Genomic DNA, 57,996 nt, shown 5'->3' with positions numbered 1-57,996 from the left:
GTGTCCTGATAACGAGGTTTCCCACAAAATTTGCATATATTCCGTGTCTCATCCGCTCTCTAGTAGATCATGCAGTTGTCAATACATACATCTATCACTTCATACGGTAGTTGAAGACCTGCAACAAGTTTCTGAACCTCGTAGTATGAACCCGGTGCAAGGTTATCCTCAGGTAGAATACCTTTGACAAAATCAGTAATCGCATCCATACATTCTTCAGCCAAATTATAGTCTGTCTTAATACCCATTAATCTAGTTGCAGATGATAAGACTGAATGACCATCTCTACAATTTTGATACAAAGGTTGTTTTCCTGCATCCAACATGTCAAAAAATCTCCTAGACTCGGGGTTTGGTTCTTCCCCTCTATAATGATCATGTACCATCTGCTCAGTACCTACACCATAATCTATATCCGTTCTAGATTCTTCTAACCTAATATCAGGCTGAGGTTCACTAACAGGCTGAGGTTCGCTAGTACTACCATATTCATAACCAGTTTCCCCATGAAGGTACCAAACTTTATAATTACGTGAAAACCCTTTCATATACAAATGAGTCCAAACATCAAATTCTTTTATAACCTTATTATTATTGCAAGAAGAGCAGGGACATCTTAACATACCACTTTTTGCATCCGGTTGCTGTTGAACAAGCCTCATGAATTCTCCAATCCCTTGAACGTATTCTTCCGTAAGCAAATTGGTGTTCGGATCCAAATGAGGTTTATCCATCCACGAACGATAATAAACTTCTGAAGACATGATTTTCACGGAATTGTTATGACTAAAGAGAATGAAGAGAGAATGAAGTGTGAATGAGTTGAATGAGGAGGGGTTGTACTTATAGGAAATTGCTTACGGACCTCCGACGACTTTCCGACGAAATTCCGACGGATGTAAAGCAGTCCGTCGGAATTCCGTCGGAGTTGTCCAATCCCAAACGGCTATACAACGGTCATATCTATTTGTCGGCAACGGTCACATGGTTCGTCGGAATTCCGTCGGAAAATACCGACGGAATTCCGACGTCTTTGCTGTTAATCGGAATGTCGTCGGAAATTCGTCGGAATATACCGACGAACTTCCGACGACTACAACGGTTACATTTTTTATCAGAATGTCGTCGAAAAGTCGTCGGAATATTCCGACGACCCATATTTCGTCGGAATTCCGTCGGAAATGGCCGACGGAATTCCGACGACTTAATTTTTTTGGATTTCGTCGGAAAGTTGTCAGTATTCCGTCACAAATGTTCGACGACCTTGGTGTCCGTCGGAACCTCCGTCGGAATTCGGTGTGTTTTCTTGTAGTGTTATAATCCATCATGAGAATATTTTAGCCCTCCTTAAGCAAAAAGTTCTAAAAATGATAATTAGCAAAACAAATGCAGAAAAATTATTTTCTTGGTCTAAACCTGACAACTATTAACCTTTAGTTCCCAAGTTCTAATCCAGCATGAGAATTTTTTTCAACGCTCAATTGTATTATTAAGCTTTAAGTAAAAAGTTCTAAAAATGAGAATTAGCAAAACAAATGTAGAAAAAAAATATCAATAAACTAACACACATCTATTTTGCATATGGATGACTAAATATTTTACATATAAAAGCTTCATATTTGCTTCTGAATAGCTAAATCTCAAGAAAAATAATCTTCGTACTAATCCAAAAACACCACTCTTCAAACTGAATTGAGAACGATTGTCACTCTTAAAATACTTCAGTAGAAGCCATCGAGACAAAACAACTCTTTATATTGCTTTACTGATAATAACAAATCAAAGAGATCACCGTCCCATAAAATTTCATGATGTCTTTCGGAGTAACGATAGTTTACAGCAAGAACTTCAATTTCATAGTCTGTTTTTGTTACTGACCATTGTACTGGTCTTCTCAGGATGACAATGAAATCTATAGCAAAACTAGAGAGTCTTTTTCACCAACGAGAGGCTGCATTATTTTTACAATTTATTGTTTTAATGTCGCCAAGAAGAGTCTGTCCACATATATTTTGTCTTCGTTTGGGTATAAGTTAGATTTATCCTTATTGACATGCTTTTAGCTTTAATTTGTCTCCGAGATTACAATTTTATATTATTCATAATCACAACTAGTTTCTATACAACTAACATGCATGTTAGGGTTTCTGTCGGTTGTTTTTAGTTAATGTTATAAACGATTAAAACAAAAGAAGTGAATATGCATAATTTTGATTAGTAAATTATATAATGGATAAAGCAAAGATGTGTATATTATAAAGAAAAATAAGCATACATAATTCTTGTCTGCACAAAATAACATTTGTCTTTCAAGAACTCGTATTGAGTACTACTCTTAAAATAGATAATGATCAAAGAAAAATATAAGTTGAATGAGCTTAATTTATTCAGATTCTCCTCCTATCAGATTTAGCTTTATGAGGAGAACCCATACTCCAATAGTCACCAAGGCTACTATCGCAATACCGGCGATGCCTAACCCAAAAGCTATCCCCAAAAGCTTCAGAAGATAAATCATATGCATTTACTTGTTCTTTCTTGTTACAAATTCTTTTAGTTTGCTTGGTTGGGTTTGCAAATTTTGTGTGGGTTTGCAATTTTGTTTAAAAAATGTTGGATGTATGAATAAGTAAATTTTGACATGTCTAATATTTGATAAGGTCATCACATTTGTTTAGCATATATCTGATATTAAATAGATTGTGACTTGTGTTCGTATAAATCTCATATTTATAGAAATATATTTTTTACTTAAGGGTAAATCTCTTTAAAGTTTTTAATAGTTTTTTCCCAAAATTAATTCAAAGTCAAAGTGACCAAAGCAAACTTACTAAAATGGTTAAATGACATTATATTCTCATTTTTAATTTTAATTATTTATTAATAAAATATATAATATAAATAAAGATTAAAATTTTGAAAAGAATAAAATAAATAATTTCAATCTTTTTAAAAAATCAGTTCGTATTATGATACGACTTTTCTTAAAAAAATTTATAAAATTTCTGAATATGTATGATATCTTTAAATTTAAATTTTAACAATGATTTCTGAATATTTTTGATATTTTCATGAATTTAAGATTTGTCTATGTAATATTTTTAGTCCTTTGTAATATTTTAACTAATCAGACATTAAAAAAGAAAAGGCATTTTTTTTTAGATTTGCACAAACACTAAAGTATATCAATCTATTTAAATTAAAAATGATTTATTTATAAGTGAAAAAGATATGTAAGTCGTATCATTTTCCTATTTTTGATTATAGAAGTATTAAAAATGAAAATGAGAAACAATGTTATTTCCAACAACAAAAGGGATCATATCATTCAGATGATCAATGGAGCTTTAAGAGATCTAGATCAGTGGAAGGAGGCAAACAAAAATACAGAGGATGAAGAGCAAAACAGACAAAATAAAAGTCTGAACAAGATTTCGATAGAAGATAAGCTCCCTCCTAATTCTGACTACTGCTGCCTTGTAGATGCTTCTTGGAAGTCTTCTAGAGAGGAGATGGGGTTTGGCTGGTCCTTACACAGAAGATAAGGCACCCAAATCATGCATGGATCCTCAGCAGAAGCGCCTATGAATTCTACTATAGAGGCTGAAGCAATAGCCCTCCTGATGGCAACACAGCAAATGATCAGACTTAACTACTCTAAAGTTGCCTTCATGGGAGATTGTAAGAGTTTATTTGATGAGTTAAATCAGTTCAAAACTGAACAAACCATCAGAACTTCCGTATCACAGAGGCTGCCTTTGTGCTGCAGGATATCCTTGAGATCTCAAGACATAGAGATTACACTTTTCATTACATATCTAGATATAATCTTAATGTTGTAGACTCTCTCTTGCTAAACAAGCTAGGTTACATAAGAAAAACTATGTTGCATCTTGGAATTTTTAATGTTTTTAATGAAAAAGTTTTCTTTAACACACCTCTTACTAACTTTTCACGCCGTGTGAAAAAAAAAACGGAACAAAAAGTTTAACGCCGTCTTCTTCCTCGGTCGCTCGCCGTCTTCTCTCTCTCTCCCAAAACTCTCAGGTAAAGAAGCTAAAAGCTACATCTGCACGCAAGCTTCTTCTTTTTTCCAATGTTCGTCTCGATACTAAGAGCATAAATATCGGTAGTTTTGTAAGTGTTTCTTAGCCCTGGGGGCCCACAAAAAGTTTAAAAAGCGGTCACAAAAGATGCAGGATAAGGATCGATTGTGATGAGTTTGTTGGACCCGCGATTGGTACGTTTTTTAATTTTTTTTTTTTTATTTAGACAAAAAATGTGTAAAAAAAAATAAAATTTGTTAAGAAACCCTTAGGATAATCATGGTCTAACAAATAAAGGTTAGTCATTTCTCAAGTGAATATTCAATCAGGTACGAACAAATAAAATGATTGTGTGTTTGGTGTTTGCGATTCAGGAAGGACAGTTCATAATTGGGTACTGTGGAGAAGTAATCTCATGGAAAGAAGCAAAGCGTAGAGCTCAAACTTGCGTTCTTGTTTATAAGTTTATTAGGTTGCGTTCTTGTTTTGGCTGGGTCCAGTATTTCACATTATTGGTGTAATTGTAAACTTTGTAAACTTTGGTCGTGGAGATTGCGTATGCTAATGACATTCTTTACTTTTATGTAGGATGGTGGTATGAGATTATTTTCTTCGATTAAACTAGACAACTATTAACTTTTAGTTCCCAAGTTCTAATCCAGCATGAGTATTTTTTTAACCCTAAATTGTATTATTAAACCTTATAAGCAATTAGTTCTAAGCAATGGAAATTAACAAAACAAATGTAGAAAATATACATCATTAGGGATCAAAGTAAACTAATACATATCTATTTTGCATATAGATAACTAAAAAAATTTATATATAAAAGCTCCGTATTTACCTATAGAATAGTTGAATCTCAAGGGAAATAATCTTCGTACTAATCTAAAAACACCACTCTTAAAACGGTATTGAGAACGATTATCACTCTCATTTTAATACTTGAGCAGGAGCCATTGAAACAAAACAACTCTTTAGATTTTATCTTTGTGTGGTTTAAGTTAGGTTTATCCTTATTGACATTTTTTAGCCTTAATTTGTCTACGGAATTACATTCACAGCTGGTTTTTCTACAACTAATATGTCAGGTTTTCATCATCGGTTGTTTTTAGTCAATGTTGTATACGATTAAAACAAAAGAAATGAACATACATGAGTATGAGTAGTGAATAATGTAGGGGATAAAGTAAAAGATGTGTATAACATAAAGAACTAACAAGCATGCATAATTCTTGTCTAAACGAAATAACATTTATCTTTTAAGAATTTATATTGATTATTATTCCTTAAAGATACAATGATCAGAGAAGAATATAAGTTAAATTAGCTTAATCCATCACAGTATTACGACGACCTGATCAGAATTAGCTTTTTGACGAGGTACCAGACCACAATAGCCACCGAACATAGCAACGACACAATGCCGACGATTAGCGAAAAAATCTTCACACCTTCATCCATATTCACTTGTTATTTCTTGTTGCAATCTCTTTTTGTTTGTTTGGTGGTGTCTTGTGGGTTTGTGATTTTGTTTTTTTTTTTAATGTTGGATGTATAAATAAGTAAATCTGGACATGTCTAATATTTAATCAGATCATCACATGTGTTTAGTATATGATATTAAATAGATTGTGACTTGAGTTCATATAAATCTCATAATTATTGTAAGTAGATCTTTTAAGGGTAAATTTTTTTTAAAATAATTTTTTCCAAAATAACAATCTAAAATCAAAGTACCAAAATAAATTTACTAAAAAGGTTAAATGATAATTATATCTTCATTTGTAATTTTTATTTATTTATTTATGAAATAGATAAAATATTTAAATATTAAAAAATCTAAAATAATAAAATAAACAAATTCAGTTTCTTCAAAAGATAAATTCGTAACAGTTTTTTTTATGATATGTTTTTTTTTTTAAAATAGGAAGAGCTATGTGAATATATATAACCAGGACAGACGCGCGCTTCGGCGGGATTTTATAGCTTATCAAATATACATTTTAAAGTTTCTTTGTAAGTTTATTAGGTTGCGTTCTTGTTTGGTTGGGTCTAGTATTTCTCATGATTCTTTTGGTATTGGTGTAATTGTAAATTTTGGTTGCGGAGATTGTGTGGGCTAATGACATTCTTTACTTTTTATGTAGGATGGTTGTGTGAAATTATTTTGTTCGTCTAAACTTGACAACTATTAACCTTTAGCTCCAACGTTCTAATCCAGCATGAGTATCGGTTGGGTCTAGCAAAACAAATGTAAAAAAATACATCAGTAAACTAACACACATCTATTTTGCATATGGATGGCCGAAGATTTTACATATAAAAACTCCATATTTGCTTCTAAATAGTTAAATCTCAGGGAAACAACCTTTGTACTAATTCAAAAACATCATTCTTCAGACTGAATTGAGAACAATTGTCACTCTCATTTTTATACTCCAGTAGGAGCCATAGAGACAAAACAACTCTTCATATTGCTCAACTGATAATAACAAAATCAAAGATATTACCATTTCATAGAATTTCGTGATTTCTTTCGGAGTAACTATAATTTGCAGCAAGAACTCCAACGCCATCAAATGAAGATCCATAAACGATTGAAGCCGGTAAACTATGTCGCCATCATCCGTATTAGATCTGTCAACTACCTTTTGTAGATGGTTCAATTGAACCAAAGTTTTTGTATTTCCAAATCCGTTGGAAGAAACATAGAAAATAACAATAAAAGCTTTGCCAGATTTAAACTAAATTGACAATAAAACAAAACAAGTGAGCAGAAGTAAAGTAAATCATAGAAATAAAAGCAAAACGAATCAAGCAAGCCAATATCAAAGCTGTAGAAGCATTTGGCCATCAGTTTGAAACTATAAGAAAATTTCTCTTTTTTTCTCTCTTGACGGCTAGGGTTATATGAATCCAGCATGAGTATTTGTCAAAAAAGTTCAAATATATATCGTACTTATTTTTATCTTACATGTTTTTTTATATAACTAATTCTTTTTTTTTGATAAAATTTTGAATTTATTGATCATCACAAAAGAATATATGTACAAGACTTAAAGCTTTTATGGTTTAAAAAAAAGAAACTGAGCCAAAAAATTTAAAGAATATATGCTTCAAACATCTCCTCATCCAGCCTTGTATCCTTGGCTTCAAAGTGTATCCCGTGGAAGAGATACAGTTCCTACCGTTTTATCCACCAGTTTAGAAATATGATCAACTGGTCGCGCTGAGTTATTGTGCTTCCTGTCATTCCGCTCTCGTCATATAACTAATTCTTATAAATGAAGGTGTCCTTTGTATCTATGATTTATTGTAAGATAATGAACGGATTATAGGGATCAGCCTAACTAAAACATAAATTACCATACTAAGCAGAAGTTATACTAAATCATAGATTCAATTTGCAATAAATAAAATGTTTGGGTTACATGTTACTGGTCGAAAACAAGTGGTGATGCAAAGTTGCCATCCTCTTTACTATCTTTGTATAGTTCAGAGTTGTATAGCCAACTCAGTTAGATGTTTTGAGTTAAAAAAAAAAGATTAAATCGTTTGAAAATAAAAATTTATCAAAGGGTTTGGGATGCTAACATAGAGACCGAAGAATACTCTCAGTGTTTATTCTTGGTTTTAACCCGCTCTCGCAGAAATCCTTTCACTATTGAACGCTGGTTTGACGAAAAGCCATCTTAGTGTCTTCTTCAAAGATATTTCTATATCTAGTTCTGTGTTCGATCTCTACTTTTGTTTACGACTACAGTATAACCATTCTTCCATTGCAACAATTTTTTTTATTAAAACCAGACATTACAAAACCGATGATTCAGCTTCAACTTTGGGATTAACCTGAAATGTGATAATATATACCTCAAAACCATCAGTAAGCTCATAAGATTGAGAGAGAACAAGAACTTCTTGTAATAAATTTCAGGTTAAAGACAGCATAATAACTCAGTTGACAAAAAAAAAAGACAGCATAATAACTCGAGGGAAAATATCCAACGACAGAGGTGAAAGAGTGATTATATAAGGATGGTCACCATTATATGATTTATTAACAGTGTGAATTTTTTTTTTTGCCGCTTAGTAATGTAAGAGAGTTCGAAAGGGGAAAGTACTCATTATGTAAAAGTGTTATTTCTCTCTTTCTTGTTTGTGGGTTGCGGTGAACACAATGACTACACAAGAAAAACTAAAAGAGATAACACAACTTGGTTAAAATAAGCTTCTCCTTAACTTTCTCACTATTCCAACTAAAGGTCAAAAAATTCTATAATCTTAAAATTAACTTAAATGGCCAAACTCGTCATAGTGCTTGTGTTTTGCACCACTGGCTTAACATCGAATTTCTAAATTATATTGATTGTTATTTACCTCTTCTATTTTGGCTTTCTCAGCAGAGAAGTCGCTGGACACAATTACTTGCCCATCGTAGAATATAGTTCAAGGTGCAGTTTGAGGTTCTGGTTTTACAGACCTGTTTTTCAAAGCAACACCATAAATTAGTCAAAGAGCTTAAAATTTTAGCTTCAGGATATGTGACTTTTGATAAATCTTAGTTTTTCCACCTGATTTTTTTACAGGTGGAACAATGGTAATTTGTAAACTAAGGACTAAAACTTTCCGTCAATAACAGAACACAAGAATAATTAAAAACAGAACACAAGAATAATTAAAAACGGAGATGTAGATGTTGCGCCTGAGATTCAAGTTCCTTGACATCAACCTTATCTCATCTTTTAGATTTGCAATGTCTATTATTACTCGCAAACAAAAGGTCCAAAACTATAAAACATTTTGTAACGTTATATGATTGTATCAATCTATAGATCCCACCACACACGTTCACAAACTTTCAGTCTATGGGCTCCATTTTCGTAAATGGTGTTTTCAGAAAACTCGTTCCTACAAAAGAATGAAAAATTATTTGTTCAATACAATACTACATATATAACTTTTCCTAAAGGTTTTAATACACTACCGCAAACATGAATTTCTTCTAGATTGACTCTTGAAATTAAATATATACCTTGTAGCATATAGCTAACCAAATATATGTATATATATTTCTAAACTTTCTTTTATGTATTATGAACTTTTAGAATATAGGATCAGTCCCGTGCTAGAGTATTAGAGCACCAGCATTAATGAACCCCCGGTTGGGGTTCATAATTTGAATTTTTTATTATTTTTTTATTATTTTTTTTGATTTTTTTTTTTTAAAAAGATAAAAATAAATTGACCAATAGCGGACCACCACGTGGCGTGGGGCCCGCTGAACAGTGACGACTCGGATTCATACGGAAGGAGCGTGGCGAGACAGGATCATTACTGTAACATATTATAATATATTTTTTTTCTGGGGAAGCGTGTGAACTCCACCCACGAACCTCCAATGCTGGTGCTCTTAGGGGTCTAAGGCAAAAAATAGTCCATTTTTATTATACATAATAATACAAATTGTAATACTAGTGTAATAATAATTTTTAATATAAAATGTAAATAAATATTGGTATTTCGTTATTTTAGATTTTCAAGTTACTATATATATATTTTTTTATAGAAAGTTCCAGTGGAAATGTAATATTTTTTACGGAAAAAGAAAGATATATATATATATATATATATATATATATATCTAACTTTTAAACAGACCAAAAAAATTCAACGTATAAAAAAAAATGTGTCCATGACAATAAATAAAACCAGAGAAGACGGTTCGAATTATTTAGAAGAAAACTTAAGTTCTTTTTTCAATAAGACAGTAAATATATTATCATTTTACTAATGACTATCCACAAAATATGTGGCCCTAGAATTTTATAATACAAGCGGGGGTCTGAGGCTAATGCCTCGAAACATATACCAAACGCACGGCTCTGTATAGTATATTAATCAGTTACATAACATATACTCTATCTGTTTCATTTTAAGTATCCTTTTGGATCTGTGCATATAGATTAAAGAAATAATTATTTTTTGTATATTTTCTATATAAAAATGTTTTTTTGATCACGTCAAGGAGAGTCTGTCCAGATAGATTTTATCTTCGTTTGGTTTAAGTTAGACTTATTCTTATCAACATGTTTTTATCCTTAATTGTTTGTGGAATTACGTTTCTGTATCGGTTTTTTATACGACTAATATGTCAAGTATTTATCGGTTTTTGATTAATGTTATATACGATTGATTGAAACAGAAGAAGTGAATAATGTAGTGCATAAAGAAAAGATGTGTATAATATAAAGAACTAACAAGCATACATAATTCTTGCCTGCACAAAATACCATTTGTCTTTTGAAAACTCATATTGAGTACTACTTTTAAATTACATAATAATCAAAGAAGAATATAAGTTGAATGAGCTTAATTACAGTATTAAGATCTTCCTCTGATCAGATTTAGCTTTTCTAGGAGAAACCATATTCCAATAGACACCAAGGCTAATATCGCCCACCGGCGATGCCTATCCCAAAAGCATTAACCACATCCATTTACTTTATTCTTTCTTGTTACAATTTCTTTTAGTTTGCTTGGTTGTATCTTTTTGGTTTGCAATCTTGTTTTTAAAAATGTTGGATGTATAAATAAGTAAATCTGGACATGTCTAATATTTAATCAGATCATCACATGTGTTTAGCCTTGTTCGAAAACGCGGGTACTACGGACGATTACTCGGCGAGGAGGCGCTCGACGGTGCTTGGCCGTGGCGAGTTGGCTGTAGTCGGCCAATTAATCGGCAACAACAAAAAAAAATTTCTTTTTGGGTTTTGAATGCTTAAAATCTTGTATTTCTATGACAGATCTATAGGTTTTAAGTATAAAAACATGAAAACGCACCAAAATCTGATGATATGTGTGATTATAAACGTTTTACGGTCATGGAAAAACTGTAAAATTGAAAACCAAGACAGATGGGGAAGATGAAGACGAAATGACGATAGTACCCTTCATTAAAGGCAAAAAAAATTAAAAAGAAGAAAAACGCGTGGATCCAGGGTCGAACCCGGGTTCTTACGCTGAGCAAAGATTATGAAACCACCAGGCTACTTCGACTAATTGTCTATTGTCATGCAAACTGACTAATGATGCATAATATATTTATAAAAAAAAATTAAAAACTAGGCCCCGATTAATCCCCGATTACTCTCCGATTAATTGTTAACTCGCTAGGCTAATATCGTCCGCCCGACTAGCGCCTAGCGTAGTTTCGAACAGGGGTGTTTAGCATATCTCTGATATTTAATAGATTGTGACTTGAGTTCGTATAAATCTCATAACTATAGTAAGTAGATCTTTTACTTAAAGGTAAATCTCTTTAAAAATCTCTTTTAAATTTTTATTTCCAAAATAACAATCTAAAGTCAAAGTTAAAAAAATAAATTTACTAAAAAAGGTTAACTGATAATTATATCTTCATTTGTAATTTTTAATTATTTATTTATGAAATAGATAAATATTTAAATATTAAAAATTATAAAATAATAAAATAAATAAATTCAGTTTCTTTAAAAGATAAATTCGTAACAGTTTTTTTATGATACATTTTTTTTAAAAAAATAGGAAAAGCTATGTGAATATATATAACCAGGGCAGACTCGTGCTTCGGCGGGATTTTATACCTTTTAAATTTTGTTTGTAAGTTTATTAGGTTGTATTCTTGTTTGGTTGGGTCTAGTATTTCTCATCATTCTTTTGGTATTGGTGTATTTGTAAATTTTGGTTGTGGAGATTGTGTGGGCTAATGACATTCTTTACTTTTTATGTAGGATGGTTGTGTGAAATTATTTTGTTCGTCTAAACTTGACAACTATTAACCTTTAGTTCCCATGCTCTAATCCAGCATGAGTATTTTTTTAACGTTGAATTGTATTATTAAACCTTATAGATAAAGAGTACTGAACAATGATAATTAGCAAAATAAATGTAAAAAAATACATCAGTAAACTAACACACATCTATTTTGCATATGGATGGCTGAAGATTTTACATATAAAAACTCCATATTTGCTTTTGAATAGTTGAATCTCAAGGGAAATAACCTTCGTACTAATCCAAAAACACCATTCTTCAGACTGAATTGAGAACGATTGTTAATCTCATTTTAATACTCCAGTAGGAGCCATCGAGACAAAACAACTCTTTATATTGCTCAACTGACAATAACAAAATCAAAGAGATTACCGTTCCATATAATTTCGTGATTTCTTTCGGAATAACCATAATTTACAGTAAGAACTCAAATTTCATGGTCTGTTTTTGTTACCGGCCATTGTACTGGTCTTCTCAGGATGACAATGAAATCTATAGCGAAATTAGAGAGTCTTTTTCACCAACGAGAGGCTGCACTATTTGTACAATTTATTGTTTTAATCTCGCCAAGAAGAGTCTGTCCACATATATTTTGTCTTCGTTTGGGTTTAAGTTAGATTTATCCTTATTGACATGCTTTTAGCTTTAATTTGTTTCCGGGATTATAATTTTATATTATGCATAATCACAACTGGTTTCTATACAACTAACATGTTAAGGTTTCTATCGGTTGTTTTTAGTTAATGTTATATACGATTAAAACAAAAGAAGTGAATATGCATAATTTTGATTAGTGAACTATATAATGGATAAAGCAAAGATGTGTATAATATAAAGAACTAATTAATAAGCATACATAATTCTTGTCTGCACAAAATAACATTTGTCTTTCAAGAACTCGTATTGAGTACTACTCTTAACATAGATAATGATCAAAGAAGAATATAAGTTGAATGAGCTTAATTTATTAAGATTCTCGTCCGATCAGATTTAGCTTTTTGAGGAGAAACCATACTCCAATAGCCACCAAGGAACCGGCGATGCCTATCCCAAAAACTATCCCAAAAAGCTTCAGGTAATAATCCATATCCACTTACTTATTCTTTCTTGTTACAAATTCTTTTAGTTTGCTTGGTTGTATCTTGTGGGTTTGCAATTTTGTTTAAAAAATGTTGGAAGTATAAATAAGTAAATTTTGACATGTCTAATATTTGATAAGGTCATCACATGTGTTTAGCATATATCTGATATTAAATAGATTCTGCCTTGTGTTTGTATAAATCTCATAATTATAGAAATATATATTTTTACTTAAGGGTAAATCTCTTTAAAGTTTTAATAGTTTTTTTCTTCCCAAAATTAATTCAAAGTCAAAGTGACCAAAATCAACTTACTAAAATGGTTAAATGACATTATATTCTCATTTTTAATTATAATTATTTATTTATAAAATATATAATATAAATAAATATTAAAATTATGAAAAGAATAAAATAAATAATTTCAATTTTTTTAAAATCAGTTCGTATTATGATACGAATTTTCTTAAAAAAAATTTAAAAAAATTTCTGAATATTTATGATATCTTTATATAACTTTTAACAACAATTTCTGAATATTTTTGATATTTTCAGGAATTTAAGATTTGTTCTATGTAATATTTTTAGTCCTTTGTGATATTTTAATTAATCAGACATTAAAAAATAAAAGGTATTTTTGAGATTTGCACAAACACTAAAGTATATCAATCTATTTAAATTAAAAATGATTTATTTATAGAGACACTTTGGCAAATTTGTGATTTGATCAAAATCGCAAACAAAAGAGTAAAAAGAACCATATTTCTCTTCATTTGTAAGTCATGAACAACATAGAACATATTTCTTGGGTAATCCATGAACGGGCTTGCTCTGGAGCTAAATGATGTCAGTTTTTTTGGATACTTGATTAGGCTGAGAGTGTTGTGGCCTAGAGAAAGTGATTGTAAGCAATCTATTTTCAAAAATAAGAATCACCTTATAATTCCTATCAACACATGAAAATGACAATACCCTTTACTGGGAATACGCTTGCATTTTTATTTCTTTTGGATTAGTCTCTCCACAGGGGAACTTAGAGGATGCATTTGAAGGGCATAGCATTACAAAGTTCATTTATTGATAAGAAAAGGTGTTAAAAAGGAACTATCATATATATAATCTATGCAACACTTACATGGTCCCATCTACATTTTGGCATCAGTTTTGCACATTTAACGTGAAACTTTTCTTGCAACTCGCATTGTATCAACCGAGTGATGCACCTTTAGTCGACAGCCACTGCTAGTTATTATCCACCTTCTTGTCAGCTCCGAAGCTAGGTTGACTGTGTTTGAATGTTTTCTATTATGTGCTTATGTTAAGAGTGGAACCTGTGGTTGTACTGTAATTTGTAGAATCGAACTAGTGTGGGCTTATAACAGTGTTGCTTAGTAGTTCACATGGTGCTTGTTACGACTAACATGTTAGAGTTTCTATCGGTTGTTTTTAGTTAATGTTATATACGATTAAAACAAAAGAAGTGAATATGCATAATTTTGATTAGTGAATTATATAATGGATAAAACAAAGATGTGTATAATATAAAGAACTAATAAGCATACATAATTCTTGTCTGCACAAAATAACATTTGTCTTTCAAGAACTCGTATTGAGTACTACTCTTAAAATAGATAATGATCAAAGAAGAATATAAGTTGAATGAGTTTAATTTATTAAGATTCTCGCCTGATCAGATTTAGCTTTTTGAGGAGAAACCATACTCCAGTAGTCACCAAGGCTATTATCACCCAACCGGCGATGCCTATCCCAAAAACTATCAGAAAATAATTCATATCCATTTACTTGTTCTTTCTAGTTACAAATACTTTTAGTTTGCTTGGTTGTATCTTGTGGGTTTGCAATTTTGTTTAAAAAATGTTAGATGTATAAATAAGTAAATTTTGACATGTCTAATATTTGATAAGGTCATCACATGTATTTAATATCTGATATTAAATAGATTGTGACTTGTGTTAGTATAAATCTCATAACTATAGAAATATATTTTTTACTTAAGGGTAAATCTCTTTAAAGTTTTTAATAGTTTTTTTTCCCAAAATTAATTCAAAGTCAAAGTGACCAAAGTAAACTTACTAAAATGGTTAAATGACATCACATTCTCATTTTTAATTATAATTATTTATTTATAAAAGATATAATATAAATAAATATTAAAATTTTGAAAAGAATAAAATAATATTTTTTTTTAAATCAGTTTGTTATGATACAACTTTTCTTAAAAAAATTTTTTATAAAATTTCTGAATATGTATGATATCTTTAAATTTAAATTTTAACAATGATTTCTGAATATTTTTGATATTTTCATGAATTTAAGATTTGTCTATGTAATATTTTTAGTCCTTTGTGATATTTTAATTAATCAGACATTAAAAAAATAAAAGGCGTTTTTTGAGATTTGCACAAACACTAAAGTATATCAATCTATTTAAATTAAAAATGATTTATTTATAAGTGAAAAAGATATGTAAGTCGTATCATTTCCCCATTTTTGATTATTATAGAAGTATTAAAAATGGAAATTAAGTTTTTCTTTAACACACCTCTTACTAACTTTTTCACGCCGTGTGAAAAAAAAAACACGGAACAAAAAGTTTAACGCCGTCTTCTTCCTCGCTCGCTCGCCGTCTTCTCTCTCTCTCTCCCAAAACTCTCAGGCAATTTTTTTGCCTATGGTTTCGATTCTACACGCAAGCTTCTTCCTTTTTCCAGAGATCGATGAACCCTAATTAGTCAATACGCAGTGGCACGATTCGCACACTCTCTCTCTCTCTCTCCACAATCTGGAAAAAGAATGCAATTTACTTGTGATCCTGTAAGTTCTCAGCTTACCTAATGAACGGGTGAGATTTCGATTTTGGGTTTTCTCTAAATTCGAAATGTTTTTGATTTTAAAAGGATCAAGAGGGAGACGAGGTGCCACAGTATGAACACATCTATCAAAATGACTTCTCTTATCGAAAGTAAGAACCTTTCTTCTCTAAAGGAGTATTCCCATTTTTAAAGTATACATTTTTACTGACTCTATAGGCACAAGAAGCAGAAGGAGGAAGATATCTCTATCTGTGAATGCAAGTTTGATTTTGGAGACCCTGACAGTGCTTGTGGTGAGAGATGCCTCAATGTGATTACCAACACCGAGTGTACACCTGGTTACTGCCCTTGTGGCGTCTATTGCAAGAATCAGGTAAACACTGTGTTTGAATGTTCGGCTTTTGATGATGTAAAGAGTGTAGAATCTTTGTCTTAAAGCTCGGTAACGTTCTTAGTAGTTTACTTGTTTGTTGCTTGGTTACAGAAGTTTCAGAAATGTGAATACGCAAAGACGAAGTTGATAAAGTCCGAAGGTCGTGGTTACGGACTAGTGGCTGTTGAAGACATAAAGGTTAGTCATTTCTCAAATTGAATATTCAATCAGGTTATGAACAGATAAACTGATAAGGTATTTGGTGTTTGGGATTCAGGAAGGACAGTTCATTATTGAGTACTGTGGAGAAGTAATCTCATGGAAGGAAGCAAAGCGTAGAGCTCAAACTTACGAAACTCATGGTGAGTTACTGAGTAAAGCAAACTTTTACAGAGATGTTGAAGGATCTTCACAATGTTACACATGGGTGCAGGTGTAAAGGATGCTTACATAATATCTCTCAATGCCTCTGAGGCTATTGACGCCACTAAGAAAGGAAGCCTTGCTAGGTTTATTAATCATTCATGGTAAGAAAAAAAAAAAAACAACAGGGTTTAGATAGAAATCTATAGCTACAGAAGAACTGTTTCTTACTTGTTGTTTTGTTCTTGCAGTAAACCAAACTGTGAGACGAGGAAGTGGAATGTTCTGGGAGAAGTAAGAGTTGGGATCTTTGCCAAAGAGAGCATATCTCCAAGGACTGAGCTGGCTTATGACTATAACTTTGAGTGGTACGGTGGAACCAAAGTCCGTTGTCTCTGTGGTGCAGTGTCTTGCTCTGGCTTTCTTGGAGCCAAGTCTCGTGGCTTTCAGGAGGATACATACGTATGGGAGGACGGTGATGATCGGTACTCGGTTGATAAGATTCCGGTCTATGATTCTGCGGAAGACGAGCTTACATCTGAACCTACTTCTAAGAATGTTGAGTCCAACAAAAATGAAGAGAAAGATATTGTGAAAGAGGAGTCTACTGCTCTGATTGTTGAGCAGTCAGATTCAGCTCCTATGGAGGTAGATGCTGTCACAGAAACTGTTAAAACCGAAGAAGATATGAAGCTGACGACCTCGCAAGATTCGTCGCAGAAAACAGCAGTTATATCTAAGGGTCTTGCGAGGAAAAGAGGAAGGCCGATTACAAAGAATGTTGTGAAGAAGCACGTTGACATAGCAAACGTGGTTCAGCTACTAGCAACCAAAGAAGCTCAAGATGAAGTTCTCAAATGCGAGGTAAAAGAGTTTTTTTTTTTTTTTTTTTCTGCTCACAGTGCATATTGATAAGAAACTTGATGAGTTTTGGCAAAAATTGTTGTCAGGAGGTGAAGAAGGAAGCAGCGGTACGTCTCACGTCCTTGTACGATGAGATAAGACCAGCGATTGAAGAGCACGAGAGAGATAGCCAAGACAGTGTAGCAACAAGCGTGGCGGAGAAGTGGATACAAGCAAGCTGTTATAAGCTCAAGGCAGAGTTTGATCTTTACTCTTGTGTGATAAAGAACATCGCTTGCACTCCTATCAAACCACATGACTCGGCAAAGACCAAAGCTGCAGAAACAGAGAACAAGCCCTCGGAAAGCTAATGAAGAAGAGAACGAGCTCCAAACCTGCTAGGTGGCTCGGAAGGTTATGATTATGATTAGACTTTTGTGAGTTTCGCTGTAAGTGACATTTGTTTCATTTGATTATTCATAAATCCAATGAGAAGCTGACGAAAAACCGCGTGGAGAATAATATAAAGTCCATTTCTTTTCTTTTTTTTTTGCCGATTCAAATTGAAAACCTTTAAAGAAAAGTAAAAGACTTTCTTCTTTGACTCGTCCATCTAAAGCGAACAAACAGAAAAAGGAAAGTGAAATTTGAAGAAGAGGAAACAAAGAAAGAAAGAAAGAGGAAAGCTTTGATTTTGAAGTGCTTAAGAGGAGAAGAGAAGTTGTTGTTTTTCTTGTGTTCTTGTGTCAAACATTTGATCTGAGTTAGTTAGTTAGATTCGGTTTGGATTATAGATGGTGAAGGAAACAGAGTACTATGATGTCCTCGGCGTTAGCTCAACTGCTACAGAGTCTGAGATCAAGAAAGCTTACTACATCAAGGTTTTGAATTTTTATCTTTTGCTTTCTGGGCTTTGGTGTTTTTTTTTTGGGTTCTTTTTCATCTGGGAAGAGACCTTTTTGTCTGTTATTTGAATTTTGGGGAAGAGTTGAGATTAAAAGTTTGAAGCTTGATGTGAACAAGTATAGTGATTGTTGGCTCCTTTTTGTTTAAATTTCTTTACACAGGCACGCCAAGTTCATCCAGATAAGAACCCTAATGATCCTCAAGCTGCTCACAACTTCCAGGCAAGTTAATGTTTGAAAGATAAACAATTTCAATTGTTGGAATCAGATTCTGTTGATAGTAACTGTTAAGCTTGTGTGTTGTTGTTACATAGCTTGAAATCATTAGTACCAAAGTTTAGGTTCTCTCTCATTGTTTGTTTAACATAAAGAGTTTTTTTTTTAAACTCAGGTGTTGGGAGAAGCCTATCAAGTGCTAAGTGATTCAGCACAACGCCAAGCTTATGATGCATTTGGGAAGTCTGGGATCTCAACGTTAGTGTCTTTTCCTTCTTGTTGAGTCTTAGTGAAATAGATCTTCTTGTGTGCTAAAACCAATGTTCTAAAAATCGCTAGGCGGTGGTTAGGTGCTAGAGGATTATTGTTTAGGCGGGCGCCTAGGCCGAGTAGGCGGGACTAGGCGGGCTAGGCGGGACTAGGCCGGCGCCTAGACCGATTTTTAGAATGCTGACTAAAACTATTTGGCTCTTACTTTGTTTGTGTTCATCCTTTTCAGTGATGCAATCATAGATCCTGCGGAAATATTCGCAATGCTTTTCGGCAGCGAGCTTTTCGAAAGGTACATAGGACAGCTAGCTATGGCGTCAATGGCTTCACTCGATATCTTCACTGAAGGGGAAAATGATATGTTTGATACCAAAAAGATTCAAGAGAAAATGAGAGTAAGTGTTTGCTCAAAACTCTCTCAGGTCTCTTCCTTGTGTACACAATATTAATGTTGGATTGTGTGTTTTGTTGCTTTCAGACTGTTCAGAAAGAAAGAGAAGACAAGCTTGCTCAGATTCTCAAAGACCGCCTTAACGAATACGTGGTTAACAGAGACGAGTTTATCACCAACGCCGAAGCTGAAATGGTTAGGCTCTCCAAGGCAGCGTATGGTGTGGAGATGTTGAATACAATTGGGTATATATACGTAAGACAAGCATCAAAGGAGCTAGGGAAGAAAGCTCTCCTTCTCGGAGTACCGTTCGTCGCTGAATGGGTTAGGAACAAAGGTCACTACATCAAATCCCAGCTCACTGCTGCAACGGGCGCATTCGCGTTGTTCCAGCTGCAGGAGGAGATGAAGAAGCAGCTAAACGGTGAAGTGAATTATACGGAGGAGGAGCTTGAGGAGTACCTTCAGTCCCATAAGAGAGTGATGGTTGATTCTCTGTGGAAGCTCAACGTTGCTGACATCGAAGCTACTCTTTCCCGTGTTTGTCAGCTGGTTCTTCAAGATTCCGAAGCCAAGAGGGAGGAGCTTCGTGCAAGAGCAAGAGGGCTAAAAACTCTGGGGAAGATCTTCCAGGTTTCATTCATTTCTAATATTTATTCAAATGTGATTTGTGAGGGTTGTAACTTATCGGTTGCCATGCAGAGAGCGAAAACAGCTAGTGAGAGTGAACCTATAGCAAGAACTGAAACTCAAAAACTAAACGAGGATGAAAGGGACTATGATGATGATGCATCTACATCTCCAAAGTCTAATGAAGCGTCTCACTCTACCTATGGTACTCAGGTATCTTCTTCCTCTTAGTAATGGAGGATAATGCATGACTTGCACAACATTTATGCTTGTGTGTTTGGTAGAATTAAACTCTTATTGAGTACATTTTATAAACTCTTTACTTTGTTTTGGCAACCGTTAGGAACAGAAGAGTCCCTACGTGGAGGAACCGAAGCTAGGAGATGAACAGTTCAACTATTACTTCCCAAGACCCGCACCACCACCTGGTGCAGAGAAACACACTTCTTCAACTGGCTATGACTGATTCACGTGAGAATCAGTAAGTGTCTCTTAGTATATATATATATATTTACATACTCAGTCTTAGTATATATTATATTTCCAGTTGTGTGCTGCTATGTAAAAGCTATTCTTTTTTTCCTTTTGTTTTCAATGATTTAATGTGATTTGCCTCTGTTATATTATAAGTGATGTTGAAAGTATATATGATAAAAGCTCTTTTGTGATAATGTGTTGTTATAATTGCGTCAATGTGTTATTAGTACATGATTCAAGAAACTGTTGATCCGGGTTTTGCTAGATCAGTCCTTCATGAACTGGTCGATCAGATAGCCATTACTCATTAGGCACCATGACTCGAGACTCCATCGAAGCCTGCATGCAACAACAACGTTTTTCAAGAACTCATATGTTAAAAGTGTCTTGAATGAATATAGCTTCTTATTAGTCTATCTTCCTCAAAGACTCCAGCTGGTACAGAAGGTTTCGTAATGGCATCTGGGCCGATTGAGAAACATGTTGACAAGCCCGTTAAGTCCACTGAAGTCTCAATACTAGCCGTTGATACAATTCTGAGTAAAATGAAGAACTTGAGCTCTTGTCGTCTTCTGTGTACGGAGAAGCCAGCTCAGAAGAGATCAGAGCATCCTGTCCTTACCGTGAACCGATTCCAGCTACTTGATGCTGGCGTGTGCTAACTTAAGCTTTAGGTTAAGATGTACCCTTGTGTCTCCTCATGTATATAAGAGGCTAGCGATGTATTAGGATTTAGGGAGTCGAATAAAAGATTGAAGTTACAGTTTCATCTTTTTCCATTCTTGTGTGTTTCACATGGTATCAGAGCTCAGTTAGTAGATCCATGGCTGAAACTCAAGAGTCTCTTTCAACTCTCAGTATTACACAATGTGTTACTCTGAAACTATCTTCTACAAACTATCTCTTGTGGAAAACTCAGTTCGAGTCATTCCTCTGTAGTCAGTCTCTTCTCGGGTTCATTAACGGGTCCTCTCCTCGACCATCACCAACAGTGTCTGTCAGAAACGGTGATGAAGTTATAGAGGAAGCAAACCCTGAGTTTGTCAAATGGCTCCGCAAAGACCAACTGGTTATGGCTTGGCTCTTTGGTTCTCTTACGGAAGAAGCTCTCTGGTCTGTTTATGGGCTCCAGTCAGCTCAGGAAGTGTGGTTCAGTCTTGGGAAGAAGTACAATCGGGTGTCTGCTACGCGCAAGCTCGACCTTCAGAGAAAACTCCAAGGTATGAAGAAAAATCAGAGATCTATGGCAGAGTATCTCGGTGAAGTTAAGAGTGTTTGTGATCAACTAGACTCTATAGGATGTCCTGTCTCAGATCCAGAGAAGATTTATGCTGGGTTAAGTGGTCTTGGTAAAGAATATGAGTCCATTGTACTGTTATTGAACACTCAATGGACTCAGTTCCTGAAATGAGTTATGAAGATGCAGTTTTTAAGTTGGTGAACTTTGATGAAAAGCTCAAAACTTTCAACCAAGCACCAGAAGTCTCTCCTCATGTGGCGTTCAATACAGACAGAGCGTACTCTCACAGAGGTTGTGGCTATTACAACAACCGTGGTAACCGTGGGAGAGGCTTCTCACACAACGGTGGTGCTGGATCATACTCTACTCGTGGTCGTGGTTTCCATCAACAGTTTACAGGCACAAGCTCCAACTCACGCCCTCAGTGTCAGATTTATGGACGTTTTGGTCACACTGCTCCTCGGTGTTACAATCGTTTTGATCAGCACTATCAGTCTCCTGAGACTCTTCACACAACTCTCACGTCTGTCAAGTTGTCTGATCAACAACAGCAAAGTGGTCAGGAATGGTATCCAGACTCTGGCGCCTCTGCACACATTACCAACAATGGATCACAACTGCAATCTTCGGAGCCTTATCTCGGTGATGATCAGGTGATAGTGGGCAATGGAGACTTCCTCCCAATCACTCATGTTGGTTCTGTGAATCTGCAAACTCCAACAGGTATTTTGCCTCTTCAAAATGTCTTAGTTTGTCCGGGTATAACAAAATCTTTGCTCTCTGTCTCGAAGCTCACTTCAGACTATCCTTGTGAGTTGACTTTTGATAATGAGTCTGTGTTTGTTAAGGACAAACTGACAAAGCAGGTTCTAATACAAGGCCACTGGGATAAGGATCTTTATGTGTTGAAGGATGCTCGGTTTCAAGCTTTCTATTTCAACAGGCAGCAAGCAACAAGTATGGGGATTTGGCATCACAGGCTAGGCCATCCTCATATGGACATTCTTCAACAACTCTCAAGAAATAAAGCCATTGTTTTCAATAAGTCCAGTGTGTCGTCTGTCTGTGAGTCTTGTCAGTTAGGGAAGAGTAGTAAGCTCCCCTTTATGTCTTCAGATTTTGTGTCGTCAGGTCCTCTACAAAGAATTCATTGTGATTTGTGGGGACCCAGTCCAGTTGTATCTACTCAAGGGTTCAAGTACTATGTTATTTTGATTGATAATCATACAAGATTTACTTGGTTCTATCCTCTGCGTCTTAAATCTGAATTCTTCTCAATATTTCTACGCTTTCAACAACTGGTCGAGACACAATTTCAGAGTAAAATCAGAGAGTTTCAGTGTGATGGAGGGGGTGAGTTCATCAGTAACCAGTTCTTGAGTCATCTTGCTGCGTCTGGAATCAAACAACTCATCTCATGTCCCCACACTCCACAGCAAAATGGTCTTGCTGAGAGGAAACATCGTCATCTCACAGAGCTCGGCTTAACAATGATGTTTCATGGGAAGGTACCTCAACATCTCTGGGTTGAAGCGTTCTTCTCTGCAATGTTTCTGATTAACCTTCTTCATTCTTCGGTGCTGCAAGACAACAAAAGCCCGTATGAAATGATTCATCAAAAGCCGCCTACCTATACAGCTCTTAGAGTCTTTGGCTGTAAATGTTACCCCTCTCTGCGTCCGTACATGCAAAACAAGTTTGATCCCAAGTCTTTATCTTGTGTATTTCTCGGGTACAATGAGAAATACAAAGGTTATAGATGTTTATATCCACCTACTGGCAAGATTTTCATCGGCAGACATGTCCTCTTTGATGAAAACTCTTTTCCTTTCGGTGACATATACAGTGATCATCACAAAGAAAGTTCTTCTCCTTTGATCAATGCCTGGAGAGACGCTTCTCTGCATCGTCAGACCTCAGTAACTCCATCCACTCCTCACGAAGAAGTGATACCACCGAGATGTCGTCCACATATGGAAGTTCAGGATCCAGTTCTTCCGGAACCTGTCGCGCAAGAAGCCATTATACCACCTCCACCTATTCCTTCACCTGTTGTATCTGAGAGTGAGTCAGAGGACAATATCATTGATGATCCTCAGCTTCACGATGAGATCCAACAACCTGTTTATCAGATGACAACACGAGCTCGTGCAGGAATAATAAAACCGAACCCAAAATATGCTTTGTTTACAGTCAAAGATGTTGATGCTGAGCCAAAGTCTGTCAAATCTGCATTGAAACATCCTGGTTGGACAAAGGCAATGGGTACAGAGGTTGACAATATGGTGGAGACTGAGACGTTTGAGCTTGTTCCTCCTGCAGAAAATCAGAATCCGCTTGGTTGTGGTTGGGTTTACAAGAAGAAGATCAATGTTGACGGTACAGTAAGATGTCTTAGAGCTCGTTTGGTCGCAAAAGGCAATCAACAAGAACAAGGGGTTGACTTTCTCGAGACGTTCAGTCCCGTTGTTCGAACAGCTACTATCCGAACAGTTCTTCATGTAGCCGTCACAAAACGTTGGTCACTGAGGCAACTGGATGTTCAAAATGCCTTCTTACATGGTGATCTCAAAGAGACAGTTTATATGAAGCAGCCACCGGGATTTGAAGACCTGGAACGACCTGATTATGTCTGGCACTTGAAGAAGGCAATTTACGGTCTTAAACAAGCTCCACGTGCTTGGTTTGACAAGTTCAGTGACTTCCTTCTAGCCTTTGGTTTTCAATGCAGCTTCCCTGATCCCTCTTTGTTCATTTACCACAAAGGATTTGATGTCATCTATCTGTTGTTATATGTTGATGACATGATTCTAACGGGTAACAATGAAGACTTACTGAACACTCTTCTACTTCAACTTGGTAAACAGTTTCGCATGAAAGACATGGGGCCTTTGCATTACTTCCTTGGTATTCTGGTTCATCATTACGCAGACGGTATGTTCTTGAACCAAGAGAAATATGCAGCTGATCTTCTAATCACTGCTGGCATGCGTGATTGTGCTCCCATGCCTACACCTTTACCCATGAAGCTTGAGAAAGTTCCTGATCAAGACGTTCTGTTCTCGGACCCTTCACTCTTCAGAAGCCTCGCGGGAAAGCTTCAGTATCTTACTCTGACAAGGCCAGACATCCAGTTTGCTGTGAACTTCATTTGTCAGAAAATGCACGCACCGAGTCAGTCAGACTTCAGCCTATTAAAACGTATATTGCGCTATGTCAAAGGCACTGTGGACATGGGCATATCTATCAAGGCTAACTCAGACTCTACTCTGCTTTGCTACAGCGACAGTGACTAGGCTGGGTGCAAGGACACAAGACGCTCCACTGGAGGTTTCTGTACGTTGCTTGGTACTAACGTCATCTCTTGGTCCGCAAAGCGCCATGACACTGTTTCAAAATCATCTACTGAAGCAGAATATAGGACTATGTCTATTGCTGCATCTGAGATTGTCTGGTTACAGAATCTTCTGCGTATTATGGGGCTACAACAACAACGAACTCCTCTACTTCTCTGTGATAACTTATCTGCAGTCTGTCTCACGGCTAATCCTATGTTTCACAAACGAACAAAACATTTTAATATCGATTATCACTACGTGTGTGAGAGGGTTGCAGCTAAATCATTGGAAGTCAAGCACATTCCTGCTTCCCTTCAGCTTGCGGATGTCTTCACGAAATCTCTGAGTCAGGAACCGTTTTTCAAGCTCCGCAGCAAACTTGGCGTGTCTTTACCGCCCACTCCAAGTTTGAGGGGGTGTATTAGTCTATCTTCCTCAAAGACTCCAGCTGGTACAGAAGGTTTCGTAATGGCATCTGGGCCGATTGAGAAACATGTTGACAAGCCCGTTAAGCCCACTGAAGTCTCAATACTAGCCGTTGATACAATTCTGAGTAAAATGAAGAACTTGAGCTCTTGTCGTCTTCTGTGTACGGAGAAGCCAGCTCAGAAGAGATCAGAGCATCCTATCCTTACCGTGAACCGATTCCAGCTACTTGATGCTGGCGTGTGCTAACTTAAGCTTTAGGTTAAGATGTACCCTTGTGTCTCCTCATGTATATAAGAGGCTAGCGATGTATTAGGGTTTAGGGAGTCGAATAAAAGATTGAAGTTACAGTTTCATCTTTTTCCATTCTTGTGTGTTTCACACTTCTCGACTGGTCATCAATGCTTACCACAGCTTCCATAGCGTTCCTTGCTGCGAGCCTAAAATCGTTGACTTTGACCACCGACAGCAAAATGGTGTTAATCATTTATACATTCTTTGTTCTTTTATTCTTTTGACTTTTACCACCGACAACAACAACAAAATGTAGAGTTTACGGAACATAGGAACGATTACACCTGGGTTTGACACGCATCGGATATCCGGATTTTCGAAGGTATTTGTGATTTGCTTCGTATGTTACGGATATCTGATTTTTCGATTTTTTTTGCTTCGAAAAATACGGATATCCGGAAAAACGGATATCCGGAAAATAAATAGATATTTACGGATATTTACGAATACTTACGGATATCTCATCCGCTTTGATTAATACAAATAATCTTAAAAATTCAATATAAATATTTTTTTTGCATGATATATAAAATAAAAACTAAAAGAAATAGTGAAACTACGTATTTTATAAATTTTAAACTTAGTTAACAATTATAATAAAACAAAACTTAAGAAAAAGGTTATAATTGTTTTATAAATTTTTTTCTCTTCTTTTTCATGTAATACTTTTATATAAGTAATAATGTGAATAGAATTTGTCAAATCATATGTTATAATAATAATTATATAAACTTATACATTTAAAACATTAAGTATAATCAATATGTACATGTATTTATATATTTTCGGATCGGAGCGGATATCCGCTTCTTAAAATTTTGATATTTGTGATTTGTTTCGATTTTAACGGATATTGATTTTTAGTATTTTCTTTGCTTCAGAAGTCTACGGATATTCGAAAATTTTGGATCGAATCGAGACGAATAACTAATCGAATCAAATTTAAAATGTTCGGCCCTAGATTACACCATAAGAATGAGAATTCGTTTTTCTTTTTATTTGCATGTTCGCTATAGAAGATTAACAAAACACACTAATTATCACATAAATGGTCCAGGAAACTAAAGCTAGTTTGTGTACTGTGTAGCCACCACTTGCTCAATGGTTTATGAACAGCTCCAACAATATTAAACTCCGAGACTTGCTGGCCTAAAATGTTTTTTGGATGTCTTCAAAGTAACTGGAGACAGAGAAAGCTTACGTATTGTGTAAGTTTTTTTTTTGTATTGTGTAATTTTGAAACCTAGAGAGTAAGAAACATGGAATCATTAGTACCATTGTTTTCTAATGAGTCCAGGTTGTATTAGATGTGTGCCATTCTGTGTACAGTTATGCCTTTTATTCTTTGGTTATTGAAGAATATGATTAATGTTCCAAAACCACATGAAAGTGACTACACTTTTTGTAATAACGTGTTGATGTTGGAGATCATGTGTTCTCATTTCTATTTGCGTTCAGGCACAAAGGACTAGTAACAACTCAAAATACAAAAATTGATTATTTGTTTTTGGAATTATTATTTATTTATGAATGAATGATACTTCAAGCAAGTAGATATATTTGGCTTTTAGTGTGAATGAATGTGATGGTGTGCCACCGTGAACAATGGTGGCAATTGAATGTGAAAACTACTTTTAATTTTCTTTAAATTTAGATCTGTAAATCATATGAGGCTTTGATAAGGGCAATTCTCTCAATTTTGATAATGTCATAGCCGTTGATTGCTATAAAATAATAATATATTAGTTTCCCCATCACGGCACTTTACAATTAAATTAATGATTCTGTTTTTAGTAATTTAAATCACTCGTTAAACGTCTGTTTTGATCAGTTCCCCCGTGTGGCTTAATTAAAGTTCTAACGAGTAACGCGTTGATTAAACAAAATCGGAAATTTATTACGTTCTTATAATAACATAGAAAGCGAAAAGACTAAACTAACCTTATAAGGAACTCTCCTCGAAAGAACATAACCAGTGGACCAGAAAAATGTAAGAAGAAGGTCAAATAAGGTAAACGATGACTTGTGATCAGCGTCTGTGACCAAAATCGAGAGCTGGTTTCCAAAATGGAGAGCGAGAAGAAGCAGTCGTCGTCAGTCTCCGACGTCGGAGCATGGGGCATGAACATCGTCAGCTCCGTGGGGATCATCATGGCTAATAAACAGCTCATGTCTTCCTCCGGCTTCGGATTCAGCTTCGGTACGTTTGTCAAATCTCATGATCTTTGATGAACTTTCTAATTAATGACGATGAACTTCTCTTTCTTGTGTGTTAGCGACGACGCTAACGGGATTCCACTTCGCGCTCACGGCGCTCGTTGGCATGGTGTCGAACGCGACGGGGCTCTCTGCGTCGAAGCACATTCCTCTTTGGGAGCTTCTTTGGTTCTCTCTCGTAGCTAACGTCTCCATCGCTGCTATGAACTTCAGCCTCATGCTCAACTCTGTTGGCTTCTACCAGGTAAATTCAATAACTAAATAAATAAATAATCGAGGTAGTCAGCTCAACTGGAATGGATCTTGGCCATTGTGTCAAAGATCCCTAGTTCGAGTGACCGCCCACACAAAACTAATATTACTGGAATGGCCAAAGATCCCTAGTTCGAGTGACCAACTGTGTCAAAGATCCCTAGTTCGAGTGACCGCCGACACAAAATTAATATTACTGGAAAGGATCCTGGCTATCGTGACATGTCAGTAGTTCTCAGTCACAAAACTAATATTATATGCTGTGGGAAATTACGAGTTTCGGTTCTGAACCTCTCTTAGTATTCAAATTGAGTATATCAAAAGAAAAATTTAATCCTGCACAAATCCGCATAATCAACATTTTGGTTACGAGAAATCTCAAAAGAGCAGTAGCCAGTTGGTTTAAGCGCAGGCGTCGTGCTGTTGTGAATGTCCATTTCTTCGTCCTGGGAGATTATTCGGGCCGAATGTCCGGACACCTGCAAGTTGACAAAAAGAAAAAAATCTTAAAGAAGTCATTAGCTCAAGTGAAATGGATATTGGCCATTGTGTCAGAGGTCTCCAGTTCGAGTAACCGCTGAGACAAACCTCATATTATATGGTGTGGTTTCGTATTTGGGGGATAACGAGTTTTGGCCTCTAGTATTCAAAGAGTATACAAAAAATAAAAGAAAACAATAATTCTTTGATCATTTTCAAACAAATCCGCAGACTAAGTTTTTTTTTTTTTTTGGTTTATGTATTGGTTTTTAAACGATTGTTTGTTCTTGATTCATCCGTTCTTTTGGTTATAATTTTTTTGTGTGCGTAGATATCGAAGTTGAGTATGATTCCGGTTGTATGCGTGATGGAATGGATACTACACAGCAAGCATTACTCTAGAGAAGTGAAGGCGTCTGTTATGGTTGTGGTTGTTGGTGTTGGCATTTGTACTGTCACTGATGTTAAAGTTAATGCCAAAGGTTTCATCTGTGCTTGTACTGCCGTCTTCTCCACTTCCCTGCAGCAGATTGTAAGTACCAAAAGCTATGTTTGTTAACCGACAACTATTCTCTGTGTGTGTGTCTGTCAATTGTTTGTCTTATAAATTTGCCTTTTTTGTTTATGTAAACAAGTCCATAGGCTCTCTGCAGAAGAAATACTCGGTAGGGTCTTTTGAGTTGCTCAGCAAAACAGCTCCGATCCAAGCACTTTCACTCCTCATCTTCGGCCCCTTTGTTGACTATTTCTTGAGCGGCAAGTTCATCACTACTTACCAGATGACTTATGGTGCCATTGTAAGTCATTCTCTCAACTCCTTCCCTTTTAAAGGATTTAGACGTTACTCCTCACTTTATCTCTATCTCTTTGCAGTTCTGTATTCTTCTCTCCTGCGCATTAGCCGTATTCTGCAACATAAGCCAATACCTCTGCATAGGAAGATTCTCTGCAACGTCATTTCAAGTTCTAGGCCACATGAAAACAGTATGCGTCCTTACACTTGGATGGCTTCTCTTTGATTCGGAGATGACATTCAAGAACATCTCCGGTATGGTCGTAGCTGTTGTCGGAATGGTGATCTATAGCTGGGCGGTTGATCTAGAGAAACAGAGAAACGCAAAGTCGACTCCTCAGGGGAAAAACAGTATGACAGAAGACGAGATAAAGCTACTCAAGGAAGGAGTAGAGCATATCGATTTGAAAGATGTTGAGCTCGGTGAGACCACTAAAGTATAGATAGATACAATGTGTGTGCTTTTTATCAAGTTTCAAATTACACGTCGAATACTTCTTTTTTGTAAGACTATAAAAGTACAAAAAGTTTCTCCTCATCACACGTTATTCGGTTTACTAGTCTTCTTCTTTTGGGCCTCTTAAGAACATATTAGGCCTTTGTGAAGCCCATTGTTCCTATTTGGTTAACAAGGACCATTCCCATAGTACCATGTGATTTTAATCATTTTCTAAAATGAAATATCAAAACATATCTTTTGTTTTATATACTATAGTTTAATGGCCATCAAAGCTTTAACAACGACCAGTTTCCAAATGTTTCGTTTTCGTAGAAATGACATGTAACTCAGGACATGTGATGTGTGTATTATAAATAATACAAGAAAGTACATGTGATGTGGTCTACGAGTAATTATTGAGATAAGTTAAAATAACTGGAAATGACTTGTGTTAACTAGTTGATCCATGGGAAGTTTAAGAAAGAGAACAAATTTTACTGGATTTGTTAGTAATTTATTTTTTTACTGGGTTTATGTAGAAGAGCAGGAGAAAAATAATGAGAAGGAAAGGTCCCATTAACATGAATCCCAGACCTCGAAAAAGATCCAAATCCTACAACAACTAGGTACCACCACCATACTATTACTAGGCCCTCTTTTCTGCTTTATTGGAACCCTCAAAACCTAGAGACAATTCATAAAGATGAAAACAAACATTTTAGGGAAAAGAATCACCTTTTTTTATTTTATTTTAATTATTTAATCCCCTAAATAATGTTATAGGACTTGCGGGGTATATTTATTTAGATGATGAAGTATGTCTGAAGTAAAGCCAATTTAAATACATCACCAATATATATACAGTCTTCTTATTTTCATAATCCAGATTCAAAATGTATTTATTTGACCAATTATTTTTCATAACCTTATATGCTGCTTTCTTTGACCATTTTTTTGTTTTTTTCAAAAACTAAAAAAATTCAACTATCAAAGCCAAAATAATCACAACAGGCTTTGTTTCAAAGTGTTTGCATTTAATAACTTCAATAGAGCCGCTTGACTCAGCAGTTACACTGATTTTGGACGTGTTTTAACCATTATTAGTAAACATCCTTCACGTGCTCAGGGAATCAACCATTTTAAGTGCTTAGATATCTAATTTAAGTAAGATTAACCATATAATGACCGACTTAACTACATTTGACAAAACCTTAATAACTTCTCCCAAAAATGAGTAGAAGAAGGAATTAACTTTTGAGGAAGGGAGTGTGTGAACCGAAGAGATTTAACATTAATTAACATAGATTTTTTTCTTTTCTCTCTTTCCCTTTTACTCCTTTTCTCCTTTTTTTTTATCTTTTTTATCTTTTTTAATCTTTACTCCTTTTTCTTTTTGTGTGTCTGTGTTTTTTTGTTTTCTGGTGAGCTCACATTCTGATTAAAAATAAAGAAAATGCTTTTCCTTTGGTAATAAGGATCATCATCTCTTTTCATGCCGTTTGCAGCAGTGCAGATTTGTCTTAAAAAAGTTTCCCTTAAAATCTCTCCCACTCCAGTGAAAAACTTCTCAACTTTGTCTTCACCAAACCTTTTAATCTTTTTCATTAGCTTTTTTACTGTCTGGATCCTATCAATAAGCTGGAAGAAACTGTGAAACCTCAGATGATTACATCTTTGCCCTGAAACCCTCTACTCAGATACAAAAAGAAGTGATTTTTAGCGAACATACACACCTAAATGGGCTCAGAGCAGCATAGGTTTCTTCAGCAGCAGGAACAGGTTCCTCTCTTAAATTCCTTTACTTTAAATTCCAGTTCTTGGAGGGTTTTACTTAAGCTCAGTCTCTCAAATCTAAGCTTTTCAGATTCGGAACCTGTCTTCTCATGCTTATTAGATCTGACTATTCAAACTCTGTTCGCACACTAATCTAGTTAACAGAGCAAAATGTTCATCAGGGCTTGTTATTAAAGTCTCCACCTTTTGATCCCCTCTGCTCTTGTCTTTTCACTAAACTAAGTGATCATTGAGAATTGAACACAAAGTTGACATCTTTACTTGCAAACCAATCATCCAAAGTAATAAAAATCAAACCTTTTTAGGCTTCTTGATCTCAAGCTTGTAAGCTTGTAAGCTTGTTATAAAATTTAAACCTTTATAGGTTTTGTAAGCTCATTTTTAGTTAATGGGCAAAATGTTCATCAGGGTCTATGTTAGAGTCTCCACCTTTGATCCCTCTGTTCTTGTCTTTTCACTAATAAGTGATCATTGAGAATTGAACATAAAGTTGACACCTTTCCTTGCAAACCAATCATCCAAACTAATAAAAATCAAACCTTTATAGGTTTTGTAAGCTCATTGGCCTTGAAACTTACAGTGGAGTGTGTCCTTTTGCAAACCAATCATCCAAACTAATACTAATCAAAACTTTATAGGTTTTTGTAAGCTCATTGGCCTTTGAAGCTTACACTTAAGTGTGTCTTTGTGCAGAGGAAAAGGTGGGGAGGCTGTTTAAGAGTCTTCTCTTGCTTCAAGTCCCAAAAGGGCGGAAAACGAATAGTACCAGCTTCTCGCATTCCCGAAGGCGGTGGCAATCCCTCAGCCTCACAGCCCAATGGACCTCACCAAAGTGGTGTGTTAAGCAACCAAGCAAATTTATCTTACTTAGCTCCACCATCCTCTCCCGCTTCCTTCACAAACTCTGCTCTCCCTTCAACAGCTCAGTCCCCAAACAACTCCTACTTGTCACTCGCCGCAAACTCATCACCCTCCGGTCCTTCCTCCAGCATGTACGCCACAGGACCGTACGCTCACGAGACTCAGCTAGTCTCCCCTCCTCCTGTGTTCTCCACCTTCACCACCGAGCCGTCCACAGCTCCTTTCACTCCTCCTCCGGAGCTTGCGCATTTAACCACCCCTTCCTCCCCTGACGTGCCTTACGCTCGTTTCTTGACTTCCAATGGGAAAGGCAGCCATTACAATGATCTTCACTCTACGTACTCTCTCTACCCCGGGAGTCCAGCCAGCGCGGTCTCCCGGGCTTCGGGAGTCTCCACGCCTCTGCAGGAGTCTAACTTCTTCTGTCCTGAGACTTTCGCCAAGTTTTACCAGGATCATGATCCTCAGAACGGTGGGAGGTTGAGCGTGTCCAAGGACTCGGATGTGTATCCTAGTAATGGGAACAGGCAGACGAGGCAGGACATGGAGGAGTTGGAAGCTTACAGGGCTTCCTTTGGGTTTAGTGCTGATGAGGTTGTTACGACTAGTCAGTATGTAGAGATCAATGATGTGATGGATGAGTCTTTACTTAAACCAGTAGCTTACTCGCCAAGCGAGGGACAAAAGCTGCTTAGAAGAGAAGCGAGTTTGCTAACGAGTACCAAATCAGAAACTGGTGAGTATTGTTTTATTAATCTCAATATATTATTATGAGCTGATGCGTTGTGTGTTGAGTGTTTCATTTTGTGTTGGCTTTTTAGGTCACAAACCAAGAAATGGTATTCATGCGGATGAAGAGGCTTTGTTATCAAGAGTGGGATCTGTGAAAGGTAGCAGAAGCTATCCCACTGGCTTCTCAAGCTCTGATGCAGAGGTGGAATACAGGAGAGGAAGAAGCTTAAGAGAAGGCAGAGAGAACAGACACAGGAGATAAAGACTTGATCAGCTATGTTCTTAAGGTCTTCTAAGTTGCTATGCTAACTCTTTGAGATAAGAATCTAGTTTCTTTTAAGTATATATAGAATAATATGAATATATATATATTACAGATGGTTTGTAGTAGAAATGATGTGTTGTATAAGCAAAGCAAGGGTGTGAGAGTAGTGAATGGTTTTTTTTTATTTAAAGTTTGTGATGCCTTTTTGTAAGACCTATCTTTCATCTAATTGCAGCAATCTGTTTGGGAGGTTTTTTAATGTCATTTTCTTCTCTACTTGATGCATTTGTTTAAGAACTGTGATTAATTTCTATGTTAACACTTGACTTGTACACAAACACGTTTGTTTCAAAAACACTCAAAAAGACATGGATTTGTGATGAGTTCTTTCTTCTGTTTGCTGGACCGGGTCAATAAAAATGGGCCACTTTTAGATATTGGATTGCGACGCTGCTTCTGCTGCGTTACATTTTGTTTGTTCTTATGAAACTAAGGGTGATGATGATCTATTACTTCAACTAGCTCTATTGGTACACGTCTGAACATTTTTATTATATTTTTAACTATAGAATTATATAAAAGATGAAATATATTAACCAACATGTATTATATAATTACTGTTATATTTTTATTTTTTATAAATATTGGAATCTAACAATCCAATATTTTAAAAAATTAATTCATTTCATATTTAGTCATTCAATATCCATCTGATCCAGTTTAATAGAATTGATTTTCTGTTTAGATTGGATTTCTTTTTAATATTTAGTTATTAGATTTCAACGTTTAACAGAAGAATATAATTATAATATTAATGAAGCGTGTGTTAATTTTGATGATATATATATTGTTACATTGCTCAAATAGTTTACATAGTAATATATTAATACTATATAGATGTATGCTTATATGATGTCCTTGATATTACCATCGAAAAAAATCTTAAAAGATAAAAACAAAAGAGAGAGAGATGATAAGAAAGAACAGAGAAGTGAAGCTTCCAAGCGCCCACCGATAAATTTCGTGTTGATGCAAGTGTCGAAACAAGTGGCTGCTGGTCCTCAAAATTTATCATTTCTTATCCAATTAAAAAGGAAGGAAAAAAAAAGCAACCGTGTTTTATAAACAGAAACTTTAGACCAAATAATACCCATGAATAACGCCAACACACCTAAAAAAAATTAAATCTTCCCACGTCTTTATACAACTTGACACACTTGGCACACGTCACACGCCTATCTATAAATAGAAACCCTTTCGCCCACAGTTGTTTCATTCAGTCTCTCCGATTCAAACAAAACAAACAAATATATTTTCTTTTGATTATATCATGATGAAGAGTACTCAACCTCAATCATCTTCATCTTTCGTGAAGTTCTGTCGGAAACTGTCACCTAAGCGAAAAGATTCACCAGCAGAAAGTACACAACATAACATCAATGAGGATCAGGACAAGAACAAAGACTTAGAGGCTGTGTTTGCTTACATGGACGCAAACAGAGACGGGAGAATATCTCCACATGAGCTTCAGAAGAGTTTCATGACACTAGGAGAGCAACTATCCGACGAAGAAGCCGAAGCTGCGGTTAGATTGTCTGATACAGACGGAGACGGGATGTTGGATTTTCAAGAGTTTGCTCAGTTGATCAAAGGAGATGATGATCAGGAAGAGAAGAAGACTGAGCTCAAGGAAGCTTTTAGAATGTATATAGCAGAAGGTGAAGAGTGTATTACTCCGAGAAGTTTGAAGATGATGTTAAAGAAGCTAGGTGAGTCGAGAACCACTGATGATTGTAGAGTTATGATTCGTGCTTTTGATCTCAATGCTGATGGAGTTTTGAGCTTTGATGAGTTTGCTCTTATGATGCGTTAAAGAGTTTATTATAATCACTTGTAGCTTCTCTTTTTCATTGATGTATATATACGGCTTGACACGCAATAAATAAGATTTTTATTTGATTAAAATCCATATATTAACCTTTATTATACTTATATAAGATCATAAAATGTTACAGCGATTTTAAAGGAAGGTTCGTTCAATCTCGAGAGTTGGTTTAGTTGTGGCATATTCAGTTTCTACAATATACATTCATCTACTAAATTTATGTAGATGTCATGCTATTATTCCATGAAGCACACATTTCAAGACAAAAGTTAAGCATGTGCAGTCAATAATACGACAACTTGATTCAAATCGAGCCTAGTCAGGTCTTTACATAACGGCACAAATAGTTCTCTGTAAGAACTCATTGCTACTAATAAACCTCAAACCGTTACTAGTATTAGATTGACAATATTCATACCAGCCATACATTCATATGAGAGTCAATATCACATTTTTATGAATTTTCTACTCAAAACTCATCGACAATGAAATGATGAGTTTATATCAACTAAATGCTATTTTAGGTCTCATCTAATTATGTATGATCCATATGCTTATTATTCTGAATCAATGAAGTTGGAAACATTATAGGAGCTATCAAAAATTTTAGGCATTATGGAAAGCAATCGTATGAAGCTTTTGGCTCTTAATAAATTGATAAAGAAAAGCAGTGAAGGAAACATCTAACATACCATTATTCTAAATTCCTTTATTTTTCTGTAACAGACTGTTCTAGGTTCAACAAACTTCTTTCTGGTGTAAACATTCCAAAGAAGTTGATTTCACTAAAGTTAGAGAAAGGCTATACTCCATAGAGAGATCAATCAACCACCAAAAGAACATTGAGAAATGAGAAACCAGCCAAACGTCATTCAGGCTCATTGTTCACACTGATAGATTAGTGAAGAAAAAAAAAACCACTTTCATATTCAATTATTCACTGAAAAAAAAACGTGTGGCAGTCTTCAAATTGGTGATAATAGTTCCTAAACTAAGAAAACAGAAGAAGAAAAACGTGTTTCAAACATGGAGATGAGAGCTGTAACTAATATAATATTCTTTACTACAGATCTGAAGACTATAATACGTTTTCTTCTATAGATCTAAAGACTAATAATACTTGTTTTCTTCTAGATCCAACGACTGTTTCTAAATCTTCCACGTTTGATACGTTTCACTTTCTTATTTTTTTTTTAAATTTATATTCTCAAAACTTAAACATTGTATATAAATAGAGATACCATTTAGACCATCTTCTCATCAAACTGTTAAATAGATAACAAAAGAAGAAGAGAACTTGTCATCATGAAGAACACTCAACGTCAGTTATCTTCATCTTTCATGAAACTCTGCGAGAGACTCTCCTCAGACATCAACGGTGAAAACAAGAACAAAGACTTGGCGGCTGTTTTTGCATACATGGATGCAAACCGAGACGGTAGAATCTCAGCGGAGGAGCTTAAGAAGAGTTTCAAGACATTAGGAGAGCAGCTCTCTGATGAAGAAGCCGAAACCGCGGTTAAACTGTCTGATATAGACGGAGATGGGATGCTAGATTTTGAGGAGTTTGCTCAGTTACTCAAAGGGGGTGATGAGTTTACAGAGGAAGAGAAGAAGAGCAAGATAATGGAAGCGTTCAGAATGTACATTGCTGAGGGAGAAGATTGCATTACTCCAAGAAGCTTGAAGATGATGCTGATGAAGCTTGGTGAGTCTAGAACTACTGATGATTGTGTAGTCATGATCAAAGCTTTTGATCTTAATGCTGATGGAGTTTTGAGCTTTGATGAGTTTGCTCTTATGGTGATGCGTTAAGGCATCATCAGCCCATCCAATGTTGTTTGTGGCTTTGTTTGTTTCTTTGATTGATTGCTGAAAGCAGTTGGCTGTAAATATAAGTATGGCTTTCCAAGTAATAAACTCCGTTCAAAAAATCGCCAACTGACGCATGGAATTATTGATTAGGCGGACATCTAAACCGATTTTTTAATTTTTTAAAGCACAAAGATCAAATTTTGTTAAAAAAAATTGTTTTGAAAAATATCATTTTGTTTAGATACAATTTGTTGACTAAACCGATTTTTAGAACACTGCTCATGTTATAAAGAAGAAGAAACTGCATGAATCCTATTCAGTGTGTTTTCTCATTCACAAAACACTAAATGTCAAAAGCATCTGTAACAAGAAAAAAAAACAGAACAGAGCTGTTCTGCTCTTCTCTGTTCTGGTTCTTAGCTAATGGGATACTGAACAAGCTTATCCAAGACGTTCCAGTATCTCATACAAGAAGGGTTAGTGTGAATCGCCCTAAGCACCCATTTCTCAGAGGTTTGACAGTTTTCAATCCCTGAAGCTGTTTCAGGTCTTTCTTCAGATTCTCTTGCAAGTATATGCATCTGAAAGTAAACCTCTGCAGGTCTCATCTCTGTCCAAAAATAAATAAATAAATAAACATGTTCAGTTGTGTCGAAAGTCAGAATGAAGAAAACAGTCTCTCATTCAGTAGTACCTGGTGGCCAGCAGAACCATTCAAGACGGAGATTCTTCTTCCACTTCTCTTTAGAGCCAAGACTCCCATGTGCTTGAGCCAATAAAGCATAGACAATAGGCAAAGGAGTCAACGAACTCGCTTGAACTTTGCTTAGACTCGTTACAGCTAGCGAAAGGAAATGCGAGTCGTTAGACTGTCTAGCCAGCTCCATGCAGACGGCACCATGGCAGAGAAGTAGACAACTCTCTGAATCACCCAACGAGCAAGCTTGTGCAAGAAACTCCTCCGCTGAGGAGAAATCTCTTTTCCCGGAAGAAACTAAGCCAAGAGCTAGACTGTAAACAGCCATCCACTCTTTCCATGAATGATTCTGGCTTGGTGGGCTCATCATCTCCAAGAGGTTAGCGTCAGCCTCCAGATCAAACTGAGATTCCATGAGCTTCAGGCAGATCCAACCAATGTTTGAGTCTGTCTTGAGCTCCAGACACGCTTTGTACTCCTCTTGCATGTCTCTGGCGCTTCCCTTTGATGCATAGACACGGCAAAGCTGCAAATGTGATAGAAACAGGTAGCTACGTGGAAGGGAAAGGGAAGAAGCCTTTCGAGCATGGTCAATAGACTCTGCTGTATCTCCCTTCTGCAAACTCATCTCGGAAGCACAAAGCAGAAGCTGGAACTTTTGATATTCAGACGCCTCATCAGAGAGCGCCACGGAGATTAAACGCTCAATAGCACTGCAAAGCTGTCTAGGAAACCTCTGCTCACGAGCCTTCTGCATGAGATTCAGAATAAGCAAGTATCTCACATCGCTGTTCCAAGGCTCTTGATGCAAGAATCTGCAATGAGATTGGATCAGTTCACAAACTCTTGAAAAACGCTAAAATGATTGTAGAAAGATTCTCAAAATACCTTTGGAGTTCCGCAACAACAACAGGAGCGTTCAGACTCTGACAATGGCACGTTGGAAAAGAGAACCTCGGAGGTGTGTTGCCGATTACATTGCAAGCAACCGATCCTCCACCGAGGACCTCCAACGCAGACTTCAGACCTTCCTTGTTTCCACACTCGGAGACGTTTATGATACAGCATCTACTAGCAGCACAGATCTCTTTGGTTCCTTCACCAGCTAACAAAATATATCCAAGCAGGTTCCTAATTCCAACATATCATTACACAATTAAAACTAGATATTGGCGCATTTATCCGAACCGAAACCGAACCCAATTTCATAAATACCAGGACGGATCCTATATCTCTAGAATCCAAAAACGAAACTGAACCGAAACTTTAAAATAAAAATTATATACTTAAAAATATCGATTATATTTAGTTTCTAAATAACCAAATATCCTAAAAATACTATATATATAAACCAAATTAACCAAATATTTTTTACCCAAAATATTAAAAATTATCCAAATTACCCTATATTTTTACGAATTACCCAATATTTAATCTGAAATACTTGAACTATCCAACGTTTTTACCCATATTATCCAAAATTACCCAAAAAACCGAACCAAATTGGACCCGGTTATAAGATTTTAGCCGGTTCCCAACTTTACTACCTGAACCGGGCTGCAAACGAACCGAATTTTTTAAATAACCAAATTGTTCGTATATCTTTGGAACCGAGAACCAATATACCCGAACCGAAAACCAAATGCCTAGGCCTGATTAAAACCTAGCGTTTATTTAAACTCTGGTACTGATTAAACACTCACCTTAACAAATTACTATGAGGATACATATGCAGAGCTTTTCTGAGGTGTGCAATCCCCTTCTCAAATCCAAGGAACTCTCCTTCTCCAGTTTTCAGCTGCAATATTCAGAGTTGGCATCAATTTAATCAATAAAGCATTCCAAAACGAACCAAGAGCAAAAGGCTCACCAGTTTGCTGAGTGCTATCAAATAATGCATCCCAGCTATCTCTTCTTGTGATGTTATATAGCTACGAGTGCTAGCAACAATCGACTGAAGCCTATCACTCTGGTCAAGAGCATGGATGGCAGATACTATAAAGCTGATTTTCGAACTCTGGAAGAAATGTTTCGGCATTTTCTGGATGCTGGTGATAGCAGAATCAAGTCCAGATATGCAGTAAAGCAGACTGCAGATGAAGCTGATTGGGAAAGCTATTGAGGCTTTCTCCATTGTGGAGATCCTACCAGCCAGCTCCCGAACAACTGAGAGAGCTGAATCGTTCTCACCGATCTTCCACAGAGAGAAGGCGTAGATTTGTAAGCCTCCAGCATCAAGCAAGCCTTTTGACTTCAGATTTGCGCATTCCTTGACAGATTCTTTGAATCGTCCTGCCTGCAAAACACACACATACTTTGAATGAATGAGTACTAAGTAGCATTTCTATTGATTGTTGAATTGTAGGTGGATCTCACCTTGCTGAGTGACCTGACCAAGTTGATAGATATTTTTCCTGCCTGAGATTTCACTGAACTGTCTGGGCAAACACTCATTGCAGCCAGTGCTAGCCTGTATGAAGCAATGGCGGTATGATAGTTAAGTCTTGCCTCGCAGACTAGCCCGTGGAGGTTATGGGATTCAGGGTAGTCAGGGGTGCGCTGCACCGCCTGGTCAATGCAAGCAAAAATCTGCAACACAGTTTCAAGAGGGTGTGTTAGTTAAAAGCTCATTCAGATGAAAACAATAGTGTGTTCATACCTGCGGAGATGAAATACTTCCTTGCAGCAAAGCAAGCCATGCCAAACCAACCTGGTACTCCGCAAGCTAGACAGAAGATCTCACATCTTAGTTAAAGCCATCACACTAACATGAACGTAAAAAATAGTTAAAGCAGCCACTTACAGGTGATATCTGCGCAGCTCGTAAACAACTCTCAAAAGCCTCATCTGATGTTGACTCCCTGAGATGTTTAATTAGTCTATGGGGGGGATAGTTAATAAAGAGTGGATTATTTTTTCACATAACAAGGATCTACCTAGCATAAGTATCAGCTGAGCCGGCCCAAGGTAGAGCAAGTGTAGGATCAATGCTTCTAGCACACTCAAAAGCCTGCTTTGCCAACTTCATTTCATTTGATTCCCTGAAGATCTGTTTAATGCAACCAATACTACATATCAAAAATGAACATAGATGAAACAAGAAAGACAAAAATGTTAAGGAACAATACCTGGCCCATAAAAGCCCAAGCAACGGCTAAAGATACATCCAAGTGCAACGCCCGGATCAAAGCATGTAGTTTCAAAGCACTGTTATCAGACATACAACCCAAAGCAACCCAGAACTCCGAGTTGTCGCATTCAAGTAATAACGCTCCCAGTGCCATCTTTTCTGGTAGCTTCCTGATAGAATTGTAGACTCTGTTATTACAAGGGCGCCCACATCAAAAGCTGAGACTAACGTTTAGAACAGTCTTACCAAGAACTTGAAGTTTCAGAAACATCGGTTAAGCTTGAAACGAGATCACAAGTTATGGCTATGTCAGTATAGAGATTGGCTTGCCAAGGGGCTAAGTGCAGAGCTCGCTGGTATGAAGATTTGGCTGACAGTGCAGCTGAGTAACAGATGCTTCTCCAAGAAAGGATTGAATCATTAAATGTCTTTTCTGAGCTTTCAGTTCCTCCAGACCATGGAAAGCATCTTGCATACGTAAGCTGCTCAAGAAACAAAACAAACATTCAAAACCAACAAGCTGATGCGTAAAAGACAAGACAGGCCTTAGTACCTGGATATCTCCATGCAATTTCCATATAGAAGACATGTTGCTGGCCAGTTCAGTGCTTGCTTCCGCAGCTTTACGAGCATCCTACAGTGGATTTCAATTAATTGTTAGAGCAGGACATAACCAGAAGAGGTTAGTATTGTTTAACCTCCAATAACGAAGCAGCCCATCCAAATGCGCCCAGATCTATGCATTCCTTTGACCAACTAAGCAATCCAGAAGCAAGACCATAGAGCACAGAAATATTCTGAGGTGAAATCTTCAGCGCTTGCTCAAAGAGCTCCACACCCTATACAAATACTTCTATGAGACTTCCACAAAACAAACTCTCTATAAAAGTCAGTATGAACAGAGGTAGCTACCTTTCTATATGAACCAAGCATCAAAAAGATGTTTGCGCTCTCCACTAATGCAAAAATCTTGGTCTCATCTAATTCAATGGCACGCCCATACGCCTGTTGTAAACATTGAGAACTAAAGTCACAACAGAACCAACCACAAAAGTCCAAAAATGGAAGCAGCTTGTTCTTACCTTGATAGCAGCAGTAAACATTCCAAGTCGCTGGTAAGCAAGGCCCAGAGCCTGCAAACAACAGACGCAAAAAAAAAAAAGATTCTTGTCAAAAACAAATTTTAAGTAACTAAACTCAGGAGATAGAGCAAAGGACTATTACTTCCCATAGGTCAGACACTGTAGGATAGCCTCTAATAGCATGTTGAAGGCTCTGAACAGCTTCAGACCACTTCTTCTGATGAAGCTGCCAACACAACACAACACAATCCAAACCCATAAATAAGCAATTCAAGATAACAAAAAGCTCAAAACTTGCACAATCAAACAACCTGAATGTAACCCAATCTGCAAAACGCCCAGAAAGCCTTGGGAGACTTCTCAGAAGCGTCACGGCAAACCGCAACTTCCAAGATCTCTTTCCCTTGCCCATCCAACAAATCACAAAGCGCCTCTCCAGACTCAGAGTCATTAACGTTCAGCAGCACCGCTCTCTGGTAACACTTGGCAGCTCGATTGCGATCAAGCGTCACGCGCGAGTAGTAATGCCCCAAGTACTTGAACGCAGACGCATTATCAGGGTTTAGCTTCGCCGACAGAACGAAATGCTCCGCCGCTCTCTCCGAGTCTCCGCCGCGTTCCCACAGATACAAACCCTGTTTTCAATTCAAATCAAGTTCCAAACTTTCTTGTTCATGAGGAGATTCTCAACCAAACCCATATCAATAATCGAACGGAAACAAAGTTACAAGTTCGAATTGCAGAGAAGGGTCGTCTGGGTTGGCTTCCACGGACTTCTCCAGCTGCTCCAATTCCATCTTCGACGTCGTCTTGATCACTGATTTAGAGTGAGGTAATCGAAAGTTTCTTCCTTGTTTGTTTGCTCTGTCTCTACTCAACCATTAAAAAACCTACTCTCGCCGGAAAAGAATCATCGGAGTTTTAGACACAGACCAAGCAAGCAACTTTTTTTAACCAGAGACCCTTATATTATTACTAAACTTGAAATAAGGTCGTGTATTGTGTTTCGTTTACATTAAGCCCTAAATGTGGAATGATTTATTAGGCCCATTACCCATATGGCTACAGGCCCAAGTAATTACGCCCGATTTTGCAAGACCCGGTTCAAAAGTTATAAAAAATATCATTTTATTTTATAATGAATCTATACTATTATTTAAGAAGTGAATTTGATGATTTGTCATCTTCTCCATTATTTTAGTTAATTTTTTTTATTTATCATCTTTCCATAATTTTAGGATATTTTGCTGATTTGTCATCTTCTCCAAGATTTAAGTTAATTTGTTTACTTGTATATTTTCCATAATTTTAGGATATGTCATTACTTTAATTAATATTACTATTAAAAATTTTATTTTGATATCTATATATTTATCATGATATTTAATATAAATAATAAATATTTAACTATTCAAACGATATATATAAAATTATTTTTTAAAAATGTATATTTAATATATAATTATTATGATATTTAAAACATTTAATTAATAAATAGATATTAACAATATCTAGCGATAATATCATCATTATTTTTATATTATATTAATTTTATAATTTTAATGACTAATATTATAGCCAGTTTCTCTGACTGTTATTGGAATTATTGATCAAATACAGATTATTAAAAAGTTTATATATAAGTATACTAATATATCTTAATTAATCGGTTTCATTGGTTTATTCGGTTTGATTGATTAATATATTGAACCATATTCATATACTGCACTTTCTTAAAATAACATCAATTTGGTTTATTCAGTAGTACTAAATTAAAACTATTTTCTCTATTTCGGTTTGGTTTGGTTTTAAATAGTTCAGTTTTACCAGATTGAACACTTCTAAACTATCTTTATTTTGTTAATGTTTTATATTTGTGATTTTTATCATCTTTTCAGTATCACATGATTTCTTTTCAGTCAAAATACAATATATGTTAATTTCAATACAAATTTCGTAATTTAATTATTACTATAGAAAAGATTTTGTTCTAAAATCTACATCTTATAAATAAAAATATGAAACAAAAGGGCATAATTTAATGTATTGATTACCAATAGGAATATTAAAATTTTATATTTTGTCCTTTCAGTACCACATCATTTCTTTTCAGTCAAAATACAATATATGTTAATTTCAATACAAATTTCGTAATTTAATTATTACTATAGAAAAGATTTTGTTCTAAAATCTACATCTTATAAATAAAAATATGAAACAAAAGGGCATAATTTAATGTATTGATTACCAATAGGAATATTAAAATTTTATATTTTATAATAATTTAAATTTTTTATCTAAATTTAATAATGACATAAATATTTATTAAAATCTGTGTATTAAATTTGAAATTTAGTAAATTTTCTTGATTTAGAAATCTTATAGGAATTTATAAAATTGATTAAAATAAATTACACTCTCTTAATTTTAGATTTATTGGTACTATAGGAGGATCATGCAAACCAACTCTATTCTACAATTTCTCACTTGAAAAACTCTTTGCTTTACACAAGTCTGAAATACAAAAAATATGAAATCAAACACTAAAGGTAATTAAATTATTTAATCACATCTTGAGGCCAAACACACACACACAAAACTTCTATGAATAAAAAAGTAATAAGACCATCCATCATGAGGTCTTGTTTCTTCTTCCGACCAATTCTCCGGCAATGACATACCGGAAACTCAAGTTTTCCGGTAACCATTCAAAACTCTTACTCTTCTTCTCCTTCAAACATTTCTCAGCGATCCTCCTCGCATCCTCAGGTAAACACTGAGCTGTTGCTTCCATGAGCTTAGACACATCCATTGACATGTCTTTAACATAATGCTGAAAGATCTTTGGCAACAATATCTTTGTCCCTTTGTGAACACGAACATTGCTTCTGATAAACTCTTTCTTCGCTTGTCTAAGGTCCCTGAAGATTCTATCCGCAGTGTAAACTCGAACCTAAAAATATATATTATTTACTGTTAGAGTAGACTGTAAACATTTAGAGTTGAATAGGTTTGTAGTTTTTTACCGTGGGATCTGTGAATGCTCCTGAGGAAATAGCGAAATGAGCTAAAGCCTCGGGGTACTCCAACGCGTAAACGTGTCGCACACTGCATGTTTTGGACTTTCTTGAAGGTGAAAACAGTGTTTGGAGTAACTGCAAAATGTAGAGTTAGTAGTTTAATTACTATGATGTGGTGAAAAGGTAAAAGTGAAAGTAAAAAATGAAATGGTATATACAGGTGATGGTGATGAGTAATGAGGTCTGATTCCTAAGATTGAGCTTTGTATGATGAAAGGGTTTATGCGGTAGCCTCCAATTTCATAAGCTGCCTGTTTTTTTTTTAAAGAGAATTTTCTTAGAAAAATAACATAACAAATGTTAATCATATATATAATTAAAGATTAAAACCTTCAAAACAGAGGTGTTTCTAGCACGGTTGTGAATTCCATAAGCTAAATAAGCCTGCAAAGAAGAAAATTATAGCATGAAAAAAAGATCATTTACAAGGAAATAGAAAGAAACAAATAAAGGTGTACTTGCATGCATCACAAGAGAATTGTGAATGTAATTTGAAAAAAAAAAAAAAAAATTTACTTACATGCATCACAAGAGCATTGTGAATGTTGATCCAAAACGCAAGCTTCTCTTCACGTTTCATTCTACTCGGATCAACTTTCTCAAGATTCTGAACAAGTGATCTGCACACCAGTAATGTTAAATAATAAAGGTTTTGTAACCAAAAATTTAATATAATCCAAAAATTGTTACCTGAATTTTTGGAGCATAAGAGCAGCATAACTGAAACTACTATCATCCAAGTGTACTTTAAGAGCATCTACTACAAGAGCATCTACTACAAGAGCACCACAAGGCAAAACATTGCCTTGATCTTGACTATGATTCATCAAATGATCCTCACTAGCGCAATGCAGACTCCATTTCTCGGATTTTGAAGAGAAAATGGTTGATGAATTCGACAATGATGAAGGAGAAGCAGAGAAACAAGCTGAGGAGTCTCTTCTTGTTGATGAGCTTCTTGAAAGTGTACAGTACACAGAAGATATACATCTCATGATATCTTCAGAGAGTTTATTCGGGTTTATTAAGTTGTTGTGATCATCAACTATATGAGATGATCCAAGAAGCTCTCCAAGACTCTGCTTACAAGATACTTCTCTAGTCCCTTCCTGAAAAACACACACACATAAACAAGTCAGTTTTGCACACTATTGATTTGTTACAATTGTTCCCAAAAAAAAATATTGATTTGTTACAAATACTCAAGGTTTAAGGTTACCCTTAAAGATAAGGCTTTCAAGCTAGTATTGAAACTCCGAGGATAAGAGATGGGTTTTTCGTAAGCTTGGTAGCTATTTGAGAGAGTTAATGATGATGGTGAAGTAGTCACTGAACGTTGTAACGTTTTTGCAGAGAGATTAGACAAGGACGAAACTTGTTGTTCGAAAGACTTTCTGTAGAGTGACAATAGATAACGTTCCATGTGTAGAATCTCTAACTCGATTGAAGCAATCTCCTTCTTCAATTCTTCTGAAGACTGTTTTGAAAAAGATATATTAAAGATTATCATTACATAGCAAAACAAGAAAGCATATATATTAAAACTGAATTATAAACAAAACCTTTGGGATGAGACAGAGATTGGAGCTTTTGTGAGTAATTATATTCTTATCAATCTGCAATTAAATAGAAAATAAAAACACATTCATTAGAATCACATCAAACCATATAAACCCTGAAGAAAATTGCTTTTTTTTCAAAATTGCTTTTTTAGGAAAAAAAAAACAAAAAAGGAATATAAAAATTGAGATGATTTTGGAACAGTACTAGTTTTGTGTCTGAAGAGAAACTTAGAGATGACACATCAACACCACTCTGCACAACCATGTTCTCTCTGTTCCTACAACCAAAGAACATATATGGAACTTTCATGTAACTTTAACATATACAAAGTTACAATCTCTTGCGCAATTGAAATCATTTTTACCTTGGAGAACATGAAGAAGAAGAAGTGGGAGAGGAAGAGGAAGAGGAAGAAGAAGATGAAGAGGATGAAAAAGATGAAGAAGCACAATTCATTAGAGCCAACATTTTCTCACACTTTTTGAGAGCTCTCTGTATTAGAATTATCTTTATCAGAAAGTCAAGATCATGCTTCAAGAATACAAAAATAGCTAAAGCTCCAGCCCTTTTTGTGCTTCTACTCTTGTATTTCTGTGACTTGACTTCAGAACCTAAAAAAGGAATGCCTTTGTAACTTTCCGGGAAATTGAGTGAGAAAGTTATGAAGTGAAACCGACATTTTGTTTTTTTTTTTCCCCGGGAGTTCTGACGCAAATGAAGTGAGTTTTACTCTACACTCTTTAATTGTTAAGACCTCAATATTTTAATTATTATTAAAATACATCTATTTTAATTTATTCATCAAAGATTTTATTAAAACATTATTCAATTGGATCTGCTATGTCCTCTGTTTTCATATTTATGGCATTTTTTTTGTGCAGTGTGTGTGATTACAGTCGTTCATAGTGTCCCTATAAGACTACAACCATATAGTATATTTCATTCATAAATCAGACCTACGCAAAAAAAAATGCAATAAATATATCAAGTCATTCTATTAAAAATGTACCAACCATTAAGATATATGCATGCAACTAAGAAGATCATTAAACCTAAGTACACTTTTATGTGCTATATAATGTTAAGTATATGAATACACAAGTTTTCTACCATTTTGTCATATGAAAAGATGATTAAAACAATATGAAAGCAAGCACACAAAGCTTAAGAAAACTAGAATATATTTATACATTTATAGTGTTGATATGGAATCTACTGTACTGATAACCAATACTAACAGAACAGTGATACAATTTCCCTGCAAAATCAAATTGATTAGCAAATGCTATTAATTAGTGTTTCCTGCATAAACTATGTATTTTCTCCGTTTCTAAATGTAAGTAGTTTTAGCAAAAATAGTTTATTTCACAATATAAATAGTTTACATATTTCAGTGCATCTTTTCGTTTATTGGATATTGTGTGACCAATGAAATAATGTTAGGTTTTTAATAATTGGTTGAATTAATTGGTTAAATGATATATTTTTTTAAATAACAATTTTCTAAATATTCGTACTTTTAAGCAAAATTACTTATAATTAAAAACGGAGAGAGTATAATAAAACCATACTACATAGTAGAAAGAATTTGGAAACGAGGCAGTTAATGCATTTGAGCTAATAAACAACTAAAACTTAATTAAGTGGGGACAAATTACTTACATAAGAGTTGACATGGGGTCGTGAGGTAAGATACCAATAAATATGTTCCGATCACTCCCATACGAGAAACTGACAATATCTTTGAAATACATAAAATAACTGTCGACCTAAAATACTTATTTTGTCAGCAGGTGATTAAAACCCTTTTATAATGCGAAAATTCGAAGTTCGCAGAAAAGAAATACTAATAACTAAACCAGATCTAGTTGAATATGATAGACTGTATACAGAATGTATTAAATAATGATGGAACAATTTAAGATGTATTTTATTGTATATAAGTAATTTTGTAGAAGAATCTAACAAGTATATATATATGACTAAAATATGCATGCATCCGTGCCATTGCATGTTAGTGGTCATAAATGCATAGCCACGAGAGCTGTCCCCATAAATTATTATGCCACCCTGTCCAATTTTTATATTTTATATTTATAAATTTATTTATTTGCGTGTATCTATTAATTACTGCTATTAATACGTGTTAGATACTTTAGGACTTTATAGTGCAATTCATACGGGCAAAGTCATATCGATGTTCATTCTCTTTTAAGTTGGTTTCGTACTCGAAACGGTTGCAGTAGTAAACATAAATGTATGGAAAAACAATTCGCTAAGTATTTTCTTGGTTTTACACATCTCATGAAATTAGGTTTTATATTCGCTTTGCTGTTCTGTAAGTTTGTGTGTAGTACAACATCTAGGTCAAAATTAAAACCCATATTATAACTTTAACAAATTTAATTCCATAAAAACATTAACAATTTTAACACAATAAATGTCAATATGTACTTTTCAAACGGGTCATGTGCGACTAACATTTCATGCAAAACTTATGTATAGTCGGTAAGTGTGATATTATTCTATCTGAAATTCTTTAGCCATCTAAAGATCGATGAGATCAGAGATATGAATGTACTGTACATAGGTGTATGTGTGTATACAATACGCCATCTGACTGAAGACAGTTATAGAAGCACGACTGGATACTTTAATAATTGGAAAACTTGATTTGATCAGTAATATATTGATCCTTCATTTCATAAAATGAACATAGAGGTGGACCGACTTTCACTTTCAAGCTAAAATATGATTTGGGACTTTCCTTAGCACCGACTTCTATGCTAACACAATGAAGAAGAAAAAATATTGACAAAGAAACTCAGGCACGTTGGGGGTGACCCTTTTCATTTGTTTAGCTACCCCATCTCTAGATCCATATACATATTTATTAGATATCAAATTAAATGAACATTGTTAGCAAAAAAAAAAAAATTAAATGAACATCTGTATACAAATCGATAACAACTCACTTGTTTTACCGTCCATGCTATACTATACTATTTAACTCATTAATTAAATATCAGGTTACAATAACTTGTTTCATTTATAATCAGTGAGCTCAGAAAACTATTAATGACAGTGTTTTGTACCTTACAAAATTGTAGCTCACACTCGTATATACCCCATCTTCCTAATCAATTACTCCACTAATATATCTCCGGCAAAAAAAGTGCAAGTAAAAGAAAACTTCACATTTGACAAAATAAAAAACTTCACCATTTTCTAATAGTATCATTTTCACTACTTAGGCGTTTAACTCAGTTAATTAGCAGAAAATCATTAACCTATTCACACAATTCAACTTTTTGTTCCAAAAACTGTAACGAATGTTATACTCCATTCCTTTCTGAGTAAGTGTCACAATGACATTTTTCACACAGATTAAAAAAATTGTTGAAATATATGTAAGTTGTTATTAATTACACCTCTCTGACCCATAATATTTGAGATAAATAAAATTATTTATAAAATCAATGCATTTTACATTTAATTTTCAGCTGAAAGTAAGTATAATTTGCATTAAAATTGTAAAGTGACATTTTTTATGTAATAAGATAAAATTTTAGAATGACATTTACTATGAACAGAGGGAGTATTTCTTAGTCAAAAAAAATGTTATACTCCAAATATAATAAGCTTGCCAATTTTACTAGTGAAATTATGTAATAATATAACCTTGCATGATTGTAGCGATTCTGCGTGACACGTGCTACCTGAAATTCAGTGACTCTTTTAACACAAACTTTTGTTGTTTTTAATAATACTACCTCCGTTCCTAAAAGTAAAATGTTTTAGATTTTTTCCTTGTTCCACAAAGATAGATTTTCTATATTGTTAAGGTACTTTTTTATACTTTTGAGGAACATTAATTGAGAATATTTGAATTGATTAAATTTCATTGGTGGAAAGTTATTGGAAAGTGTATAATCAAGTAAAAAATAAATTAAATTATAAACATTTATTAAATTCTTAATAAGCGTGCATACTCTAGAAAATCTTATTTTCAGGAACAGAGGGAGTATTATTCTTGTCAACTGTTTAGTAGTCAATATTGTAATACCGTATTTTTGCGAAAGCATCTCGAATGACACACAAAAATCTACTCTATATTTCACACTAAAGTAAAATAACTCTATTATATACTTGAATTTGTTCCAATTGTTCGTTTTATAATAAAGTTACTCTAATAGAGTGAAATATAGAGTATTGTTATTTTTTTTACTTTGTATTTGGAGTGAAAAAACAATATTACTCTATATTTCACTCTATTATATAGTAATTCTATTATAGACTATAGAGTGAATCATTTGAGCAAATCAAACTCTATAATAGAATTATTCTATTTTAGTGTGAAATATAGAGGAGATTTTTGTGTACAATTGGAAATGATTTAATCAATATTTTATATAGTTTGCACATCTGGAAGCATAAGAGCACCATTATTGGTATAATATCTAAAAATGGGTTTTCATAAGTTTTATATTAATATTTTAGGCTTCGAATGATAACACTGGATTGAACTGTGCGGAACAAGCGGTACAACAACGGTGCGGTTCTAACAATTATAATGACGTATAAATATCTCTATAATTTTATTTGAGAAGTCAGTTTCCTATGTGTCGGTCTCACGTTAACTCTCATGATGGTTGATTACACTGATACTCTTAATAAATTAAAAATATTACATTTAAAATACTATTATTTATTTTTTATTTAGTTTCCTTTTAAAATATTTCCAAAAACATATACATATGATAAAAAAGAAAAACTTTCATTAAAAAAAAATGAAAAACGAAGATATATGTATATATAATGTGATTTCGTAAAAAAAGAGAAAGTTCACAAAATAGTAATATTACATTTAAAATATTTTAAATAACATAAAATATACTTTTGAAATAATAAAATATTTTCTTTATATCTATATTTTCTTAGATAAAAATATAATTTTTTATTAAAAATATTATTTGAGAAGTCAGTTTCTTATGTGTCGCTCTCACGTTAACTCTCACGATGGTTGGTTACACTAATATCTTTAATAAATTAAAAATATCACATTAAAAATACTATTATTTATTTTTATTTAATTTCATTTTTAAATATTTCCAAAAAACATATACATATAATAAAAAGGAAAACTTTCATAAATTATAAAAAAAACAAATTGAAAAACGAAAATATATGTATGTATAATGTGATTTCGTAAAAAAAAAAGAGTTCACAAAATAGTAATATTACGTTTAAAAAATATTTTAAATAATATAAAATAGACTTTTGAAGTAATAAAATACATCCTTTATATCTATATTTTCTTAGATAAAAATATAAATTTGTATATAATGTGATTTCATTAAAATAAATTTACACAGATAATCTTGATATTAGAAAAAGAAATATTTCTTTTAAACATAATTTTAAACAATACAAAAAAATTCAAAGTAATAGAAATATTTTCATATCTCTATCTATTTTCATAGATTATTACATTAAAAAGTTAAGTAACATAAACTGATGTATGTTTCATTGACTAAATATAGTTTATAATTAGTATTATTGTAATTCTTTATTTATTTTACATATATTTAGTTGACTATAATATCTTTCAATTAAAACAAAAAAATATAGATAAATTTAATTTTACTTATATAATATTATTTTCAAATAAAATCACAATTTTATTTACTCCTTATTTTAAGAGATATTTAAAAAACTAAAAATAAAATTTTAAAATAAACATCGTTTGATCAAATAGTTACAAAATAGTTTAATGAGGTAGATATATTATATTTTATCATTATTAAAGTTATTTGTTTTCTTAATATTAAATTTTCTTTTAAATTTTATGTTTTTATGTTTGTCGAACTTAATAGAACCATAATCAAAATACCAAAGCAAATCTGAATTATCATTTTTAAGATTATTTAAAATAAATTTCAGTTTTCATTCAATAAATCAAATGCATAAAGTTATTCAGAATTTATCAAATATTTTAATTATTGTAATGTGTTCATGAGATTCCAAAAATTCATTTACCTTCCTATTGATCATCACTTTATTTCCAATATATTTTTTAAAAACATCAACATATAATTTGATAAATATTATGAAAATACATGCACATTAAAACGATAAATAAAATTGTTAATTATAATAAAAATAGTTATACTTCAATTTTAATTTGAAATAATATATGTTATCCTATGAGTAACTCGACTAATCCAACTTATAGATAAAAACATAGATTTAAGAATATATAATTTTATAAGAATATAAATTTATTTTATAAATATAAATCATAGGATAACTCAAAACATATTAAAAATAAAAATAAAATATTAACCAACTGTTACAATTTAGTTCTTTTGTAAAATTTATATATATGCATGAGACTTGAGAATATTCTCGTTATATTAATTTATGTAATTTGGAATCAGACACTTTAGTTTATTTTTTTTATTTCATTCTAAGCACAATATATCTTAAGCTATACATAATCTTCATAAAATATATTTACACATCTAAGACAACAACCACCTAAATTCAAATAAGAAATTAATCAAAATTTTAATATACAGAATAAAAAATATTACAGTTGAATTTAGAGATGCAATCCAATTTACTCAAATGATAACTAAATCGATAATAAAAACAACAAGACTGATTAAATATAACATATATAAAATCATATGTATAATTAAAGTAATATAATATTATTAATATAAATAATGCATACAAATTATAAATTAATTTAAAATTAAAAGTAAATAGCAATCAATTATTATAGTATATTTATTTTAGAAATATTTATATCTGTGCATGAGCACGGGAAAATCACCTAGTATAGACTGTATAGTATATGTAAAGATTTTTGTTACTGTTAACTACGGTGCAACAGATTAAAATATTTGAAGCTTAAATGAGTTTTAAATAATTAGTTAAATTTTAGTTTTTATTGTAAAATTAAACCATTTACTTACAAACACGTATGACAAAAGCATAAAAGAAAGTTTTGGTGAGTCCGCTGTAGAGATACTATCGTATATTTTCTCTCCAACTGTTTTGTATTTTATTATTTCTATTTACTTAGATACTCTGTTAAAATTAACTGATGGAGCTTCTCTAATGAGTCACTAAATGTTTAGTTAACAAACATAAAGAGTTTACTATAATCATTGTAGTAACTTTTTTCATCTTTGGGCTTTTTCTTAACAGATAAAGCCAATAACTAGCTGTGTGACTCACAACAGACAAAGCAAAATAAACGCAACAGAAAAGGGCCCCAATAGCTGATCAATTAGACTGTCTTTCTCAGACAATCATAAACCATCCTTGCAGATGTTTACCCATATCAACAAGACAGTGAGGAACATGATAACATCACTTCGTTACAAATTCCATCACCTGCTGAATGGCCTTATGAGAAGATGGTTTAAAGTTACGTGATGAGCTTGGAGAAAAGACTTAGATCTAAATAAATGTCTCTTTTTGATTGATCAATAAATTTAAAATTTCATTAAAAAAAAAACCATCCTTGCAATTTGCAAATAATTTGCTTCCCGTAAAGTTATAACCGTAACCGCAAAGAATATTTTAGGGAACGTAAGAGTATATGTTTTCTTATTGATCTTTAACTTATGTAACCTGTAACCTATTAATACAAACCGTAATGAAAATGAATTCACTAAAATCCTAGCGTAATGTACCAGTGTGAAGAGTAGTAATAAGTATTCGTTATAAAACAAACAAGATCTAAACGTTTTCACATCATTTTGAGCATAGAAAAAAAAATTAATTAATCCTTGCGTATGCATACATCGGTCGGTATATGAGAAATAAAAATTAGTTATTAAACTTTGTCATCATCTTATTTTAAGTAATTGAGTGATTTTTGGATTGAGACAGTTTTTTTTTATATAGATAGGAAACAAGTTATTTTTTTCAATAATTCAAATAATTTTTACATCTGATTAAAATTCTTCAAATGATACAACAACAATAATAACATAAAATACTAAGTTACAAATCTTAGTCAAATTAAATTATTGTTAGTCGATATATTATAAAGTAGTATTTCTTGTTTTGAAATTATTTGTCCCAATCATAGGATCTAGATAGGAAATAATTTTTTTTTCAACTCACATAGAGTTTACATCGTATTTAAATTTACAAGATGATACAACAACAATAATAACATAAAATACTAAGTTACAAATCTTAGTCAAATTATATTATTGTTAGTTGATCCATTACAAAGTAGTTTTCTGGTTTTGAAATTATGTGTCCCAATTAGGTTAGTCCCAATCAAAAAGGTGATAGCCTTCGTCGCCCCGATTATAATACATCAGAGGTTTATCACCATATCCACCTTCACCGTAGACCTGCCAAACACATTCACTACATTTGTCTCTCCCACGTTTGAATACAGTAAACCAATGATCTCCACCTCCACGCCATGTAACATGGCAACGAAATTTTGTAGTGCCTTTCCAATTTACCCTAAAATGGAAAGTATAATCCTGAAAATAAGGGATATGCTTTAACCCCAAATCACTTTCTGTAGAGCTGCAATGTATATTCATAACTTCTTTGTTAATTGCAGAATTTCTTATCACAATAGTTTTCTTTTGAAGAGGTAACAAACTTCTTGCGATGGGTTTTTTCATTGTAGCATCTGTAGAGGCTGATAACGATATTGACAGATAAAAAACAAGAGCATAAAACATGAGTTTTGTGCATGGATGATAGTTGGCGAAAGCCATGATTCTGAAGATTTAAGAATGAGATTTGATGAAAACAACATGTAGATATTTATAGTTTTTAAAATTAGCAATAAGAGATATATGCAAATATTTATAGTAAACTATTTTAGCTATTCATAGTATTTTCTAAAAGAATATTACGTTTCTTTTTGTAAGCGATCAGAATATCTCTTCGCCAAAAACAAGCACCTTCTTTCTTTTATAGACAAAATTTTGACTAATCTAATCAATTTTAGTTTGTCAAATATTGTTCAATAAGTATAAATAGTTAGTAATTTTCTTTTCCATTTTAACGCACAATCCAACTTGCACAATGCACGTTATGTTCAGTCCGCATCAAATCCATACATTCATCTGAATCGTTAACAGATCTTTGATTAATTAGTAGATATACAGTGACTTAGTGGACTTGCAAGAGATTTTTCTCTAAAAAAAATTCTGACGTCTAAATTAAACTCAGATGTATTTGAAAAGTATATAAATTTTAAATGAAGAGATTTGTTAGTGAATCAAAATTTTGTTGTACAAGAAACTTTTGTATGAACAAAGAATTAAGCTAGCCATGGTTTTATTACACTATCTAAATACATACTATAGCTAGGGTTCATCAATTCAAACATCATGTATTGCATTCATATAAGGGTATAGCCTATATATGAGCTATTTTACGAGTTGTCTCTAAGTTTTGAGTTTAAACCTCATGATGTTGAATTTGTTAAAAATGAGTAGAAGTTTAACGAATTGCCACACACACATAAAGTGACATTATACATATGTTACAAAGTTTTCCCTGAAACAATTACCATACATTACTTTTAAAAAATAAACAATTGCCATACATTTTAATGGAAAAAAGAATGATATATAGTCAAAAGTTAATTACAATGTAAAATAAATAAATATATGTATTCACTATACAATACATGACTGTCAACTTTTTAATTATCAAATACGAACTTGGTTTTCTGTTTTACAATCCTTTATTGGACGATATTGCAATAGTTTTTTCTGAAGAGGTAATAAGGCAACTCTTGATTTTAAGCAGAAAAAAAAAAACAAGCAACTCTTGATTAGTTTTGGTTTTGGAATTTTGGACGGCAGATTTTAGTCAAGTCGGCAGTTGGATTTGGAGACAAATGATAAAACTGCGAGACACAGCAATTGAGAGATGGTGCCTGGAGGATTTCGAATAGTAGACACCCGCTGCTATGTCTGCTTCGGAATTGTCTACCTTTTCAACCTCCAAATGTTAACTCTTATGAACATGATTATTATGAGTGGAAGCTTACGCCAACTGACTCTGTCACAGAAAAAGTTCCCAAGTACTCCTTCATCACTTGGCTCCTACTGCGAGAGAGATTAGCAACAAGAGACAGACTGAGACATTGGGGAATGGCGGTTCCGTCTGCGTGTTTGCTATGCGGAGTGACTGATGAGAGTATGCAGCATGTGTTTTTCAATTTGTTCTTATTCATCTGAATTATGGAGAGCAGCATTCGAGAATAGTGGATTCAATCCACCTTCAACTTTCTCAGACTTTGTGGGTTGGATTATACCGGCATCTTTCACCAGATTATTTAACCAGTCATCCAAGCCTTCTCAAATGTTACTATAAAAAATTCATCTTCAACTTCGAGCAAGACTTTTGGGTTTGGACATGGAACCTCTAGGCAACCAACGATCCAGCCTTACTACACCCGTAAGGAACTCATCGGGAGAGAGCACCACCTATGTGTAGAGTATATGCCTAATAAGGTTATATTTGTCAATATGTAATAGCTAGGTTAGCTATGTATCACTATAAATATTGTACGTAAGTTATCTAATGAATTATTCAGCCCACAATATTATATGGTATCAGAGCAACATCCCTAGGGATCTGAAATTTTTTAAGCCGCCACTCCCTTTTTTCAAAACTTCTTCTTCCCCAACCGCCATTCATGTCGCAGTCACCGGCTTCCTCCACTGAAACCATTGTGGTCTCTGAAACAAAGACGCTTCTCAACGTTAACATGACAAACGTTACAAAGCTTACGGCTTCAAACTTCCTGATGTGGTCTCGCCAGGTCTCAGCCTTGCTTGATGGCTACGATCTTGCGGGCTATCTCGATGGCTCTGTCATCATCCCACCAGAAACCATCAACACCGATGGTGTTCTCACAGCAAATCCGGCGTATACGATCTGGAAACGTCAGGACAAGCTCGTTTACAGCGCTTTACTTGGCGCCATCACTGTATCGATTCAACCGATACTCTCCACCACGACCACTTCCGCGCAGATTTGGGAAATACTGTCGGTTACGTACGCGAAGCCCAGCAGAGGACACGTCAAACAACTCCGGGAGCAGATCAAACATTGGGAGAAAGGTACCAAAACCATTGATGAGTATGTACAAGGTTAACCGAGGATCAAATTGCGTTACTGGGAAAACCTTACGATCTGGAGGATCAAATTGAACATATCTTGGAGGGCTTAACCGAGGAGTACAAGCAACTTGTAGATCAAATCGAAAGTCGTGACTCCACTCCCACCGTTGCTGAACTTCACGAGAAACTCTTAAACTATGAAGCTAAACTCCAAAGCAAGACCCCTCCCACAGTAC

At 34.3% G+C, this 57,996-nt stretch overlaps 8 protein-coding genes across 9 annotated transcripts; 6 read left to right on the top strand and 2 right to left on the bottom strand.

Annotated features, from left to right (window-relative positions):
* Positions 1-15,579: 15,579 nt before the first annotated feature.
* On the top strand, positions 15,580-17,867 carry LOC106300603 (histone-lysine N-methyltransferase ASHH1). Its single transcript, XM_013736780.1, has 8 exons — positions 15,580-15,778; positions 15,862-15,926; positions 15,994-16,150; positions 16,262-16,348; positions 16,428-16,512; positions 16,584-16,677; positions 16,765-17,377; positions 17,464-17,867. The coding sequence occupies exons 1-8, from the start codon at positions 15,758-15,760 to the stop codon at positions 17,725-17,727; spliced, it is 1,386 nt and encodes a 461-aa protein (XP_013592234.1). The 5' UTR covers positions 15,580-15,757; the 3' UTR covers positions 17,728-17,867.
* Positions 17,868-17,932: 65 nt separating this feature from the next.
* LOC106300604 (chaperone protein dnaJ 10) lies at positions 17,933-20,436 on the top strand. Of its 2 annotated transcripts, none has more exons than XM_013736782.1 (7): positions 17,933-18,237; positions 18,424-18,483; positions 18,653-18,735; positions 18,977-19,142; positions 19,226-19,771; positions 19,841-19,981; positions 20,118-20,436. In XM_013736782.1, the coding sequence occupies exons 1-7, from the start codon at positions 18,151-18,153 to the stop codon at positions 20,232-20,234; spliced, it is 1,200 nt and encodes a 399-aa protein (XP_013592236.1). In that variant the 5' UTR covers positions 17,933-18,150; the 3' UTR covers positions 20,235-20,436. The 2 variants fall into 2 exon arrangements, with proteins under 2 accessions (XP_013592236.1, XP_013592235.1); XM_013736781.1 differs by having other exon boundaries at positions 20,112-20,436.
* Positions 20,437-27,540: 7,104 nt separating this feature from the next.
* Positions 27,541-29,856, top strand: LOC106296586 (UDP-galactose transporter 2). The gene is made up of 5 exons (XM_013732747.1): positions 27,541-27,743; positions 27,820-28,004; positions 28,824-29,024; positions 29,128-29,289; positions 29,366-29,856. Exons 1-5 carry the CDS (start codon positions 27,611-27,613, stop codon positions 29,726-29,728), a joined length of 1,044 nt encoding a protein of 347 aa, XP_013588201.1. The 5' UTR covers positions 27,541-27,610; the 3' UTR covers positions 29,729-29,856.
* A 1,278-nt stretch (positions 29,857-31,134) lies between these two features.
* On the top strand, positions 31,135-33,629 carry LOC106296466 (uncharacterized protein At1g76660). The gene is made up of 3 exons (XM_013732599.1): positions 31,135-31,503; positions 32,212-33,115; positions 33,201-33,629. The coding sequence occupies exons 1-3, from the start codon at positions 31,462-31,464 to the stop codon at positions 33,371-33,373; spliced, it is 1,119 nt and encodes a 372-aa protein (XP_013588053.1). The 5' UTR covers positions 31,135-31,461; the 3' UTR covers positions 33,374-33,629.
* Positions 33,630-34,634: 1,005 nt separating this feature from the next.
* On the top strand, positions 34,635-35,345 carry LOC106298447 (calcium-binding protein CML38). The gene has a single exon (XM_013734574.1). It carries the CDS (start codon positions 34,707-34,709, stop codon positions 35,247-35,249), a length of 543 nt encoding a protein of 180 aa, XP_013590028.1. The 5' UTR covers positions 34,635-34,706; the 3' UTR covers positions 35,250-35,345.
* A 1,196-nt stretch (positions 35,346-36,541) lies between these two features.
* On the top strand, positions 36,542-37,179 carry LOC106299503 (calcium-binding protein CML39). Its single transcript, XM_013735584.1, has one exon. It carries the CDS (start codon positions 36,567-36,569, stop codon positions 37,074-37,076), a length of 510 nt encoding a protein of 169 aa, XP_013591038.1. The 5' UTR covers positions 36,542-36,566; the 3' UTR covers positions 37,077-37,179.
* Positions 37,180-37,367: 188 nt separating this feature from the next.
* LOC106300732 (tetratricopeptide repeat protein SKI3) lies at positions 37,368-42,880 on the bottom strand. The gene is made up of 18 exons (XM_013736938.1): positions 42,714-42,880; positions 42,297-42,620; positions 42,128-42,211; positions 41,986-42,036; positions 41,816-41,908; positions 41,602-41,742; positions 41,457-41,537; positions 41,150-41,385; positions 40,902-41,073; positions 40,710-40,822; positions 40,577-40,634; positions 40,433-40,498; positions 40,150-40,362; positions 39,644-40,069; positions 39,477-39,571; positions 38,662-38,904; positions 37,771-38,588; positions 37,368-37,686 (listed from the first exon to the last, which is right to left on the bottom strand). Exons 1-18 carry the CDS (start codon positions 42,780-42,782, stop codon positions 37,493-37,495), a joined length of 3,477 nt encoding a protein of 1,158 aa, XP_013592392.1. The 5' UTR covers positions 42,783-42,880; the 3' UTR covers positions 37,368-37,492.
* A 1,556-nt stretch (positions 42,881-44,436) lies between these two features.
* LOC106296941 lies at positions 44,437-47,332 on the bottom strand. Its single transcript, XM_013733203.1, has 10 exons — positions 46,993-47,332; positions 46,833-46,905; positions 46,628-46,681; positions 46,285-46,542; positions 45,756-46,174; positions 45,586-45,685; positions 45,396-45,449; positions 45,224-45,316; positions 45,012-45,140; positions 44,437-44,938 (listed from the first exon to the last, which is right to left on the bottom strand). Exons 1-10 carry the CDS (start codon positions 47,094-47,096, stop codon positions 44,618-44,620), a joined length of 1,605 nt encoding a protein of 534 aa, XP_013588657.1. The 5' UTR covers positions 47,097-47,332; the 3' UTR covers positions 44,437-44,617.
* Between the last annotated feature and the right edge of the window lie 10,664 nt (positions 47,333-57,996).

This window comes from Brassica oleracea, chromosome C6 (genome assembly GCF_000695525.1).
Source record: "Brassica oleracea var. oleracea cultivar TO1000 chromosome C6, BOL, whole genome shotgun sequence".
NCBI lineage: Eukaryota > Viridiplantae > Streptophyta > Magnoliopsida > Brassicales > Brassicaceae > Brassica > Brassica oleracea.
Note: the sequence above shows the minus strand (reverse complement) of the source record. Positions and strands in the feature narration are given on the sequence as shown.

Excerpts from the sequence above, each read along its gene's own strand:
- LOC106300603 (XM_013736780.1), top strand. The coding sequence starts at position 15,758 with ATGCAATTTACTTGTGATCCT. Across the intron at positions 15,927-15,993 it reads AATGACTTCTCTTATCGAAA|GCACAAGAAGCAGAAGGAGG; the intron begins GTAAGAACCTTT and ends CTGACTCTATAG. Across the intron at positions 16,513-16,583 it reads TCAAACTTACGAAACTCATG|GTGTAAAGGATGCTTACATA; the intron begins GTGAGTTACTGA and ends ACATGGGTGCAG.
- LOC106296941 (XM_013733203.1), bottom strand. The coding sequence starts at position 47,096 with ATGTTGGCTCTAATGAATTGTGCTTCTTCATCTTTTTCATCCTCTTCA. Across the intron at positions 46,682-46,832 it reads TCTCTTCAGACACAAAACTA|ATTGATAAGAATATAATTAC; the intron begins GTACTGTTCCAA and ends ATTTAATTGCAG. Across the intron at positions 46,175-46,284 it reads TGAAAGCCTTATCTTTAAGG|GAAGGGACTAGAGAAGTATC; the intron begins GTAACCTTAAAC and ends TGTGTTTTTCAG.
- LOC106300604 (XM_013736781.1), top strand. The coding sequence starts at position 18,151 with ATGGTGAAGGAAACAGAGTACTATGATGTCCTCGGCGTTAGCTCAACT. Across the intron at positions 18,484-18,652 it reads AAGCTGCTCACAACTTCCAG|GTGTTGGGAGAAGCCTATCA; the intron begins GCAAGTTAATGT and ends TTTTAAACTCAG. Across the intron at positions 19,772-19,840 it reads CTCTGGGGAAGATCTTCCAG|AGAGCGAAAACAGCTAGTGA; the intron begins GTTTCATTCATT and ends GTTGCCATGCAG.
- LOC106299503 (XM_013735584.1), top strand. The coding sequence starts at position 36,567 with ATGAAGAACACTCAACGTCAGTTATCTTCATCTTTCATGAAACTCTGC.
- LOC106296466 (XM_013732599.1), top strand. The coding sequence starts at position 31,462 with ATGGGCTCAGAGCAGCATAGGTTTCTTCAGCAGCAGGAACAG. Across the intron at positions 31,504-32,211 it reads TTCTTCAGCAGCAGGAACAG|AGGAAAAGGTGGGGAGGCTG; the intron begins GTTCCTCTCTTA and ends GTCTTTGTGCAG. Across the intron at positions 33,116-33,200 it reads GAGTACCAAATCAGAAACTG|GTCACAAACCAAGAAATGGT; the intron begins GTGAGTATTGTT and ends TTGGCTTTTTAG.
- LOC106296586 (XM_013732747.1), top strand. The coding sequence starts at position 27,611 with ATGGAGAGCGAGAAGAAGCAGTCGTCGTCAGTCTCCGACGTCGGAGCA. Across the intron at positions 28,005-28,823 it reads ACTCTGTTGGCTTCTACCAG|ATATCGAAGTTGAGTATGAT; the intron begins GTAAATTCAATA and ends TTGTGTGCGTAG. Across the intron at positions 29,025-29,127 it reads CCACTTCCCTGCAGCAGATT|TCCATAGGCTCTCTGCAGAA; the intron begins GTAAGTACCAAA and ends TATGTAAACAAG.
- LOC106298447 (XM_013734574.1), top strand. The coding sequence starts at position 34,707 with ATGATGAAGAGTACTCAACCTCAATCATCTTCATCTTTCGTGAAGTTC.
- LOC106300732 (XM_013736938.1), bottom strand. The coding sequence starts at position 42,782 with ATGGAATTGGAGCAGCTGGAGAAGTCCGTGGAAGCCAACCCAGACGAC. Across the intron at positions 41,386-41,456 it reads AATTGCATGGAGATATCCAG|CTTACGTATGCAAGATGCTT; the intron begins GTACTAAGGCCT and ends TTTCTTGAGCAG. Across the intron at positions 40,363-40,432 it reads GAAGTATTTCATCTCCGCAG|ATTTTTGCTTGCATTGACCA; the intron begins GTATGAACACAC and ends ACTGTGTTGCAG.